The sequence below is a fragment of the Pleurodeles waltl genome, chromosome 5 (genome assembly GCF_031143425.1).
Source record: "Pleurodeles waltl isolate 20211129_DDA chromosome 5, aPleWal1.hap1.20221129, whole genome shotgun sequence".
NCBI lineage: Eukaryota > Metazoa > Chordata > Amphibia > Caudata > Salamandridae > Pleurodeles > Pleurodeles waltl.
Window position 1 is genome coordinate 88,785,007 of NC_090444.1, and position 60,948 is coordinate 88,845,954.

Consider the following 60,948-nt stretch of genomic DNA (forward strand, 5'->3'; position numbering starts at 1 on the left):
CCTGATGTGAGATCAAAAGTACTGAGGAATTTGGCAGCGCCTAGCCTGTCTACGAGCTCATCAGGACGGGGGATGGGGTGAGCATCAGTCCGTGTGACTGAATTGAGACCCTGGTAGTCCACGCAGAACCTAAGTTCTGGCTTGCCACCGGGGGAAGCAGCCTTGGGTACCAGCACCACAGGGCTGGCCCAGGGACTGCTAGGCTTCTCAATAACCCCTAGAGCCAACATCTTGGAGACTTCCTCTTTGATGCTGGCCTTCACCTTGTCTGACAACCTGTAAATTTTGTTCTTTACAGGGGGACTGTCTCCCGTGTCAATATCATGGACACACAAGTGTGTGCGTCCAGGGGTGAGAGAAAACAGGGAGGAGTACTGTTCCAATAACTGGTAGCAGCCCCCTCTCTGGTCTAGGGTCATGGAATCAGAGAGAATGACACCCTCCACTGACCCATCACCTTCCTTGGCAGCGAGGAGGTCGGAGAGAGGTTCACTCTCCTCTTCCGCCCCCTCATCTGTCACCAGAAGCATGTTGACTTCAGACCTCTCAAAGTGAGGCTTCAGTCGGTTGACATGGAGCACCCTTAGGGGGTTCCTAGGGGATTGGAGGCCCACTAGGTAAGTGGCCTCCCCTTTCCGCTCCTTCACTTCAAATGGGCCAGACCAGCGGTCCTGGAGAGCTCTAGGCTCTACTGGCTCCATTACCCACACTTTGTCTCCAGGTTGAAACTCTACCAGGGTGGCCATCTGGTCATACCAGCGTTTCATTACCTCTTGACTGGCCTCAAGGTTACTTTTGGCCTCTTTCCATAAGCGGTTCATCTGGTTGCGGAGGGCCAGCATGTAGCTGACCACATCCTGAGGGGGTGCCTTTGGAGCTTTCTCCAACCCCTCCTTGACAATGCTTAAGGGTCCCCTGACAGGGTACCCATAGAGGAGCTCAAAGGGACTGAACCATACCCCCTTCCGGGGTACCTCTCTGTAAGCAAAGAGAAGGCATGGTAAGAGGACGTCCCACTTACGCCTCAGGGCTTCAGGGAGGCCAACGATCATGCCTTTCAAGGTCTTGTTGAATCTCTCCACAAGACCATTAGATTGGGGGTGATAGTGTGAGGTGAACTTATAGGTTACACCACACGCATCCCACAAAGACTTCATGTATGCAGACATGAAGTTAGTGCCTCTGTCAGACACTATCTCCTTTGGGAATCCCACACGGGTAAATATTCCCATCAGAGTTCTGGTCACCACTGGTGCAGTTACGATCCTCAGAGGGATTTCCTCTGGGTAACGGGTGGCATGGTCCACCAAAATCAGGACGAACCTGTTGCCTAGGGCAGGTTTGGGATCCAGTGGACCAACAATGTTGATGCCCACCGTTTCAACGACAGGAAGTGGAATCAGGGGGGCCTTAACCCTTTTTCCTGTTTTACCACTGGCCTGGCAGGTAGGACAGGAGCTACAGAACGGATCTGAGTTTGTCCTCATTCTGGGCCAATAGAAGGGGGTGACAAGCCTGGCAAAGGTCTTGTCTTGCCCCAAATGTCCTGCCAGGGGAAAGTCGTGAGCCAGTGCCAGTAGGAAGGTTCGGTAACACTGGGGGACCACCAGCGCACGCGCTGCCCCAATGGCCGGAACTTTAGGCTCACTGTAGAGGAGACCATTCTCCCAATATATGTGGTGATGGCCAGAGGCTTCACCTGCTGCCTGGGCTGAGGCTTGCTGCCTCATGCCCTCTAGAGCGGGACATTCTTTCTGCGCCTTGCAGAATTCCTCCCTAGTGGGCCCACCCTCAACTTGCCAGCCAGCAAGCTCAGGTAGGTCACCTAAGGCGGCAATGTCTTTCCCAGTTGGCTCGGGGGCCTCCTCCACGGGAGCCCCGTCAACCACTGCAGGAACTTCTGGGACCGGTTTCCCGTGCCCCTTGCCCCTCCTCTTGGCAGTTGTCTGGGCCATTGTTCCAGGCTCCAGACGCCTTTGACTGTGTGGTCATGCAGACCCACTCAGGCAATCCTAACATTTCCAAGTGAGACCTTAGCTCTACCTCCTTCTAGGTAGTGTGCTCAAGGTCGTTGCCTAACAGACAATCTACAGGCATGACTCACAGCTACTTTTAGAGTACCAGAGACCCCCCCCTCAAAGGGAACCAGAGCTACCGGTAGGTGGCTCTCACGATTGTCGGCGACTATGACTTGGTGGAATGTATTTGGGATGACCTGCTCTGCTGACACCAGCTGACCCTTGACAGTAGTCATGCTGGCTCCTGTGTCACGCAAAGCCTCCACCCTTTGCCCATTGATGGTGACCCACTGTCTATACTTGGAAGTATTGGCAGGCATGTGGGTTTTTGGCACCATCTCTGCATCCCCCAGGGACACTAGGGTTACCTCTGTCTGCTCACCAAAACTGACTGGGACCATCTCCTCTCCGAGCGCTACGCTAGCCAACCCAGGTGTCTGCCCTCCTTTGGGGGGCTGTGCCCTCTTGGGACACCTGGAGTCACCCTCAGAGTGCCCATACTTATTGCACTCTGCACAGTGGTGTACAAAGCTCCCTGTCTTATGGTCAGTAAAACCTTTCTTTTGAGAATCAGTCCGGGACTGGTTACCACTACTCCATTGGGAACTATTTTGGGGGTCTTTTGAGAACTCCTTGTTTTTAAGTTTTTCTCCCCCCTCTTTCTTCTGAAGGGAACCCTGATCACCTTTGTGGGTGTCCCCCCCAGATACCTTTTTGGACACTCTGGTACTAGTCCAGAGGTCCGCCTCCTCAGCAAGCTTCCTGGGATCAGTCAGCTTACTGTCTACTAGGTGCTGGCGCAACTCTGTAAAACAAATACTGAGCATATGCTCTCTCAGAATCAAACTATACAATCCTGTGTAATAATCTACTTTGCAGCCCTGCACCCATCCATTCAGTGCCTTACTGGAAAAGCCAAAGAAATCTACCCATGTTTGTGTGGATAGTTTGGTGCTGTCCCTGAACCTCTGACGGTATTTCTCAGGAGTCAGCCCAAACTTGGCAAGTAAAATGGCTTTCTGAAGTGGGTATCTGTTTTGATCTGGTCTGTCCAATGTGAGAAGTGTGTCCCTCCCCAAAGGTGGCACATAACTCCACATAGCTGTACCCCATTGCCCTTCAGGAACCTCATGAGCCCTTAGTGCAACTTCATAAGCAGCTAACCATTTATCTATGTCATCTCCCACCACAAAACTGGGCACCCCATTTTTGGGTATACAAACCTTCTTTTCTCCAGCAGGTCCTGTCTGTATGCTGCCACCATTATTGCTGGATTCAGACTGCTTTGCCTTGAGATCCAGCTCCTTGAGACTCAGTTCTTGAGCCAATAAAAGTTTATTTTCAGCCAAGGCTCTCTCAGCCGCTTGGGCTTCTCTCTCTGCCCTTCTTTCCCCCTGTTGAGCCTCAATTTTCAGTCTTGCCATTTGCAGTTGGAACTCCCTCTCCTCTCTCCTTTCCTCTGTGGTCAGGCCTTGATCAGAGACACTGCACCCTGGTCTGGAAGGGGGCACAATTGCAGTGGTAACATTACCCACTGATGGCAAAAAATCCTCTCGGGGACCATCTTCTGGCTCCTTCTCCTCCTCAGCATCCTCTTCTAAATGGGCTTCTGCCCAGGCCCTCAGCGCCACTTGAAAGTCCTCCTTCCTGGAGGCCCCTTGAGTGGGTACACTCATCTCCCTGCAGAACCTTATTAGCTGTTTGACAGTATATGTCTCCACCAGGGCTAGGTCAAAATCTTCTGCTTGAGACCCAGCCTGAGACATGTTGAGTGAGGATTTAGGTTTAGAAAATTGTCAGGAAAAACGAATTAGCAAAAAGAGATAAAAATCAAGTTGACCTCCAACTGTGGGTAGGTAGTGAAATACTTAGCTACTGTATGTTACTGCACAAATACAAGTCCTATCCTCACCGCTGATCACCAATGTTAGAAATGGGGTCTTTGATTGGCAGTCAGGTTACCCCCTGTCCAAGCAAGGACCCTCACTCTAGTCAGGGTAAGTCACACACAATCCAAATTATCCTGTGCCCACCCTGTGGTAGCTTGGCACTGAGCAGTCAGGCTTCACTTAGAAGGCAATGTGTAAAGTATTTGTGCAATAAATTATACAATAACACAATATAGCACCACAAAAATACACCACACAGTGTTTAGAAAAATATTTAATATTTATCTGGATACTTGCAGGTCAAAACGATAAAAGATGCAATAAGAGATTGTAAAGATATCACTGGAAAGTGATATAAAGGGGGTAGCCGCCCGCCAGGCGGAAACCGTCATGCGGCCGCCAATGCGGCAGCACTCACGCGGCCCCCATTCCGACATTCCCGCTGGGCCGGCGGGAATGAGGCCGCAACATAGGAGCCGGCGGTGTTGCGGCCGTGCGACGGGTGCAGTTGCACCCGTCGCGCTTTTCACTGTCTGCTATGCAGACAGTGAAAAGCTGTCCGGGGCCCTGTTAGGGGGCCCCTGGACACCCCTTACCGCCAGGCTCTTCCTGGCGGTGAAAACCGCCAGAAACAGGCTGGCGGTAAGAGGGTCATAATCCCCAGGGCAGCGCTGCCCTGGCGGATTATCACCGCCAGGGCAGAAATGGTGGCTCTACCGCCGCGGTCGGAATAGGGAAGAAAGCACCGCCAGCCTGTTGGCGGTGCTTTCAGTCATTATAGCCCTGGCGGTCTCAGACCGCCAGGGTCAGAATGACCCCCAAAGTGTCTTAAGTCTTTAAAAAGCAAACAAAGGGGGTCATTCTAACCCTGGCGGTCGACGACCGCCAGGGCTAAAATGACGGGAGCACCGCCAACAGGCTGGCGGTGCTCCCATGGGCATTCTGACCGCGGCGGTACAGCCGCGGTCAGAAACAGGAAACCGGCGGTGTCCCGCCGGTTTCCCGCTGCCCTGGGGAATCCTCCATGGCGGCACTGCAGGCAGCGCCGCCATGGGGATTCCGACCCCCATACCGCCAGCCTGGTTCTGGCGGTTTTGACCGCCAGAACCTGGCTGGCGGTAACGGGTGTCGTGGGGCCCCTGGGGGCCCCTGCAGTGCCCATGCCAATGGCATGGGCACTGCAGGGGCCCCCTAACAGGGCCCCACTAAGATTTTCAGTGTCTGCATAGCAGACACTGAAAATCGCGACGGGTGCAACTGCACCCGTCGCACCCTTCCCACTCCGCCGGCTCCATTCGGAGCCGGAATCCTCGTGGGCAGGGGTTTCCCGCTGGGCGGGCGGCCTTCTGGCGGTCACCCGCCCGCCGAGCGGGAAACTCAGAATAACCGCGGCGGTCTTTTGACCGTGCAGCGGTATTCTGGCGGTTCCCGTTTGGCTGGCGGCGCCTGCCGCCAGCCAAACTTGGAATCACCCCCAAAGTCTCTTTCAAGCACAAAGTACCTGGTTTGGAGTAAAAAATCTCCGCAAAGGGCCGCAGAGGATGAGATGCGTGGAAAATGGTGTGTGCATCGGTTTTGCCCCTTCGCACACAAACTTGCGTCGTTATGTTTCCACGCGGGGAAGACATTGCGTCAACTTCCGGCACGCGGACAGGTCTCCTCTGTGGTTCGCAGGGTTTTCAGATGCCCTGGGGTCTATGCGTGGAATCCTGGGCTTGTTGACCGGCTGCACATCGTTCCGGTGCGCTGTGCTTGGAATCTTCTCCCTCACGGCAGGCACTGTGTTGATTTCCCCTCTGGAAGTCGGGCAGCGTTGTCCAGGCGGGCCGTGCATCGAAGTTCCGGTCGCACCACAGGCGCCGCATCGATCTTTTCCTCACAAAGTCGAGCGGCGTCTTTCCGGTTTGGCGTGCGGTGAATCTTTCACTCCAGAACAAGCTGTGCGTCAAATTTTTTGCCGCACAAGGAGTCCAGTTGAAAGAGAGAACTTCAGGGAACAGGAGGCAAGCTCTATCCAAGCCCTTGGAGAGCACCTCTGCAGCAAAGCAAGAGAGCAGCAAGACAGCAGGGCAACAGCAAGGCAGCAGTCCTTTGTAGAAAGCAGTCAGATGAGTCCTTTAGGCAGCCAGGCAGTTCTTCTTGTCAGGGTGCAGGTTCTGGTTCAGGTTTCTTCTCCAGGAAGTGTCTGAGGTGTTAGGGCAGAGGCCTGTTTTATACGTAGAGAAAAGGGAGGTTTAGGCTTGGCAAGTACTTTTAAATGCCAAGTCGAGGTGACAGTGAAACTGCACACAGGCCTTGCAATGGCAGACCCTGAGACAAGGTAAAGGGGCTACTTAGGTGGGTGGCACAACCAGTGCTGCAGGCCCACTAGTAGCATTTAATCTACAGGCCCTAGGCACATTTAGTGCACATTAATAGGGACTTATAAGTAAATTAAATAGTCCGATTGGGTTTGATCCAAGGTTACCATGTTTAAAGGGAGAGAGCATATGCACTTTAGCACTAGTTAGCAGTGGTAAAGTGCTCAGAGTCTAAAAGCCAGCAAAAACAGTGTCCAAAAAGTGGAGGGAGGCAGGCAAAAAGTTAGGGGTGACCACCCTAAGGCTGTCAGGTCTAACACATTTATTTAGATGTGTGGAGAAAGTGTGTTGACCAATGGAGAATATTTGCCACCAGACTCCTCCTGAGACTAAAAACAGCATCAGTATATATATATATATATCTACAAGTATACAAATCTCCATGGTCTGAGCTCATCTGGTGCCCCGTAAGATTAGGCTAGAAAAACAAAATGTTTTGCCACTTAACAGGTGGGCAACATAATTTAAATAAGGCTTCCTGTGGTTATAAAACTGTTCTAGCCTCTTAAAACACAATAGAAAGTAAAATGCTCAGCAATTTATCCTTGTAGAATGATATATGGTAAGCAATGTGAGGGGATAGCAAATGGCTCAAAGAAACTGCTACTTTGCATTCTTTCAGGGATGAAAAGTGACCTGCACAGATATTCTTGGTGTTGAAGAGAAGACCACTGGTCAGGAGGTCATCAGCACACACACTTGTTTTTCCTCATCATGGGCACTGCTGTGTTTTTTATTTATCTTCACCCATTTATAGACCTTGTAGCCACAAGGCAGGGTACATGATATTAACAAGCAAGGCAAGTCGAAATTTTAATTTGACATGTCCTTCTAGTGACCAGCACACAAAAGCTAGTTTCACTTGAGGGAAGCTAGCTGGCCCATAGCGAAGCACCTGGGAAGCAATATTAAAACATTATTTCTATTATCACATGGTAGGAACCAGCCAGAAATGTAATTGTGGGGCTGTTTTAATATTTACTAAAGCCCAATTCAGAAGTGAGGGCCTCCCTTTTGAATGCTTTTCCACAGCAGAAAATCGAATTCAGTGGGTCCTCGCAGATAAGGTATCCGGCCTTGTGGACGCTTCTTCATATATAGTCGCAGACTTTGCCCTCTGGAGGATTCAAGCTCTGAAAAAGAAAGAGTCTGAACATTGAAATCTTGATAAGCAAAAGCACCAAAAGTATCCGCCCAGCAAGAGGACTTCTCTGGGTGCAAAATTTAAATTTTCCCATTATTAGCTTTTCCAGCCTAAATCAATGGCTTCACCGGGACCTCATCTAATGGTTATCATATCTCATGGTGCACTTCCTGGGTACAGTCTGCTGCCTTGCCCCGCTGAAGGATTTTTGACTTCCATATTTGATACTACGGGCCTGATTTAGAGTTCAGAAGATCGGTTACTCCATCACAACCGTCATGGATATCCCGGCTCCTGTATTACAAGTGCATTATATCCAAAGGTAACTGTACGACAACGGATTGGATATCTGCCATGTTTTTGATGGAGTAACCTCTCCACCTAACTCTAAATCGGTCCGTAAGTGCGAAGGTAAAACCTCTGAGCGGGTAGAATCAGGTTGGTATATTTGGCCTGCGCTCCATTGTGGTTGGACTACAATTGTGCCTAGGTTCCCATCTACTGCAACCAGGTGACGCACATTGCAGATTAGTACTATTTGCCACTATTTTTTATTTAAAACTTTAAATATTCATATCTCTGGTTTCCCTTACTGGTTGGCTGTCATTTTGGTGTCATTTTGTTAATTAAACTATTATCTATTTTTATAAATTGGAGTGGAAAGTTTATTATGTTGCTTTTCTTTGACTTTTCAAATATTTTATTTCGTCTAATTACTTTGCCCATTTCCTTAAGTTAAGTCTGTCAGCTGTGTGCCACAGCTATCAAGGGTTGAGCTCAGGTTTAAATTACTGAAACCTTTTAACTGGACCTAAAAAGAGAGTGACATAATTACTTTTGGTTGACTATCATCCAAATTAATTAATAATTCACTATCTTACAGCTGGTATTAGATTGATATACAATTCGAATCACTGGCTGGTCTCCGTGTACTGGTGCTTATGCTGGGGAAGATTTTCCCACCAGCATTTTGCCACTAGGTAATCAAGAAACATATGATTTAACTGTTCTGTTTTGCCTTGTCAGCTTTACACTGAAACGTGGCATTTCCTCAAATGTGTGACACTGGAATTGAAAGCAAAAACTGTCTGGTGCAAATATTTTTACTAGCAATACCAGTATTTCCCCAGATGACTCTCGCAGCCAATTAAACATTTTCAACTGGAAATGGGGCTAATGCTCTTTACAATTAGTTTTCTTGTATTATATTCTGATTTCTATACCATTTTGCCTAAACACATTTCTTTCCTCTACCCATCCTCTCCAATTTCCATCTGTCCTTGGGGAGTTTACATTCACCTCTAATCTGTGGGATAATTTAATAATAATAAGACTTGTTCTCCTCCGTCCTCATAAACATTTTAAAATAAATGGTAATTAATCACTTTTTATCAAGAATATTTCCTGCTTACAATAAACTTTAATATGCTAATATGCCCATAACATAAGGCAAACTTAGAATTCTAGTCCTTACTCTATTGAATACCTGTTTGTGCCTAATTTCTCCTTATTACCCCCACATCACCACTTCACATTTTTCTTGCCCATCGGACACTGACTGGCCCTGCCCCCTTCTTTGATTCCCCCCCTAGTTCATCTAGCTTACCATCAACCCCCAATCCTCCCCTCCATGTATTCATTTACTAACCCATACATTCCTCCTTTTTTGAAACCATTGAATCATTCTTCTATTTACCCACTCACCAATCCACGCAGGCAAGCAATCACTGAAGAAGCACTTTCAGTTGTAAGCCGTAACATTACTCACACTGCTCACATTTCTTACAAACATCACACCCCTTGTGCTACTCATATCAAGCACATCATAGCATCCATGCAGCAATTAGCAAGCACTTTCACTCATAAATACCCACACTCAATGGTTTTGCCTGTGATTGATTGAAATAATATTTTCATAATATGCTTACAAGGACATGCTTTCAGACAGCCCTCTTCGTCAATTGTTTCTTTCAATTTTCATTAATTTTGATTCCACCTAGGACAGCCTCTAAGGTGGGCAAAAGGTCACCCACTTGAACAGATAGTTCCTTTCTCTGTGAAAGAAGACATTCTATCCAAGCACAATGTTGTTATCCACAGAGAAAGCAGTTCCTTTCAGTGCATCTCCATTGAAGGTTTCGGGTTGATCCGTCAAGTGGGGGCTGAGAAAAAAAGGAGGTTCCAAGACGCACAATCCCCATACATTTTCCATAAATGTTTTTAAGAAGCACTACAGTAAAAACTGCTGAACGGAATTTCACCAAATTTGTCAGGAAGCTAGATCTTAGTCATGAAAGTGTGATTATATGATTTGATGTAAATCCATTCAGTAGTTTTAGAGACATGAAGCTCCAAAAATATTTGGGTTTGAGGAATGCTTGTGCGAGTCCTTCAAACCCAGTTTTAACAAGGAGAGCCTTCTGATTGGCCCATGGGCTTTTTTCATTCTTGGACCAACTTGCTCCCTCAGGAGCAAGGCTCTGATTGGGTGACAGCAACATGAATAAAAATGTTGCTGGCAGCTGTTACAGAACTCGGGGACTTAGTCACCTGTCCTGCAATTTTTTTTAAACAAAAATACATAAGGCGGCATGGAAGGGATACCCTGCCCCACTTTGTAGGGCCCAAAAAAATGAAAACAAATGGGAGTTTTTGGGAGTCCTGTGGATTCGGAGCAAAAAAACAAAAAGGCGGCCTGGTATTTTTAAACCAATGTTTGGGGAGGGGGCCATGAGTAAGGCATCCCTCACAGAGCTAATTTTGGGGCTCATAACCAAGAGCCAACTTAAAAAAAAGACTTTGTTTGACATTAATTATATGGGTTGTAATAATTAGAGAATCACAGTTTTATAGATTGTCTCTTCTCCTTAGACACATTTTTATTATTGTCTGTTTGGCATCTCATGATAATGCAACATACTCATAAGTTCCCTATAGTTTCTTCTCTTTTTGTTTTTAGGTTCTTTCATCAGGCCTGTGTTGGCCAAGGATTTGTTTTCTTGACCAGGAAGATTAACCCACAAGAGAACACAGGTAGGTAGTAATAAGTAATTAAAAAAAGATTGGTCTCCTGTTACTTGTATATGTCTTATGATTTGTATTTGTTCATAATGTTTTGCCTCATCTTCTTTAGGTCATGTTCCTCCTCTTTTGTATTCGTTATTCAATGTCTGGGTCCAGATTTATCAGTCTTTGATGCAACGCAGCAAGAAAAAATGCTGTGCTGAGTAAGAAGGCAGGAATGCGCCATATCTACCAAAATATAGCTTCTTCCTGCTCTCTTCCTGTGCTGGTGCACAATCTGCTGCCCAGTGCCATAGCAGGCATGATTGTTTTTTGCGCAGGAAGGGACACCTTAAAGCACAAAAGGAATCCTCAGAGGTTTTTCCTCTTTCTAAGTGTACCGCAGAAGGCAGCACACTTGGAAAGAGGAAAGAACAAGGAGTAATAAAGATATTTCTTCTCGTTGGGACTTCCTTGGGAAGGCATAGCATTTTGACTCATTAACAGGTTTACCCATCTTGGTCGATCTCAGAATTTACCAAAATCCATGGGTGGATGAAAGGGAACACCCACGCTCCATCCTTGGAATGCCATCCTTGGGCAGAGTAATGCAAGGCAGCAACTTGCTCTGCCTTGCCTTAATTCAGATTTACCAAGCAACGCAGGGCCACCTTAGGTGGCCCTGCATTGCTTGGCAAATCTAACTTAAGTATTGTGTTGGACTTGTGGTACCTTGGGTGATGCAGGGGCAACACAATACTATGATAAATCTGGCCCATGGTCTTTTAAAAAGAAAATTCCTTTTTTTTGGTGGAAATGACAACTCATGTTTATGTGTTACAAAAAACAATTAGATTTCACAACCTTATTTTCAAATTTATGAAAGACAATGCCAAGCAAGTTAAACTATTCAATAAACAAAACTGCCCTTTTAATGAACAAAGTTGCCTATTCTGATTTTTATCCGCCCCTCATTCCTTCCCCTCACGTTTGCCTGCTCACGATCCATCCTCTGGTTTTGCAAGAGGTATCATGGCAGATCCTGCAGTCTCAAAGTCATCTTGGGAGTCCTTCTACAGGTCCGCCGTCTACTTATGCACTTCATCGGATTTCCTCCAATGTGGTTCTTCACTTTTTTCCATTTCATCAGGATTCCTTCTGTTTATTGTTCCTTCCTCTCAGGGTTCAGTCAGACTTAGTTGCCGGTGGGTTATTCCTCGCTGACAGTATTCAGCTGACACTGGCAGATTCTTCATTTTTCTCCACTGCCAATGACCCACAGAGAAAGGCTTTTTATCCGTGGTTGCGGCTACCAGGCAGTGCTGGCGGGGCAGTGTGTGGCACAGGGTGGAATAATAATTTTAAACAAAAGTACTTAAACCTGCTGCTCCCGCTGCCTCGCTTCTGCAGCTCCTCCGGCTCGGTGCTTCCTTTGCTCCTCTCCCCACCCAATCCAGACGCTTCTCTGATGCTGTTACACAGGATGGGAGAAGTGCCGGGATTGGCCTCTGGCAGCCAGCCATACTGACATGCACACTTAGAGTGCACCACTACCCAGCTTCCCTTCTGACACAGAGGTTGCTGGCCCCGCCCCACCCTAGACATCGGAAAAATACAATTATAATAATCTATTATCATTTTATTTTTCTGCTACCATATTAGCAGTGGGGTGACGCTCTTCCGCCATAGCAGAGGGGCCACCTCTGGCTGTCATGGTTTCCCAGTTTCCTTGTGCATCCCTTGTCTGATGTGATAAAATCATTTGATTATTGGCCAATGGCCTCTTGTTCCTTCTCACTCTCACTTCCTTTTTCCTCTGATTTTCCTGTGTTTGCTCTGCCTTTATTCTTCCTTTATTGCCCTGTAGTCTGTCCACTGTTTCTATTGTATCCCTTGTTAGTCCTTTATCTATTTATGTTTTCTGTATTCTCTTCCAGGTCTACACTGAAGGAGACCAGTGTTTCTGCAGCTTCAACCCTGCAACCACTTTATTCATATAGCAAGTATGATTGTAGCATTTTAGAGGGGTTCCTCCTGTGCTTCATGTGGGACTTGCCTTCCCTTGGTTTGCCACTTTTGTTCTGTTGGGAAGCCACCCTGTAATTACTGGTGGGCAGGCTTACCATGTGTTCGCCTTAGCTGATTTGCTCAAGTGTTCTAGCCCCCCTATGCTCAGGAAGGGGTGTTAAGACCTGTTATTCTTTAAGCCTCCATTTTATTGTCTGCGTCTAGCATTTGTGTGTCAGGCCTGGTCCTCTTCATTACACTTCAGGGGTCTGAAGGCAGCTATTTCTGATCTTGTGGGTTTGGCACTTGTATCTGTTGTGGTGCATGCTTGCACCTATTTTGCCTTGTACCATTGCTCCAAGTTGAGCTTTGGTTGGGAATCTGGTCCATTGGGCACCTTTGCTGGTTCTTGTTTCTTGTCTTTCCCATTGCCATTTACTTGTAGGTTTGGAAGTGCAGTAGCCTATTTATTTCTGGTCTTTTTATCCAGGCTTTTTATCCTGGCTCCTGCTGCCTCTTCCCCTTTCCCCTTGTGTTTGAGTTGTTTAGGTGAATGTGTATAGCTCTAGTTGTGAGTTGTCTTATGTCTGGATTGTCTGCAATGTGGGCTTGACAGTCGTCTTTTTGGATGCTGGGATTGAGGAGCTGGTGCATACTGTGAGTGTCCAACCTTCCATGATCTGCATTTCTTTCTTGGTCATTCCTGCAGGAGGTGGCTTCCTCTAGCGGTCCTCCACCTGCTGGTTGTTGGTGACTCCTTTGGGGTTCTATTGTCCTGGCTGCCTCTTAGGATTGAGACTGGAGGGAGGGGTGCCCTGTGTATGTACCTTCTTTTTGCTGCATTATTTTGTTTGGAACAGTTGACTCCCTCCCCCGTCACGATGTGTTGTTTGGAGGTAGACTCTCACTCTGCTGCTCTTTGTTTTACGATCTTTATATGCCCTGGGCGTGCTTTGCCTCCAGTTACATGCCACCCTGTTGAGGCTTTGCTCTCCTTCTCTTTCTTCCCTTCTTTGGTGTGAGCTTTAGTCATTCCCTTTTTCCTGTGCTTTTGGTTGGGGATAGGGCAACGGTAGAACATTCTCATTTCAGAAAATAATTTGATCCTTCATTAAGGTCAATAGTATTTCATGAATGTAGCACAATAATGGAACTTGTGCTGTGTTGTGTAAAAAGGAGAGAACAAAAATGCTCCCTATTTACAGAGAAATTAAGCATTTATACTCTCTCCTTGTGCTGTCTAACGCCAACACAGACACCTCTGCACCATGGTGCAAGGATGGCTGAGTAACAGGCAGCATTGTTTTTGTTCAGAAAGGGGAATCTTCCTCCACAAAAACAATCCTTAGAATCGTATTCCTCTGTATTTGTGCTGCAGAATACAGCACACATGAAAAGAGGAAGTAAAAAGAAAAATCAAGATATTTTCCCTTATTACGCCTCTGTCAAGTAGGCACACCATTCTGGTGTAAACCCAGGTTCACAAGTCTTTGTAAATCTGGATTTGTGCCAGAATACATGGGTGGATACATGGGACACCAATGCTACCTGATGCAAGTAAGGCAACACTTTGTGCTGCATTGCATGAACTAAACTGCGCAAAGTGGCTTTGCGTAGCTTACTAAATGCCAGAAATGATTTTGCGTCAGGGCTGCACCACAAAAGTGATGCAACCTGATGCTTAATAATAATAAATCTGAGCTCTGGTGTTTCTCATTAGTTTTGTATTCTGACTGTGATGCCCTTGACTGACCTCGTCTGTGGTCTGGTGTGGGTAGGCACAACTTGTTGCATGGTGCATGTGTCTATCATTCTCTATGCTTCTCTTCATTTGTGGCATTCATTCTGTGGGTTAAACACTATTCTGCAACTTTGCAGTTGAATGTCTTTGCTTTGTTATTTCCCCCTTAGGTTGCCTTTGATACCTGGTGTATTATAGTGCTTGCATAAGGCCCTCCTCCTTTGCTTCCCAAATTATATGGGGTTGAATTGGATTGAAGGCAGCCTTGATCTTGTGCAGTGTGGTTCCTCAAGGTCTTCTCATGTGGTGTCTTGTCTCTGCACCCCCATTAGGTGGTGGTCAGTGTTGTTTCTTTGGCTGGTGTTCCTGTGCTGCTGCTGTGTTCTTTCTACTCTTTTGTTCTCTTTTGGCATTCCCCTTCTCATGTTTTGTGTAGTGTTAGTTTACGTTAATTTTATTAAGAACATTTTAAGTTCAGCCAACAGTCTTGAGGCATTAGAAATGGTCAGTTGAGAGGCAGTGAGTTCCTTTAAGATAAACATGTAGTTTTTTAAGCTTCTTCTGTGGGAATTTAAAGGAAGACTGTTCCATGCAGAAGGAGCACCATCGGGGAAGGAACTACCACTCGGTCTCTTTTAATGGCATGATGTAAGTCTTGACAAATTGGAATTGGAGGAGTACCTTGTTCTAGTGAGTCCTGAATTTTGTGATGCAACCTTCTTGTTAGAAATTGGGTCTCTAGTTGAAAGAGGTATGTACCGTGTCTAAGTAGGGACCACAATTCCAGTCACGATAAGCCACAGCACAACGTAAATTATCCTGTGCTCACCCTCCGGTAGCTTGGCACCGAGCAGGTGGGCTTAACTTAGAAGGCAATGTGTAAAGTATTTGTGCAATACCTCGTACAGTACCACAGTGAAAACACCACAAAAAGTACTCCACACCAGTTTAGGAAAATAGATAATATTTATCTGAATAAAAGAACACCAAAAAAACAAAAATCCAAGATGCACAAGTCAAAATATCACTTTTTAACAGTTTAAATGAGTCTCAATCCTTAAGAATCAGTGGTTGTATCCTTTTAACACACAATGCCTGGGATGCATCAAAAATATTGACAGAGAGGGGCTGCAGAGGAGGAGATGCATTGAAAAGTAAAGTGATGCGTCGGTTTTTCCGTTGCAGCAAAGACGATGTTTTGTTTCTTCCTACGCTGCAAGGCCATGCATCGGTTTCCGGAAGCACAGCCTTGCTTCCTCACTGTGATGCAGGGATATTTTGACGCCCAAGGATGATGCATGGAAAATTCATAGCACGTTGAGAAGAGGCAACAGGTGCGGTGTCGATCCGGCAGGTGATGCAGTGATTTTTCAGCAGCGAGGCAGGCGTAGAATTTTGCAGATGTTGCGCCCATTTTCCAACGTGCTGGATTTTCTTCTCTATGGTGAAGTCTTTGATAGCCCTGAAACCCCAGAACAGGAGGCAAGCTCAATCCAAGCCCTTGGAGAAGACTTGTGGAGGAAGGCAGGGTCCTTTCAGCACAGTCAGGGGTCAGCAGGCAGCAGGGAAACCAGCATGCCAGGAGTCCCCCCAGCAAAGAAGTCCAGATAAGACCCTTGGGCAGCCAGGCAGTCCCTCTGACAAAGACCAGTTGTAGGTCCAGAAGTGTCTGACTAGTTGGGGTCACAGACCCAGTATATATATCCAAAAGTGCATTTGAAATGGAGGAAACTGCAAAGAGTGGTTTAAAGTGCTAACGTTCTCCTTTCAACCCAGCCCGGTTTCCCAGAAGCCCTGTGGGGGGGTTAGCAGTCCTTTGTGTGAGGCCACTGGCCTCTGAAGTGTGAGAGAGAGCCCCTCCACCCATCCTGCCCAGGGAAACCCATCTGTACCCTTCTGAAACTGAGGGCATTCTACCAGGAAGAAGGACTGCTGTGCTGCTGCAAAGGACCGCCACTTTGCTGAGCTGCTTTATTGTGTTGGCTTGCTGCCTGCTGCTTCTTGCCTGAGAGTGAGAAGGTCAGGACCATCATTTCTAAATTCCAGAACCTAAGTCATCTCCAAGGGCTTCTTGGCTTGTCTCCTGTTTCTGAAGTTTCAGGGATATCAGAGACTTCACTTCCCTCTTAAACACAGCACCCTGACTTTGCTTTTTGCAAATCCTGCTCTGCCAAGTGATGCCAATCCAGTTCAGAGCCCTTGGAAGTGAGTATAAAGTGTTGCATCTGGAAGAACCTGTGCATTATTGCCGTTGTGACAATCAGAGCCGACACATCTCCTGCTTGGAGATGGGGATTGACACACCACCCCTGTTGCAAGGACTGGACTGGTGAATTGCACCTGAAACCTGCATCACCTCCGGAACCACCTCCTTGGAACGAAAGCATTGTCACCACTGCGTAGAGAAAATGAACACATCGCCTCTGCGGCGTAGGCCAACCCGGTGCATTGCATTCCAAACTTCTGCGCTCGGAACCAGCATCTTTGCTCAGAGAACTGATGCATTGCTGCAGTTCAATCGAGGAATTTGGCACAACAACCCAACAGCTTGGGGCCACTGACGCATCACCTGGCTGCACCCACAACTCATGCTGCAACAAGGATTAAGGTATTTTTGCTCTGCGGGCCCTGTGTGGGTCCTGTAGCCTGCCTGCGCTCCATCGTTGGTGGCCTGAACTCTTGACTTTGTCCCGGTCCAGCGTTAACCCTTTGAGCGCTATTTGCTTCTACATTTTTACATGTAAGTTTTGAAAATTCATATCTTGACTTCTGCTTATTGGATTTTTGCCATATTGATCTTGTTTTATTTATAAAATTATCCTTTACATTTCTAAACTGGTGTGGAGTGTTGGTTGTGGTGTTTTCATTGTGTTACTGTTTGATGTGTTGCACAAATACTTTACATGTTAATTTATGGTGTGTTTGTGACTTGCCCTGACTAGGATTGTGGTTCCTGCTTGGACAGGGTGCTCCCCTCTGCCAACCAGAAACCCAGTTTCTAACAATCTTTCTCAGATAGGACTCTGATTTGGAACACATTGGCCTTTCCTGTCAGTTTCGGGTCCCTTGAAGCTGATTTCTAAGACAAGTATGTGTTGGAGTGCATGCCAGACTCTTTCACACTGTGACAATGATAGGTAGTGCTTTTAGATTTGTTTGGGAAAGATGTGGAGGCTTTAAATGAGGAAGTATCCATCACAGAGGGCTCTTATCCACTGACACACCTGCAGCCACTCTGGAAATTGTTGTTGCTGCAGATATATCACTTACTGGTGGACTCCTCAACTTCATTTCTGACTTTGTGGCAATTCATGACTTTGGCTTTATATCCAGCAATGCGTGACACTGCGGCTACACCCAAGAAGGTATCCAATTTTCGAGATTTGTGCTGCAGCTTTTGGTGAAAAGCCTCGGAACCTTCAATGATCTGAGAACAGGAAGCCTCCACAGTTATAGTTGTCGAAATCACAGTGTTGAATGTGTTCTTTTACCATTGTAACAAAACAGCCAGTGGTCTAGCCCAGTTTTTGCATTGTAGAGTTAAATATGTAACATTAGTAGACAACATTTTTCATTTGGAGAAAGTCCGCCAATTGGCTCTAATTCAGATGGCAACCGATTAAAAAAAATCTGTTTAAGTTTGGGAGCATAGCTGCCAAGTTTTCAGTTTGGTAATGTGTGACAGTTTGTTAGTGTGGGGATGTGGGACACTGCACTGCCAGGTGTGACACTTTGAGAAACACTTAATTCTGAGTAGACGAAGGAAGTAACCTGGAAAATTTCAGTTATTAGCCATTTCTGATGTAGCAGCTTGGAAAGCACCTTGAAACCGGGGCAAGGCACATGAAGGAATTGCTCATACAAATTGATTTTAATTTTCTAGCAAGGTTGTCCTGGATACACTTGTGGTGCCATAATTAATTTAATCTTAGTGCTGCAGTATTACCTTTTAACAATAGATGACTTACTATCCAGTAGACCTGCCAACTAACGGTGCATCTGGTAAATTACTATGTATTGTAAATTTGTTTATTTATAGAAGGTTGTGTCTTCCAATTCAATTGCTGCTATCACAGATATCCTGATATCAGCCGACTAGGAACATAACCCACATGGCACATCAGTATTTACCCTGCACCAGGTGGAACTGCAGCCAGCGATTTCAAATCAAGGTACTACTATATAGCAGAGCCATTCACCAGCTAAATCCTGGCTGCTGCTCTGCTAATAATCCGTGTGCAGATAGAGGACGTCGGACAATCTTTTAAGCAAACTCAACTTTTGGAAACCTTAAAAAGCACACCCACCGCGAGCTGCACACAGCTGATTTGCGTTGTGGTACTGCGGTAATGCTGCAATGCGGAGAAATCAGTAGATTGTGTTGTTATAACGCGAGATGCGTGGCACTTGGCAAGGTTGTGGGAGTTTCCTTCCACTCAATGCTGCACGAAGCTGAGAGATTGCAACAAACTAGCGACAGCACTGTGTGAAAAATGGAGACAAAGAGACCGCTCAAAGATTATTATTCAAAATTATCTGAAAAGAGCAAAAAACAATCATAGGGGCGCATTCATAGAACATAGGAATAAAAAGCAAAATTCCGACCAGACGGTGTGAGTAACAACATACAACATCATACTGAACGATGTAAAGAACCTTATTAATAAGAACTGGTGCACCTTAATCTTCGGGGGCCACTCTTTCCAGAAACCTCTGTTTGCCCACAAACATGGAAGTAATTTGAAGGACAAAGTGGTCCATACCAGGAACACCAAAAACAGAGATGTAAATGAAACTAGAGTGACATTTTGGAACATTCCACCAGTAATTGTCTATTTTCCTTGTGGTAACTGTAGCGTGTGCCACTTAAGAAAACTTAGAACGGAGCTTTGCCTAAGGTTGGAAAAACCGTGGATACAAATATTGCACACAAACTGTGACTTGAGCAATGTGATGTACCTTACTAAATGCCCATATGTTATTTGGTGTAAATCCGTTCAGTAGTTTTTGAGAAATTAAAGAAAATCCAAATTTGTATACATAGGGATGCGAAAGCTCTGCAAACTCTCACATTCTCATGCTGAGATCTGATTGACTGCCAGCACTACAACAAGGAAGTATTGGCAGCCATGTTGGGACTCTGCTTCAGCCGAGTCCCATAAAAGAAGATTAGGAAAAAGAAAAGGGGCTATGGTAGGGACACCCTGACCCTTTAACTCTGGTCCAGAGGAATACCCTCCACCCCACCCCCAGAGCAAAAAAAATACTTTTCCCTCTGTTGTCACCCAGATATCATCCTCCCTCTGGATGCATTTAAGTTTCACCCAATCCCTGCGCTCTTCTTTTGTAACATTATCTTGTAAAGCCTTCAGTCTTCATTACCCTTGAAACTTCCCCTTATACGTTCATCCATATGTTGTAGACAGCAGGCATAGTAATACAATGTAAAATTAGGGACTGACCACCCGCCTCGGTCCTTGGGAAGTGTCATTGCCCTTCTCGTTTTAGCATAGCCCCATAAAAAATTATTCCCCATCTTTTCCAGTCTTTTAAGCCATTTTTTATCAACCTCCAGGGGAATGGCCCGGAATAAATATAGGATTTTTGGCAGAACCATCATTTTCAGTACATTGCAGCGACCCTCTAGTGATAGGTGCAAATTATGCATTCGATCTAAGTCCCTCTTTATTCTATTTAATAGTGGGATAAAGTTGATTTCCACCAACCGATTAACCACTGATGTAATCTTCACCCCGAGATACACCGCTTCAGATACCAGCCGTTTATCTACTAATGAAACGTGCTCAGAACATACTATCTGTGTTTTATCTGAGTTCAACTTATATCCGGAGTATCTTCCAAACTCTCTTGCCTCTATTTCTATTGCTTTAATAGCTTCCTCCGTATTGCTTGTCACTATAGCTACATCATCAGCATATGCAAACACCTTATATGTTTCTCCATGATATGATAGAGGTTTAATATTTTTGCATTCTTCTAATCTCAGCAAGAAAGAATCAATGTATAGAGAAAAGAGCAAGGGGCAACATGGACACCCTTGTCTAGTCCCCCTAGAGATTGAGATAGTATCTGATTCCAAACCAGCAATGCATATTCTAGCTTTTGGGGCTACATATAAAGTTTTTATAGCTGTAATATATCCACTCCCTATACCTTTCCAACGCATGATTTCCCATAGAAACTTCCACGATACACGGTCAAATGCCTTCTCGGCATCCAAAAGTAATAATCCTTAATTTGTTTGATGTAGTTCTGCAAGATCAAACATGGATATTATTATTCTTATATGATCTATTGTGTCTCTGCCCGGAATAAACCCATGTTGTTGTTTTTTAACCAACCTGACTATCACATTTGCCAATCTACTGGCCAGAATCTTTGCATAAATCTTTCCATCTACATTTAACAAGGATATAGGTCTATATGAACTGGGGAGCTCTGTCGGTTTGTCCTTTTTTTTTAGCACTATAAAACTTGCACACTCCCATGATAAAGGCGCCTGACCTGTCTGTGCTATACAAAAAATACTATGCATGTCCTTTTTAATGTCTATCAAGAAAGTCTTGTAGAATTCAAGTGGTATTGCATCCGGCCCAGCAGCTTTCCCTGTTGCCAGGGAACTTACTGCCCCAATTATCTCATCGATACGAATTGGTGCGTCTAATGTAACTTGTTCCTCAGAAGAGAGCCTTGTACTTTTTAATTCCCCCCAAAATTCGCTAACCTCTTTTTGTACCTGTTCAGAGTACATTATATCTTCTCTATACAGATCCTGATAGTAACCCGTAAAAACCTCTAGAATTCCTTCTAACTCTGTATGTTTCCGCCCATTACCATCGATTATATTCAAAACATTCTGTTTAACCGCCTTTTGTCTGACCCGTCTAGCTAGGACTTTTCCTGTGGATTCACCATATTCATAACACTCAAATCGGTGACTTTGATAGGCGGCTGCCACTGTTTTATTCAAGTAAGCATTTATTTTAGCCTTAAGAATCGTCATCTGGGTCTGCGTGAGAGTAATGTCTTCTCTACTAGCAATTTTATTAGCTAATTCCCTCTCCTTTGTTATTAATCTTTCTTGAAGTTCTGCGATTTCCTTCCCCCTGATTTTCTGTATTCCCAGACTATAGCTAAGAGTTTCACCTCTCACCGCAGCTTTAAATGAGTCCCATACCATCCCCGGATCTGCCGTATTCCTATTATTATCAAAAAAGTGGTGAATCCACTCTTTCATATGGGATATATATCCTGGGTCAACCAACAATTTCCTATCAAATGTCCATATGCGACGCGGATTAGATGGTCCCTTTATTATTATAGACAATATTAGCGGATTATGATCTGATAAGAATCTGGGTTTACATTCTATTTCAGCCCCACGAATTAAACTTTGTGATATAAAAAAGTAATCCAACCTTACTAATTTAGCATGTGGGAACGAGTAATAGGTATACCCTGGATCTGAAGTTTTAATATTTTCTCAAATATCCCTCAACCCATGTTCCATCACTAACCTCCGTAGAGCTTTCCATACTTTGGGCTTTCGTCCCTGATATAAACTCTGAGTGCCCATGCTACTACTACCTACCTCTAAATGAATATTTAGATCACCACAAATAATTATTGGTAAGGGCCATCCGACTAGTTCCATGTTCAGCGTATCCAGAGGCTCAGCCTCATCAAAAACTGATCCATATATAGTGCAGAGGGTAAATTTGAATGTATTCACGAATAATTCTATGAGAGCCCATCGCCCATCATTGCTTGCTCGGGATCTGAAAACATGCACATTTTTATTTCTGGCAAGTATCGTCACCCCACGTGTCGATACCTCATGCCTGGTACAAACAAGAGGTATCAACCCAAGCTCTCGTATGAGCTCTCGCTTACTCCATGCAATGTGTGTTTCCTGCAAGCAGTATAAATCTGATTTGATTAATTTAAGGCCAGCTGCCACTCTTTTCCTTTTCTGAGGGCTATTAAGACCACAAATATTCAGTGTGCAAATCCTTAATCTATTTGCCATATCACTCAGTTTGATGTACCAGTCTCACGTCATTACTTTCTCCCTTAAATAAACCAACTTGTTGATATTGAGTCCTATACATCCTCTTCTTTTGATATGTCTTCAATAAATTATTCTGAACGTTCCTGCCTATATTAGTACCCCCCCACTCCCCACCACCCCTCTCCCATCCTCCCGCCCTTTGCACCCCAGCCCTACTACCAACCACCCCCCCCACCCACCTACGCCCCCCCTTACCCCTACCCTTACACCCAGTTTATGGAGAGTATGGGATCTCACTGTCCCTGATGATGGTAAAGCTTCCGCTCCGACCGTCCCTACCCAGTGCATGATTTTATTTATCTTTTACCTTTTACCTTTTCTCCCTTTCTTTGTCTCTATCTCTCTCTATCTGAACCCTGTTTTATCCCAAAACATTTTTTTTTAATCTAAGTTTTTCTAAAAGGGGGGATTAATCCTAAGAGGTTTCTTTCTTACCCCCAGCTCGACTTCTCATGGCTTAACTCCTAACCCTTTCCACTTTGCCCCCACCCTGTGTCTTAATCCAGGAAATCTATCTTAAGAAACCGGACCATTAAGTCCACCCAAAAAAGCCCTTGCTTTCTCCTCTGACGTAAAGTAGTGGGTCCTGTTATCCATTACTACTTTCAGTTTAGCTGGATTTAATAAAAAAAACCTGTGCCCCCTTACTTTGCAGTGGCTGAATTAACTGACGGAGCCTCCACCTTTTTTCAACAGTACTATGGCAATAGTCTGGTCTCACAAAAAACTCACATCCCTTAGCCTTACTTCTAGCATTGGGTCGAGCTCGGTCGTATATGGCCTGTCTTGCCTGATAGTTAAGCAAAGAGATTAATATTACTCTAGGTCTACCACTTCCTCCTTCTGAGTTTGGCCCTATTTTGCTAAAAGGAAATCGATGGGCTCTTTGAACCTCTCTATCCCAATCCCACTGTTGTAAGTCCGGAAAAGCTTCCTTAAAAAGTGCGACCATAAAGCTATGTGTGTCTGACCCTTCAAGTCCTTCTGGTACACCCAGGACGCGCAGATTATTCCTCCTCATTCTGTCCTCTAAATCTGTCAATTTCCACTGAGTGTCCTCAAGTTATTTTTCCATCGCTTCTCGAGACGACTGGTGAGATCCAGCCTCATCCTCCAGACGCGAGATCCGGGTCTCTGCTTCTTCCATCCGTGTAGTAAACTCCGAACATGTCTTGGCTACTCGACGAATTTGGATTTGCATCTTACGGCAAGCCATTTGAGTCCTACTGCTCTCTAATTTGGATTCCTCTTGGTGTTCCATAATGCTTTGATATATGGTTTCCAGTGACACAGGATTGGGCTGTTTTTCACCATTGTCGTATAGAGTTAAATCATCCTTGGAATACTCCCACTGAAGCCCCTGAAGACCCTTAGTGTCCAATGGGTTAATGGAGTGCTTATTAGGTCCTGCTTGCTCACTTCTCTTCCTCCGTTTTTTCCTAACGCTAGCATTCCTGCTACTCTCATGTAATTCCTTTCCCAGTGCCAAGGAGGACACCTCAGATTCAAATTCAGAAGAAGTTTTATCCGCCTCCAAGTCCAGCTGCTCCTTACTTGACCAACTTGAATGATCTGATAATGAAAAAAACTTGTCTCCTTGTATTGTCTCATTATCACGTAATATCACCGGCCTCTGCTTTAACACTCTTATACCGCCGGGGAGTGGCGAATCTCCACTACCACTAAGAGGTTCTTGTTGCAATTGTTGGTGATCTCCCATATCCACCTGTGGTAATATCGTAACGTTTTGCACGCTCTTCCTCTGCTCCATCTGACTCTCAGTACCTTGTTTTTTTAAAGTCGCCACATCTACAACATCACTCTGCCTCTCCCCACCTTCATGCGGGGGGGCCCATCTGTAGCCGCCATCTACTCGGTTACTAGGGGATCGACCTCCTCCACGGCGGTGGGAGGGGTATCTACACCCCCCACCAGTATGTCCTTCCCTTTCTCAAAAAACCTGTCCAATGAGGCATTCTTATTTTTGGAGACAACCTTCTCGCCTAAGCCTTGTTTTATATCCATAGTCCCCCCCAGCCGAGCTGACAAACTGACTCTTACCGGCTTGCCTCGTCCAGACAGAGTCACATTTTTCGCTCCCTTAGGTGGCATTTTTACTTTTTTTTTTTGCTTTCTGATGCAAAATCCGTTATTATAATATATGCCCAATGTCAAACACTTATAATAGAGTAAAGAAACTCTGACCGTTTTTTGAGTCCACGTCGAAAATTGCCCCCAATTGGCATCCGGGAGCACAGACTTGTAGTTGTCTTCAGGTAGAAGCAGGAGCAGACCAGACCACATCCCGGGGAGGCACTATGCAATCCTTTTAGCCTCCGTCAGCAAATCCACATAGTTTTGCTTCCCCTAGAAAAAAAAAAAAAACACGGGAGCCAAGTAACCTAGAGCACTCCTCACTTGAATAGCTTGCAGTCCTTCAACAATGACACCATTATCTTCAATATTTTCGTAGTGCCGCCTTTCCTGCTGGCTATGAGATATTCAATCCCATTCCAGGTTCTCCATACGTTTGAATTGAAGGCAAGATTACAATTATTTCTGTCTATAAAGCCAAGAGATATTCAGTGCAACAAAAAAAGGAGCAGGCGCAGTGAAATGAATAGGAACAATGCCGCTACATTGTATCCTGTGAGCGCCGCTGCCGAAGGAGCCTCCTACCCGCGGGAGAGCTGCCGCAGCACTGGGAGGTTTCCCGATCGAAACAGACGCTTCGCGGCTGCGTTACGCGGCCGCCATCTTGCTCTCCCTCGATAGTCAAGGTGAGATAAATGAGGGAGAATGTAGTAGGGTTGTTTGGGATATCATAGTAGTAAACTGAGGTTGGCGGTCAGATAGATGCGATAGAGGGGGGAAGAATTTAGGCAGGATTATTTTAGAGATTAAAGTAGTAGAATGGGTTTAGTATGAGTCAGAGTGGGGATGGAGGTTAGATTGATAGAGATATGAGATGATGGGGAGTCAAAGCTCACGAGAGAGTACAATTTATAATAATTTGTATTAATTTATTGAGAATTGTTTTATTACTATTAATTTATTTATTCAGATTTTGAATTCTATTTATATATTTATTTTTATTAGTTTTTATTTATTTTTCTCCAGTACAATAGGACTAGAGTAATAAATAAATAGATATTCAAATACATAGTAAGGGAATCTATGTGCAAGGAATATAATAAGGGTATAATACTATGAGAAGTAAAGTAGTTTTGTGTAAACACAGACTTTCACAATTTGTAATATTTTATGTTAATTAATTAAGTGTACTTTTCTAACATACATTTATGTTTCCTCAATTTTTGAATAGTGAAATGCTTGCTGTTTAATAGTTAAGATAACATTTGCTCATTGTGATATAAAAAAGAAAGCAGGGGTTAATAAGTATCTAATATAACAAGTTATCCAGGAGCCATGCAATGACCTATGAAGATGTATATATATGTATGTATACACACATACATATATATTTAACCAGTGACTAAATATACATTTGTTCACCAGGCTTAAAGAGTATAATTTATTATTATGAAATAGTAACTATACATATTTCTTAAAGAACTGTACATACTTAGACTACATACACAATCAGATTATAAATATTTATCAATACAGGCATATGCAGTCCATTGCTGTTTGAATATGATGGTCACGAAGGAAAGAGCCAACTCTTGAATAGTCTTCTGAAGACAAGATAGTTATCTGTGGATGTTATATTTGGAGGTAATGAATTCCATAATTTGACTGCATGAACAGAGAAGGATGTACCCCTATTGTCTTTTTCTTGTATGGTGGTGTTTTAATGCGGGGTGCCAATCTTGAGCGGAGGTTTCTTTGTTGAATGTATTTGGTTATTCTGTTTCTGATAAAAGGTGGTCCTGTGAATTGTATAGCTTTGTGGGTGATACAAAGCAGTTTGAAGGTGGGTCTCCTGGCAACGGGTAACCTGTGTAGTGCTCTCAAGGCAGGGGAGATGTGGGATTTTGGCTTTACATGTAATAATAGCCTGGCAGCTGAGTTCTGAATACATTATAGTTTTTTCATAATAGATTGATATGATCCATGGTAGAGTCCACTGGCATAATCCAGTTTGGATAGTACAAGAAAGATAGTAGCCTGCACCTTGTGTGGAAATCTGAGGTGGGGGAAGATGCATTGCAGAGTCTTCAAGGTGATGAAGCATGATTGTGCTAATTTGTCCACTAGGTTATTAATTGTTAAGTTGGAGTCCATAGTAATTCCAAGGTTTTTAACTTTCTTGGATACTTGAGGAGGGGGCCCGAGATTGTGAGGCCAAGAGCACAGTGGGTCATAATTTTTCTAGTCGCCACATGTGAGTATTCCTGTTTTGGAAGCATTCACTTTGAGATGGCTCCAAGTCATCCACTGATCAATGGCTGTGAGGCAAGTGAATATTGGTGAGTTTTAAATGTCTTTGGGGCATTCCAAATTAAGTAGCATTTGTGTGTCATCTACATAGTTGTAGCATGGGAGTTGAAAACCATTGATCAATTCTTGTAATGCCATCATGTAGATGTTGAAAAGCATAGGTAAGATAATTGATCCTTGGGGGACCCCTGCTTTTGTGAGGTAGGATTTCGACGAGAAGGGAAGAATAGATAATATTAGTTCTGTTTTGAAGGTAGGATGTAATCCAGTCGAGAGCAGTCCCTTCTATGCCGGCTTTGTGGAGTCTTTGAATTAGGGTGTCATGGTCAACAGTATCAGAGGCAGCTGAGAGGTCCAAGAGAAGTAGTGCAGCAACTCCATTGTGGTCGACTGTGTTTTTAAGATACTCCCAGATTGCTATGAGTGCCGATTCAGTGCTTCTTCCTGGGTGGAATCCAGTTTAGTAGTCTGAAAGTATGGAGTTCCCTTCAATGAACTGTGACATGTGGGCGAATGCTGCTCTTTCTATCAGTTTGCCCAGGAGAGGTCCATTTGTAACTGGCCTGTAGTTGTTGGGGTCCTGCGGTTCTAGGTTTGTTTTCTTTAATAAAGGACATATGTATGCCTTTTTCAGGTCTTCAGGAAAAGTTCCTGTAGTTAACATGTTATTGATGATTCTTCCTACAGGTGTGGCAGCAGAAGTAGATAAAATAATGTTTTTGATGATATGTGGTGGGCAAGGATCAGAAAGGCAGCCGGAAGGCCTGCTTGTTTTGACCAAAGCTATAAATTCACTTTGTGATATTTGTTTGAAGGAGTGCAGAGGCTGGTTGATTTACTCTTGGAGGGGATTTTGGGAACGGGGTTGGTGCTGATGGTTTTCTTCTGTTTTAAATAGGAGCCCAGTGTGTTTTCCTTGGTGTGTAATGAGTTGCAAGTTTGTGAAAACTTGAGTAGTGGGATGACTTCCTTCCATGCATTTTCATTTTTGAAATTCATTGAGAATTCTATAAAATTCTTTAGTTGCAGATTTGGCTTTTAGAATTCTGTCTGAGTAGTACCTTTTTTATCTGTTTTGATTGATGATTTGTATATTCTTTTAAGTTTGTGTAGCTGACGCTTGTCTTGAATGTTGTTTGTTTTGTGCCAGGTCTGTTGCAACCTACTGATTTTTTGCTTTATCTTTTTAAGTTCTGTGTTTCTCCAAGGTTTGGTTGTCTTTGGTCTTGTTTAGTTTTTCTGAGTGGTATTAGAATATAAAAAGCCTCATATAGCCACTCATAAAGTTTTGGAACTGTATTTATATTGTCTAGATCTGTGTTGGCTGTTAGTTGTGTTTCTACGTCTTTTAAATTTAGTTTGCTTCATGGTCGATAGATGCATGTATGTAAAGTGCTATGGGGTTTGTTGATTTGTGGTGTTTTATATTGGAAAGATACCAAATGGTGGTCTGACCATGCTTTGAATGGTAGCTGCTTCAGGCTTTGCAAAAATGACATCTGGGATGTGTTCAGCAATGTGTGTGGGATTGTGTACAATCTGATGTAGGTTCAATGTGACTAGGCAAGTGGTGACAGCTTTTGGATGGGGCATATTGGGTTTGTCAAACTAAATGTTTAGGTCCCCAAGAATGCATAGGTTTGGGTATAATTTGATAAGGTTTGATACTGTATCTAGAAAAGTGTCTGGGAATGTTGAATTGTTAGGTGGAGGTTTGTAAAAGAGGAGAAAGTTACAGGAGGAAGTTGGTGTAAGGTTGCGTCTGGTGAGGAGGGCCTCACAACCTTGTATGGAAATGTTGTCTGTTTTACAGAGATTTATTGCTTGTTTGAATATAATAGCTAGTCCACCTGCTCTCTTGCCTATACAGGTTTGTGGTATTGTTTGATAGCCTGGAGGAATGGCTTCATGCAATACTGGTTCCATGTCATCTCCCAACATTGATTCTGTTATGAATAGTAAGCCAGGTTGCGTGTCCGTGAGCAGGTCGTAGATGTGGTGCTTGTTTTTTGAGAGTGATCAACCATTTATGAGCAGGCAGTTCATAAAATGTGTGTTTGTGGCGGTGTTGTTTTGTTTTGGAGAAGGGTGAGCAGTATATTTTTAGCTTGAACCAGGTGTGTTGTTAGTTGTCATAAATGAATGAGGGTCACAATAGTCCTGTTTTTCAATATATTTTTCCTCTTCCAGCAGACTTAGGAGACATTTTGTTGGTTCTGTGTGTGTTGGTGTTGGACTTGGTGGCTAAGAGTGACATGATGAGTGTAGTTTTTTTTGTAGAGTAGCCTTATTGTGTAATAGACAAGGGGAAGTGAAGTTGTTAAGAGTGGCATGTTCTTTATTTTGTTTGCATCTGTTTAGTGTGGAAGGAGTGTGGGTTTGTGGTGGTGGTAAAGCATGTGGATCATAATGTAAGGCTCTAAATTGTGCAATGAATGAGAGGTGGGTGAATGAATGTTGCTCTGTTGGGGTGCTTATGGTAGATGTTTGTGAAGAGTGAGAATTTAGGAGCAAAGATTTGGCAGTATTTGAATTATTTGTGTAGTCATGAGGGTGGGTGTGATGGAAAGTATGAAAGTTTGTGTTATTTTGATGTGTTGATGTGTGTGTTTTTTTTTTTTTGTGGAATAGTGAGAGGAGATATTGATGTGGTTTTCTGTGGAGGATTTGTATGTGAGTTAGTGCTGGTGAGTGGTATTAGAATATTATGGAGGTGTTGATATGTTTTTTGGAGAAGGGTGTATGAGGTGTGTAAGAGGGGATGGATGAGAATTAGTGGTTTTTGTGTAGTTTTGTTCACTGGAAGAGGGAATATGTGTGGTGGAGTGGAGTTTATGGATTGTATGGTTGTGTGTAACTGGTGAAGAGAGCTGGAGGGTGTTTGTGGATGGTGTGTTGGAAGGTTGGATTTAGGTATTAATTACAAGAGAGGGACCGGGAGATTACTGGTCCAGTGTACGGTCTCCCAAATAACCTGTTATATAGAAAAGTACACTGCTCCAAAAGACGACAAACCTATTTACTGTATAGGAAAGCAAAGGCGTAGGGAGTCAGAGATATAACTGATATCAGGAGAGCCCTCAAGCACCCACTAAGGTGACAGGTTTCATCATTGGGCTATCTCCTCATCAGACCGGTGCTGCAATGTCTGGCGGACCACCCACAAATTGGGATGGTACTAAACCGGAGGCAATTTCCCAGGTGAAGGTCTGGAATGAAAACTGACTAAAGAGATAGAGAAGGATATGTGGTGAAGGAGAGTGAGAATAAGATAAAATTGGCTCTGAGCCTAAAACATCACTTTAATGAATCAGAGGAAAGGTTCAGGCCAAGATTAAAATATTTCAGAGTCTTAGCAGGAATAATGTCCCGCTGTACTCTATAAAGAAGGAAGGGTAGTATGCCTAATCCTGTATATTTGTGGTCAACATGTTTCGCGTCTTTTTTGGTCAATAAATGATCCTGTGACACTTCGTCAGGACCCAGAAAACGACTTCTCCTATTCAAAAGATAATCATGAAGTGCTGGAGTGTCACTTACAAACTGAAGACAAGTTGTCAAAGTCAGTTGGTCAATCAGTCGCCTATCCCATATTCGAGATAGAGCTCCCTAGGACCGCGCTAGCCTCAACCAAGGAGGTATTATTCAGCCATTCCCATGGTCCAGCAGATCACCTGCCCCGTGCTGCGTGCCTGTAGACATTTAGGTATTGTCATGATAAAAGGTGGTCTGGCAGGAGCAAATAGAGGATAGTGCTGTTGGTTTGTGTGATCAGGGAGTGTGTATCTGAATGACACATTTTCAGGGTTGAGCCTCTCGCTTGCGAGACACTGTTGTGTTCAGTAAACGGCTTGCATCCCACCCATTGATTAGCGTTCATTGGCCCCATTGTCACTCTTCTTTACAGTCTCCTACTTGGCCAGTATGTGCCTTTGCGTCACTTTCTGTTTCGTTTGGGTGCATGGCCCAACTACAGATTTATCTGTATTAATCAGTGTCCCTTGGCTAATTCCATTCTGATTCGGGTACTATTTGTTTGTCTTTCTTTATCCCCCTCCTCACACGCTAGTTATTAGTGTTTCTTTATGTTTGTGCTTCTTTATCTTTGTTTATATAGAGAGTTACGGTCTTGTCCCTGATGCGGTCTCGTTGGTAGTATAGAATGATGGTGACACATTGCATGGCTAATTACAGATAACAAAATAATCTATGAAAACAATTGAGGCATAATAAATTAATGCATTTTATTGCAATTTATATATATATTTTTTTTATATAAATCATCATCGTATTCAAACTGGCTTCAGCACAATATTTGGCAATTATCTAGCGGCTCCAGAGCGATAAGGAAATACAGGTTGAGAAATTGACTAACCATACACAGTGTGTCCACTAGGTGGCAGCAGCGTTCCAGACATAGCATTGGAGCGTCACAAGCTGAGAGTTTCACATGTATATGCAGGACTTAAGTGGAAAATCTAATGGGTATTTCTGTAGAAGCAAGCTCTTCAAAAGAGTAAACCTTAATGTAAGGAAAATGTATACACTCCATCCTTCTATATATGTTGTTAGTCACACTTCATACAATGCTTGTATGGTCCTGTAATGTCTTCCTCTAAACTGGGGTACTCCTCTTGTGTTAGGGCCAGGAGTAAAGCTAGAATTGGGGGGTTGTTGCATATTTTCGCCAGTCAAGGAATTCCAAATCTCAGTGCTCCTGTTTCTTAAATATAGCGCATTAGAATGATTTTCTATTTTAGGTGGGCAGAAAACAACCAGAATAAATACATAATTGTTAGCAGTTCAGGAAGGATCTCAAGACCTGGCTCTTCGCCTGAGCAGCATGCCCACAAACAGCGCCTTGAGACCCTAAGGGTGATTAGCCACGCTGTAGGAAAGTACCATCTTGCCTGGCATGTTACCCCCATTTTTACTTGTGTATCAGTTTGTTTTTGCCTGTGTCACTGGGATCCTGCTAGGCAGGACCCCAGTGCTCATAGTTTGTGGCCTATATGTGTTCCCTGTGTGGTGCCTAACTGTATCACTGAGGCTCTGCTAACCAGAACCTTAGTGTTTATGCTATCTCTGCTTTTAAAATTGTCACTGCAGGCTAGTGACCATTTTCACCAATTCTGATTGGCACACTGGAACCCCCTTATAATTCTCTAGTATATGGTACCTAGGTACCCAGGGTATTGGGGTTCCAGGAGATCCCTAAGGGCTGAAGTATTTATTTTGCCACCCATAGGGAGCTCAGACCAATATTACACAGGACTGACTCTGCAGCCTGAGTGAAATAACATCCCTGTTATTTCACAGCCATTTTACACTGCACTTAAGTAACTTACAAGTCACCTATATGTCTAACCCTCACTTAGTGAAGGTTAGGTGCAAAGTTACTAAGTGTGAGGGCACCTTGGCACTAGCCAAGGTGCCCCCACATTGTTCAGGGCAATTTCCCCGGACTTTGTGAGTGCGATGACACCATTACACGCGTGCACTACATATAGGTCGATACCTATATGTAGCTTCACAATGGTAACCCCGAATATGGCCATTTAACATGTCTAAGATCATGGAGTTGTCCCCCCATGCCAAATCTGGTATTGAGGGGCCAATCCCATGCATGCCCGGGGCTCCAGCATGGACCCCGGGTACTGCCAAACTAGCTCTCTGGGGTTTTCACTGCAGCTACCGCTGCTGCCAACCCTCAGACAGGTTTCTGCCCTCCTGGGGTCTGGGCATCCCAGTCCCAGGAAGGCAGAACAAAGGATTTCCTCTGAGAGAGGGTGTTACACCCTCTCCCTTTGGAAATAGGTGTGAAGGGCCTGAGAGGAGTGTGGGAATGCTTTGAAGGGCACAGTTGGTGCCCTCCTTGCATAAACCAGTCTACACCAGCTCGGGGATCCCCCAGCCCCTGCTCTGGAGCGAAACTGGACAAAGGAAATGGGAGTGACCACTTCCCTGTCCATAACCACCCCAGGGGTGGTGCCCAGAGCTCCTCCAGTGTGTCCCAGACCTCTGCCATCTTGAATGCAGAGGTGTGAGGGCACAATAGAGGCCTCTGAGTGGCCAGTGCCAGCAGGTGATGTCAGAGACCTTTCCTGATAGGTGCTAACCTGGTTAGGTGACCAATCATCCTCTGAGGGCTATTTAGGGTCTCTCCTGTGGGTTTCTCATTAGATAACGAATGCAAGAGCTCACCAGAGTTCCTCTGCATCTCTCTCTTCAACTTCTGCCAAGGATCGACCGCTGACTGCTCCAGGATGCCTGCAAAACCGCAACAAAGTAGCAAGAAGACTACTAGCAACATGACTGGCATGCATGTATTTATGCAGTGGGAAACATTGATGACTGGCACACATGTATTAATGCAGCTGGATTCATTGATGACTGGCATGCATGTATTAATGCAGCTGGATTCATTGATGTCTGGCGCCCATGTATTAATGCAGCTGGAATCATTGATGACCGGCATGCATGTATGTATGCAGTGGGAAACATTGACGACTGGCATGCATGTATTAATGCAGCTGGAATCATTGATGACTGGCACGCATGTATTAGTGCAGTGGGAAACATTGATGACTGTCATGCATGTATTTATGCAGTGGGAAACATTGATTACTGGCATGCATGCATTAATGCAGCTGGATTTATTGATGACTGGAACACATGTATTTATGCAGCTTGAATCATTGATAACTGGCACGCATGTATTAATGTAGCTGGATTCATTGATGACTGGAATGCATGTATTAATGCAGCTGGATTCATTGATGACTGGCACCCATTTATTAATGCAGCTGGAAACATTGATGACCGGCATGCATGTATTTGTGCAGTTGGAATCATTGATGACTGGCATGCATGTATTAAGGCAGCTGGATTTATTGATGACTGGCACGCATGTATTTATGCAGCTGGAATCATTGATGACTGGCACTCATGTATTTATGCAGTGGGAAACATTGATGACTGGCATGCATGTATTTGTGCAGTTGGAATCATTGATGATTGGCATGCATGTATTAATGCAGCTGGATTTATTGATGACTGGCACGCATGTATTAATGCAGTGGGAAACACTGATGACTGGCATGCATGTATTTATGCAGTGGGAAACATTGATGACTGTCACACATGTATTAATGCAGCTGGAAACATTAAGAACTGACATACATGACAAAGGGGCAGACATGGGTTCCCTAATCTCTGTGGCGTCATGCAGGCTCTGTCTAGGAATAGCCATGAATTTACCTATCGGGCCAGGTCTTTCACAGTCACAGTTGAGTAAATGTGTGTCATGGACACATTACATCTTTCATGCCTTTCTAAAGTAAAATGGGCCTAAGAAAAATCCATCTCTGATCGAGCAGTGCAGGACAACAACATATAAAGAGCAGTTTCTGGAAAGACTGCACATAGACAATCCTAGCTGGTAGCTTTGGCAATGTTCTCCCAATGTGCCCTTTAATCATTTATGAAAATAGTTAATAGCCTATTCTTTAATATGTTCCTTAACGCTTGTCTCCCTACGGCAGCTTTCAGATATTGTGTTATAAGTGGGCAGCCTCATATGATTGGACTAGACCCGCTACTCCACAGATGCCTTTGATTTTGCTAATGTCCTCTTTCCTTGATAATTGTTTGCTTTGTGTTTTTAACATCCTCTTAACAGCTTCCATTGTCAAAAAGGTGTTGCTTATTGTGGGAAAGTTCACAAAATAAAATGTAGAACGGAGTGTTGAAACTTTTCAAACACTCACCCCCAGTCACAGGGTTTAGTCCATCGTTGTTTTGCTTGCCACGTCAACCCAGTTCAGACTCAGCCATATGCAAATCAGTCTAGATGCTGCTCCCAATGGGAGCAGTCCAGTCCGAACAGCCAAGCCAGAGCCTCCCTGGGCAGGATTCAAGCATCCTGGGACCGGTTTCAGGGTATCACCATTCATCGTCAATACTAGCTTGAATCGAGTGGTGCAGCAAGCAAGGAACCCATGTTTTGGCATACTCTAGCCACTTAGGGCACACATGGCAATATCACAAAATAAAATGATGTCTAGAGTGCTGAAATGTTTCAAACACTCACCCCTAGTCAGGCTAGATTGAATCCAGTGGTGCAGCAAGCAAGGGACCCACATCTCGGTCCACCCTAGCCACTTAAGGCACACAAAGCAATATCGCAAAATAAAATGATGGCCAGAGTGTTGAAATGTTTCAAACACTCACCCCCAGTCACAGATCTGGATTTAATCCATCGTTATTTTGCTTGCCACATCACCCCAGTTCGGACCCAGCTAAATGCAAATCAGTCTTGACCCTGCTCCCAATGGGAGCAGTCCAGCCTGAATTGCCAAGTCAGGTCCTATCTTGGCAGGATTCAAGCATCCTGGGACCAGTTTCAGGGTATCACCCTTCCTTAGCTAGGCTAGCTTCAATCCAATGGTGCAGCAAGCAAGGGACTTACGTGCGGGCATACTCTAGCCACTTAGGGCGCACAAGGCAATATCACAAAATGAAATGATGGACAGAATGTTGAAACTTTGTAAACACTCACCCCCAGTCACAGATCTGGGTTTAATCCATCGTTATTTTGCTTGCCACGTCACTCCAGTTCGGACCCAGCTATATGCAAATCAGTTTTGATCCTGCTCCCAATTGGAGCAGTCCAGCCAGAACTGCAAAGCCAGGTCCTCCCTGACCAGGAGGGTGGGCCCAAAGACACCTCACAAAACAAAGGTGGGTACCAGGGTAAAAACTGGGATGCCACTAAGGCATGGTGCCATAACTATCAAAAAGGCAGGTCACCACACCAAGGATATTTCTTGTCCCAAAAACAAACCCACTGGTAAACCCCCAGGGCTAAGCAAAGTGGCCATTGGGGATGACTCCTCATAGCTTTTAACTGAAAAGTGGAGATACCAGAGGGGAGAAGACACTTCCACCACCTACTGGTGAATGGAATCCCAACCACTGTCCTGAGAGACACCTATGTCGTTCACACGATTGTGCATGACAGATTGGTGGTCTCAAACCAGTATATCCCAGAAGAGACAGCCAGGGTAAGGGTGACCCCAGGGAAAGTCGCTGATAGGTCAGCAGCTGTAGTGCCTATAGAGACGGATGGGTCCCTTAGCTGGAGAAGGATGGCAGTCATTACAGACCTCCCCCTTGACTGTCTCCTTGGAAATGACCCCCCAGAGGTTGATCAGAGCTCAAAAGAGAAACTGGTCCATTGCCAGCCCTACTCCATTAGAGAAGACCTCCACTGTTGGAACTGGAGAAGCCCAGCTTGACGCCCAAGAAAGCCTGACTAATCAGGCACCTGCTCAGCCTGAGCTAGTAACTGTAGGAGGCTTGAGTTGTGTGTGGTGGGTACCTATGGGACTTACACCTTATACCAGGTCCAGTTATCCCTTGTTAGTGTACTGAAGGCAGTGTCTAGAAGCCAGGCTCTCTAGAGGTAGCTGTGGATGAGCAGCCAAGGCTTATCTAGGAGACATGCAAAGCTCATGCAATACCACTGTAGTCACACAGTACTCACACACATTAAAGCAAATACTCAGTGTTACAAAAATAAAGGTACTTTATTTTGGTGACACAAATGGCAAACATACCATAGAGACTATACTCCCTTAGTAGGTAAGTAATAAAAACAGTTAGAAACAGTGCAATTAGTAAAAATCACAATAGTTAAAAATGGGCCTATAGGGAGCACAAACCGTATACTATGAAAGTGGAACATGAAAGTCGGTCCCCCACCTAGGCAAGTGTAGTGTGTAGGGGGGAGCTGGGAGTACTAGAAAAACCCAAAGGTAAGTCCCACAACCCATCCCAGTGACCAGGAAAGCAGGAGTAAATCATAGTAACATTTCCAGAACACACACAGAAACGAGAAGAAGAATTATGAAAAACCCAAAAGAGACTGCAAGACACCAACAGTGGATTCCTGGACAAGAAGACCTGTGGAAGAAGGGGACTAAGACCAAGAAGCACAGGAGAGTCCAGGAAGAACAGGAGCCCCTGCTAGCCCAATTGAAGGTGCCAAAGGAGAACCATTGGTGGAGAAGAAAAGTCAGTACTGCACCCCAGAAGATGAAGTTGAGCTCCTCGAAGGTGCAAGTGATGTCACACGCCGGATGGAGGGTTGCAGTCGGGTTTGCGTCAGCAGAGTCCTCCAACAAGCCTTGGCACACGCAGAGCTTGCGGTTAGCAGAAAATGGCGCTGCTCAGGACCAGGAAGAACCAGATGGACACTACCCAGGAGGGGGAGGCAGAGGGGGCCCTAAGCAGCTCAGAGAGCCCACAGAAGACCAGGCAGTGCACATAGGAGTCCCACAGCACAGGGACAAGGAAGTTGCAGAAGAGGCCAAGCAGCACTACGGGCAAGGCTCCCACACTGCTGGAGAACCACTCAGGCAGCTGTGTGTAACAGGATAGAGTGCTGGGGGCCGGAGCTTCAAGATGCATGAAGGACTTGGAGGAAGGATGCCAACAAGCCTTTTCAGCTGAAAAAACGCAGTGCATGGGGGTACTGTCTTGCGTGAAGAGGCAAGGTCCTACCTCCACCAAAGTGGGACATCTGTAAGAGAGGTCCGTCAGGACCACTTCAGTCCACCACCTGTGATTCAGGATCACCGCAGCTCAGCAGGAGAGGGGATCGACGTAGCTGGTCGCCGTTGCAGTTGGTGCCTGCAGAAGCAGGTGAGTGACTCCTTCACCCCAAGGGAGATTCCTTCGCTCTTCTGATGCGGGCTGAAGACTGGCTGTTCTCAGAGGATGTACGACTGACAAACTGTTGCAGTTGCTGGCAGGAGCCGGAGATACAATGTTGCAGAAGACGTTTTGCTTCTTTGATGCAGCTTATACAGTTCCTGGAGGGTCTAGATGCAGTTTCTTCAGTGAGAAGTTGAAGTGGAGGTTTGCGAGGATTCCTGCTGGAGTCTTGCAATCCAAATCTGAAGAACCACCCAAAGGAGAGACCCTAAATAGCCCTGAAAGGGGGATTGGTCACTTAACCAGGTAAGCACCAATCAGGGGAGGGCTCTGACGTCACCTGCTGGCACTGGCCACTCAGATACTCGCAGAGTTCTCTGCCAACCTTGAATCCACGATGGCAAACCCAGGGACCCTCTGGAGGAACTCTGAGCACCACCCCCGGGGTGATGATGGATGGGGGAGTGGTCATTCCCCTTTCCTTTGTCCAGTTTTGTGGCAGAGCAGGGACTGTGGGCCCCTGAACTGGTGTAGACTGGGTTATGCAAGAAGGGCACCAAATGTGCCCTTCAAAGCATTTCCAGTGGCTTGGGGAGGCTACCCCTCCACAGCCTGTAACACCTATTTCCAAAGGGAGAGGGTGTAACACCCCTCTCCCAAAGGAAATCCTTTGTTCTGCCTTCCTGGACTTGAGCTTCTCCAGCAACAGGAGGACAGAAACTTGTTTCTGCGGTGGCAGCAGATGGGGCTGCCTGGAAAACCTCAGAAAGCTGAAATGGCACTATTGGGGATCCTCTAAGGAGCCCCCAGAGTGCATGGAATCATACAACCAATGCTTGCAAAAGCCTTGGGGTATGATTCCAACATGTTTGATACCAAACATACTTATGTTCAGAGTTACCATTATGTAGCTAGACATAGGCAGTGACCTATGCCCAGTACATGCGTAAAATGGCATCCCCGCACTCACAAAGTCCGGGAAAATGGGCCTGGAGTTCTTGGGGCACCTCTGCTAGTGCAGGGGTGCCCTCACACACAGGTACTTTGCACCCTGCCCTCAGGATTGGAGGGCCTGCTATAGGGGTGATAATTGTCCTGGCACCTTTTCACGCAAGCTGCTATGGCAGTCCTGGAGAAGCCTTTGCATGGGCTCCCTATGGGTAGCAAAATATATGCTGCAGCCAATAGGGATCCCCTGGAGCCCAATGCCCTGGGTACCTAGGTACCATATACTAGAGACTCATAAGGGGGCAGCAGTATGCCAATTGTGAGTGAAATACAGACTTTTGGAAGAGAGAGCATAATCACTGGGGTGCTGACATCATGCAGAAAATGGGGGTAACCATACCAGGAAAGAGGGTCCTTTCCTACAGTAACTCCTCAGGTGGCAGAAAATATAGTGGAAGGAGGGTGTTCTATGCAGGATGTAGAGACCCCCCACCCTTATAAAAGACGGATGCCCTGAACCCAAAGAAGCCTGTAAATTAGCCCTGTCCCCAGTGGGTATAGAGCTAAAGGTGTGGTTCTGGGCACTGACAACTGTCAGTGGCCTCTGCTGAGTGTTAGTGTTAGAAAATTGGGTTTCTGGTTGGCTAGGGTATGCACCCCAGCCAGGCAGAACTTACCCACTCTAGTCAGGGCAAGGGAGCTACACATCCAAGATAACCCCTGCTCACCCCCTTGGTAGCTTGGCACGAGCAGTCCGGCTTATCCCAGAGGCAATGTGTAAAGCGTTTGCACAACACACACAACACATGTGACGCAACATCCCCACAACAAACGAAACACAGCCACAGGTTATATGAAAATATACTGTATTGTACACAGCGTAATTATCAGACCAAACATCACATATCAGTACTATCCTGCTACCTTAGCAGTTGTCAGAATGTTACACATTAGTTACTCTGCAAATTAGCAGTAGTCACACATAACACACAGGTTACTCAGTATTCTGCAACATAAGCAGTAGTCAGGAAACACGTTATTAGACCAAAGCACTTGTCATAAGAATATATGAAAATGCCCATAGTAGGAACATTAGAAAACACATGGCAAGTTAGAAAAACATATTAGCAAGCATGTCCATAAAAGGAACATTTGCGTATGCACACAAAAGCATCATAAAACAGGTAGGCAATATATCAATCAGCCAAAGTCTGTAGGAAGAACTTTAGATTATATATATGGACCCCTTTTAGGGAATACCTGTTTTGATGGTAAAGGCACCTCCAGTGCCTGAGGAACGAAAAATGTGAACAATGGGGCCCCCAGCACTCCTATGCGCAAAACGGGGGCCTCCTGTGAGCACCTGGGACGAGAGGGGCTGCACGTACCCTCTCAGTATTCCTGACGGGCGCCTCCTGGGACCTGTGATCACTGGGGGCCCCCCGGGCCTCCACCGGCCCTCATGTGGGGGCCAAGGTCACCCAATACTTTAGGGAAAAGAGGGGGGCGGCACGCCCCCCCTCCAATTTGTAACCGGCCCTTCCTGGGGCCCGTGATCTCTAGGGGTTCCCCCCCCCCGGGCCTGGACTGGCCCTCCAAGGAGTAGGGGAAACCACAGCTCTTTCACCGGGTCATAAGGGGCCAACAAGGGACCTGTGGCGCGGGCAAGCCTCCGACGAGGCTGCCGCCCGGCCTGCAATCCCACAAAGAGCCCTTCTGGGCTCAGCAGGTTTAAGGAGAGGCGTCCTCCTCTCCTTCCTGACTCCGGCGTGGTGAGTTGACAATCCCGGGCTGCGGCAGTGAGGTCCTGGATCCTTTTGGTGCCCCGGGGGCACCACCAACAAGCTCTCTTTAGCCCCGGGGGCACCAATCCCAGTGTACTCGAAACGCGGTGCTCTCCTGAGCCCCGGGGGCACGCTGGCCGGCGCGTTTCGGTGCGCTCGTTGTCCTCATTGTATTCGGGTCTCAGGGGTGATGAAAAAAATGGCGTAGTGCTCACCGGGCGAGAAATCAGATTCTTCAACAGCAATCTCCAGGCGCTGGACTCTACCTCACCAGAGCGCTCCCCGGGCATCTACACAGGGCAAATAACAAGCACTCTCCCAGCGCTTGAGGGCCGCAGGCAGGACACCAGTAGCCTTCCTAGCGCTAACAATGGATGCAGGGGTCACGGGCCACAGCACTCTGCCACTGGGGGACAATATCCTAGAAAAAGGCCCACAGGTGGAGGGGCCCAGCAACAGGTCAGCACAAAGAAGATGCAGCAAGTTACAAGTCCTTCATAGTAACCCAGCCGGTCACAGTTCAGCACAGCAGCAGCAGTCCATGGAGGTCCCTGGTGAGTCCTTCCAGCCTTTCCGTGTCCTGTTCCAAGATGTTTCAAAGAGTCTCCAAATTGTGGGGGAAATTCCCCTATACTTATACTCAGTCCTTACAATGTTTTGCAATGGTAGGGAGAGGAGGTTCCAGCCAGTTACAGCTGGTTCTGGGAGTGCCACCTCTCTCCTTTCAGCACAGGCTCCAAACATCAGTGGGGGGTTAACGACTCTATTGTGTGAGGCTACGGCACAGCCTTTACAAATGTAGGTGTGCCCCGCCTCTCTCTCTTCTCTCAGCCCAGGAAGACTATTCAGTATGCAGATGCACCTCTGTGACACCTCCACCCTCCCTGTGTTCAGGCTGTCTGAAAAGTATGCACAAAGCCCCAACTGTCACTCTGCCCAGATGTGGATTGGAGTCAAGCTGCAAAACATCAGAGTCATAAGCCCAGATAAATGCACATTTTTTAGAAGTGGCATTTCTGTGATAGAAATAAAAAATACACCCACACCAGTAAGCAGTATTTATTATCACCATCACAACCCCTTACACATAAGGCAGGGCATTTCTAATGCAATCCTATGAGAAGGCAGCACTCACAGCAGTGAGACACCAAGTTAGGCTGTTTGTCACTACCAGGACAGGCCACCCAACCTGGCACATGTCCTACCTTTCTACATACATGGCACCCTGCCCATAGGGCTAGCTTGGGCGTACCTTAGGGGTGACTTACATGTAGTAAAAGGGGAGTTCTGGGCCTGGTAAGTAAATTTAAATGCCAGGTCCCTGTGGCAGAAAACTGCGCACACAGGCCCTTCGCTAGCAGGCCTGAGACAGGTTTGAAAGTCTACTTCAGTGGGAGGCGCAAGCAGCGCTGCAGGCCCACCAGTAGTAATTAATTTACAGGCCCTGGGTATAGAGATACCACTGTACAAGGGACTTATAGGTAAATTAAATATACCAATTAGGTATAAGCCAATCATACCAACTTTAGATGGGAGAGCACCTGCACTTTAGCACTGGTCAGAAGTGCTCAGAGTCCTAGAGCCAACAGCGAGAGGTCAGAAAAACCAGGAGGAAGGAGGCAAAAAGACTGGGGATGGGAAAAATGTCCAACACAACCCCCTACCAGCCTAAAGCCAGGGGAGAGCAATCAATACCTTCATGTACTTCCCTGATTGGGGCGATAGAACAAGGACCCAGGCCAACAGCAGCAGCGGCATGTTCCAGTTCTACGCCTTCCTGACTCCACTTGGATCTCTCTGTCAATGCTTCCCAGGCAGCCTAGCCCAACCCACAGAGGTTCTCTAGCTGGCAATGGCCAGAACCAGGCCCCAGGCCATCTAGGAGCCTCTGGTCTCTGAAACCATAACAAGTGGGGGGCAGTATCCCCAGGTGCACAGCAACCTGTCTTCACTCCACTTCCAATCAGTTCAGGAGCTCTACCCTGCCAGTGATCCACCAACCTAGGGTCCGCACCCATAGGTTCTACAGGGGCTAGAGGCGAGGCTCTCCTCCCTCTATCCCTCCTTCTAGGATCCCGCCCTCCTCTCCTAGGAGGGGTATCACCAGAATCCACACTTGTCAGGGTGCTGGGTACAGCAGCCCTGCACAACTCTCTCACCAGCCCAGGATCACTACCTGGCGACTCACCACCCAACCTAGGGACGACACTCTTGGGTTGCACCGGGGTCCGGGGTGGGCTTCCCCCTCCCTGAACCCCACTTCCAGAGTCCTGCGTCTCCCCACCTCGGGAGAAGCCACCAGAAGTTTCACACGGGGTGAGCACACTAACCGCCCCCCCAACCATGTCAGAGTTTACACCCTGAACCTGTCTATCTAGTCCAGGGATGACGCCCTTAGACTGGACCATTGCCCAGCGAACCAGGACTTCCTTGGGAGCACACCTACCCCCTAACAGATCAGAGCTTACCCCCTGAATCTGGCAATCCAACCCAGAGTCACTACCCTGCAGTTGAACCACTGCCTGGCGCACCAGGACTTCTTTGGGAGCACACCTACTCTCCATCAGGTCAGAGTTTACCCCCTGAACCTCATCATCCAACCCAGAGTCACCACCCTGCGGTTGAACCATTGCCTGGCGCACCAGGACTTCCTGGGGGGCACACCTACCCCCCACCAGGGAAACACCTTCCCCAAGGGCCACACAAGAGTCTGGCTGGCGCAGGTCTCCTGACCTCTGCCCATCTGACAGTCTGGATTCCCCCCAGCCCAGAAATGGTCTCACCAAGGTCATTCTTGGGGGGCTCTGCTCTCAGAGCTGACCCTCCAGGTTCTCCACTGGGGCTCGCAGCTCCCTCTCAACCCTACTCCTGGATTTCTGCCTCCTCCACTCTGGAGTGAGACTACCAGACAACAGAACCGGCGGAACGCTATCACCAGCCACCCGCCAAAGTTTTACTGGCAAAGTGGGATCCCTCTGAGCAGCTGGCCCTACGGTGCAGGCTAGGCTCCCATCCTGGCGTCCACTCATGGAACCAACCAAGCTATGAGACCGGGTCTTGGACATCCTGGGACACAGCCCACCCCCACTCCCTCTCCTCTTAGACAAGACATGGGATCCCGAACCCATCTCATTACACTGGGACCTACCTGGGACACAAGCCTTTCCCACCACACCTGGTTGGGAAACACCTAGACCACTCTCATTAGGAACACCCCCTAATGCCACACCAGACCCTCTGGTACGCAACCAGAAGCCTGCCTCCTTTGCAAGCTCTCTGGGGTCAGAGAGCTCACACACTGACAAGTGTTGGCGTAACTCTGAAAAACAACAACGAAGCAGGTGCTCTCTGACAATCAGATTAAACAGTTTTTGCAAAATTGTTTACTGTGCTACCCTTCACCCATCCATCTAGTGCAATGCAGCAATCCTCCACAAACTCCTCCCAAGACTGGTGGGACAGTTTCTTACCGCCCCTGAACCTTTTATGTATTCCTCAAGGGAAAAACCATACTTCACAATCAGTGCGTTCTTCACAGTGGAGTACCCCTCCCTGTCACTCTCTTCTTTAGTCAGTAGGGCATCCCTCCCCTCCTCAGGAATAAAGCTCCCTAGGCCAGTTCCCCACTCCTTCTCATGGATCCTGCGCTCTACCAGAGCCCTCTCTTATTCCTTTAACCACTGACGTATGTCACCCCCCCTCTTGGAATAAGGTACCGGATCTATGGGTATGTGAGGAACATCTTTGCTACAGCACTCTACATTGCTGCCACCACTGGACTCCACCTGTAGCGCTGGTGAGTCCAGAACCTTCAGACTGGGCTCTAGAGCGAGTTTTTCTCTGGCAAAGGCCCTCTCTGCCTCTGTCATCCTCTCCTGTACTAAGGCCTTCTCTACCTCAGCCCTTCTCTCCTCAACAGCTAGGCGGGCTAACTGCAACTTCAGGTTCCTCTTTTCCCGCCCATCTCTTAGCTCTTCAGGCTACAAGGAATGAGAGGTAGCCCTGCTTCTTACACTGGACCCAGCAAGGGATTCCCTATCACTGGGGCCTTCCCTGTCAACTGGCGTCCCCACCCGGTCATTCTCACCCTCCTGATCAGTCTCTTTACCACTCTCTAGGGATGAGGTCTGGGAGCCCTCCCATTGGGAACCCTCGCTACACTCAGGATCCTCTGGGTACCCCCTAAGCACACTCCATCCCTGGGTAGATGTCACAAACCTTTCAGAGAAATTCAGAGATCTCCTGAGGTCCCCTTTCTACAGGAAGCCCTCTCTCTTTACAGAACCCCTCTAATTCCTCCTGCATGTAGAACAGCAGGTCCTCAAAATCAAAGGTAAGCCCCATCTTGAAAAGGTACAAATAACTCAAACGTGACAACCACAATACACAAGCGTGAGAACTGAAAGCAGGAAAAATGACCAAAGAGAGAAAGTTAAGAGAAGCCAAACATGTGATGGTCTAAACGCAATCCTTGTAGTGAAATAATGAGTCACAATGGTATTGTGCAAGCGCATGTCCTATCCTCACCGCTGACGACCAATGTTAGAAATGGGGTTTCTGGTTAGCTAGGATATGCACCTCAGCCAGGCAGAACTTACCCACTCTAGTCAGGGCAAGGGAGTTACACGTCCAAGATAACCCCTGCTCACCCCCTTGGTAGCTTGGTACAAGCAGTCAGGCTTATCCCAGAGGCAATGTGTAAAGCATTTGCACAACACACACAACACATGTGACGCAACATCCCCACCACAAAGGAAACACAACACCAGATTATATGAAAATATACTGTATTGTACACAGCGTAATTATCAGACCAAATATCACATATCAGTACTATCCTGCTACCTTAGCAGTTGTCAGAATGTTACACATTAGTTACTCTGCAAATTAGCAGTAGTCACACATAACACACAGGTTACTCAGTATTCTGCAACATAAGCAGTAGTCAGGAAACACGTTATTACACCAAAGCACTTGTCATAAGAATATATTAAAATGCCCATAGTAGGAACATTAGAAAACACATGGCAAGTTAGAAAAACATATTAGCAAGCATGGCCATAAAAGGAACATTTGCATACGCACACAAAAGCATCATAAACAGGTAGGCAATATATCAATCAGCCAAAGTCTGTAGGAAGAACTTTAGATTATATATATGGACCCCTTTTAGGGAATACCTGTTTTGATGGTAAAGGCACCTCCAGTGCCTGAGTAACGAAAAATGTGAATAATGGGGCCCCCGGCGCTCCTATGCGCAAAACGGGGGCCTCCTCGGAGCACCTGGGACAGAGAGGGGCAGCACAAACCCTCTCAGTATTCCTGACGGGCCCCTCCTGGGACCCGTGATCACTGGGGGCCCCCCCGGGCCTCCACCGGCCCTCACATGGGGGGCCAAGGTCACCCAATACTTTAGGGAAAAGAGGGGGGCGGCACACACCCCCTCCAATTTGCAACAGGCCCCTCCTTGGGCCCGTGATCTCTAGGGGTTCCCCCCACCCCGGGCCTGCACTGGCGCGCCAAGGAGCAGGGGAAACCACAGCTCTTTCACCGGCTTATCAGGGGCCAACAAGGGACCTGTGGCGCGGGCAAGCCTCCGACGAGGCTGCCGCCCCACCTGCGATCCCACAAGGAGCCCTTCTGGGCTCAGCAGGTTTAAGGAGAGGTGTCCTCCTCTCCTTCCTGCCTCCGGTGTGGTGAGTTGACAATCCCGGGCTGCAGGGGTGAGGTCCTGGATCCTTTTGGTGCCCCGGGGGCACCACCAACAAGCTCTCTTGAGCCCCGGGGGCACCAATCCCAGTGTACTGTGATCGCAGCGCTCTCCTGAGCCTCGGGGGCACGCTGGGTGGCACGTTTCGGCACGTTTCGGCGCGTTTCGGCGCGCTCGTTGTCCTCGGGTCTCAGGGGTGACGAGAAAAATGGCAGAAGCACTCACCGGGCGCTAAATCTGATTTTTCAACAGCGCTCTCCAGGCGCTGGACTCTGCCTCACCAGAGCGCTCCCCAGGCATCTACACATGGCAAATAACGAGCACTCTCCCGGCGCTTGAGGGCTGCAGGCAGGACACCAGTCGCCTTCCTAGCGCTAACAATGGATGCAGGGGTCAGGGGCCACAGTACCCTGCCCCCGGGGGACAATGTCCTAGAAAAAGGCCCACAGGTGGAGGGGCCCATCAACAGGCCAGCACAAAGAAGATGCAGCAAGTGACAAGTCCTTCATAGTGACCCAGCTGGTCACAGTTCAGCACAGCAGCAGCAGTCCATGGCGGTCCCTGGTGAATCCTTCCAGCCTTTCCGTGTCCAGTTCCCAGATGTTTCAAAGAGTCTCCAAATTGTGTGGAAAATTCCCCTATACTTATACTCAGTCCTTACAATGTTTTGCAATGGTAGGGAGAGGAGGTTCCAGCCAGTTACAACTGGTTCTGGGAGTGCCCCCTCTCTCCTTTCAGCACAGGCTCCGAACATCAGTGGGGGGTTAACGACCCTATTGTGTGAGGCCAGGGCACAGCCTTTACAAATGTAGGTGTACCCCGCCTCTCCCTTCTCTCAGCCCAGGAAGACTATTCAGTATGCAGATCCACCTCTGTGACACCTCCACCCTCCCTGTGTTCTGGCTATCTGAAAAGTATTCACAAAGCCCCAACTGTCACTCTGCCCAGACGTGGATTGGAGTCAAGCTGCAAAACACCAGAGTCATAAGCACAGATAAATGCGCACTTTCTAGAAGTGGCATTTCTGTGATAGAAATAAAAAATAAACCCACACCAGTAAGGAGTATTTATTATCACCATCACAACCATACCAAACATGCCTACGTTACCCCTCATAAATCAGACAATACCTCTTACACAAAAGGCAGGGCATTTCTAATGCAATCCTATGAGAAGGCAGCACTCACAGCAGTGAGACACCAAATTAGGCTGTTTGTCACTACCAGGACAGACCACTCAACCTGGCACATGTCCTGCCTTTCTATATACATGGCACCCTGCCCATAGGGCTAGCGTGGGTGTACCTTAGGGCTGACTTACATGTAGTAAAAGGGGAGTTCTGGGCCTGGTAAGTAAATTTAGATGCCAGGTCCCTGTGGCAGAAAAGTGCGCACACAGGCCCTGCGCTAGCAGGCCTGAGACAGGTTTGAAAGTCTACTTCAGTGGGTGGCATATTTAATTTACAGGCCCTAGGTATAGAGATTCCACTGTACAAGAGACTTATGGGTAAATTAAATATGCCAATTAGGTATAAGCCAATCATACCAACTTTAGATGGGAGAGCGCCTGCACTTTAGCACTGGTCAGCAGTGATAAAGTGCTCAGAGTCCTAGAGCCAACAGTGAGAGGTCATTAAAACCAGGAGGAAGGAGGCAAAAAGACTGGGGATGACCCTGCGTAAGGGAAAAAAGTCCAACAGTTAGCCTTTATGGCTGCACTGTCCTTGGCATGGTGGTCTGACTCCATGCCAAATAACAAGTTAGGCTCCCTGACTCTGTTGGTCATGGTGGGGTTACCCCAATTCTGGGTAGCCTCTTTGGGTACGCTAGGGGTTGCCCTAGCTAAGATAGGGATAGCAGAGGTGGACACCTCTGACCCCGAGACAGGTATAAAGCATTTCAGATTGGGTTGAAGTGGGTCAGTTTCCCAGAGGGAATGACCTGAACAGTAGGATGCAAGGCAGAGTAGGCCCTGGTCATGGGTACTAAGTGTAGGCCCCTGAGGCCAGCAGCACTGATTGTGCCACCCTCTAGGGCCATGCATCCAGATGCACCCAGCACTGCCATAGCAGGCTGGGTGTTCTGGGGAAAACCTAAAAAGACAAATCCGACATGGCACACACCCTGTGTGCCCTGTCCACCCTACACTCCACATTGTTATGGGCAAGTCACTCCTCTGGCAGGCCTTTCAGCCGTAAGGCAGGGTGTACCATAGTATATGTGAGGGCATAAATGCATGAGCAATATGCCCCCACTGTGTCTTTGCCAAACCTGGAACATAGTGAGTGAACAGAGCAGCCATTTTAAATATATGTACTGGCCACTGCTCAAACACAAGCTCTCAAGTTACATGATGGCCACTTTGCACCCTGGGTTGTTTGATATCAAACAACTCAGAATGATAAATCCAAACTGGTACCAGTATTGGATTTATCCCTAAATGTACCCAGGGATCACATTAGAGGTGCCCCATGCAAAAGCTAACCTAACTGGCACGGTTGCTGACTGGTTCCATCCAGCCTGCCATCTCCAGACAGCCAATACACAAACTTTGGGGAAGAGCCTTGGCTCTCTGACTTGTGAGACAATGCCCTTCCTGAGTGGAGGACCTAACAACCCCTCCCTCAGGAATGTGCAACACCCTGGTGGTGAGGTTCAAAGGGCTACTGCCCCTGAAATTCGAGTCCCCAGGCCTGCTGCTAGCAGCAGATGGCTTCCCCTTTGCAAGCCCCCACTTTTGTCGGGAGCAAAGGTGGGAAACCAGAAAAAGGGTAGGAGGAGTAGCCACACTGAACCTGTACCACCCCTAGGGGCTTGCAAGTGAAGTGGACCCTCCATTTCATTTTCCTCCATGTTGGATGACAGGAAAATAGCCAATAAGATTTAGGGAAGTGACCCTTCCCACAGGAAGTGGTCACTGTAGTGGGTGTAGCCACCCAAGGGTAAGTGTCCCACTGGACACTACCAGGTTCCCCCTAAAGTGCCCACTAAATTTAGTATTTAGTGTGCTCCACTAGACCAAGAAACCAGATTCATCAGGAAGAAAAGAAGACAGCACCAAAGAACACCACAGCACGAGAACAGAGGACCTGCTGCACCAGAAGAGGCTCCAAGACCCCTGCTTGTTGCACCAGAGTCCCAATAATCACAGCTGTGGAGGAGCTGACCACTGGACCGACCTCAAAAGACCCTGAGGACCTCCAGGCTTCACAAATAGCCCAGATCTCACTCCTGAGTGGAGGCACCACTCAAGAAACCAAAGAAACCAGCAAAGAACCAGCAAACTGGTGAGGGTCACTTCACTGACCGGCCAATATATCCAGAAGTCGCAGCCAGACCCAACACCACATCAACGGCAGCCCAGACAAGACCAGCAACTGTGCCAACTTTGGTGGCACTGCAACCTTCTGTGGCCGAGTTGTGCTAATACCCCAGGTACAGGTCAGTGCACGTCAGACAACCTCAAAAACAGCTCTCCCTGAGCTTCAACTGGACCAGGAGGAAGCCCTAGTCGAGGGACTTCAGGAACACCCCGGACCTCCCGCCAGAATGCTCTCATCACCCTGCAAGACACCCTGGAAGAAGACTTACCTCCAGCTCCAAAGGCCTCCAGGGCGCAAGGCTTCCAAGACCTCCAATTCGAACCCTGCACTGCGGAACCAGCTGTGTGCCACAGGTCTGCAACCCCTTGTAACTTCAACAGTTCAAGGGGACCCAAAGGAACCACTTTTAAATCTGCTATCCAGCTCCTTTTCCAGGTGGCTCTCCAAGTGGCCCTGTGCCTGTGCCAAGAGACTTTCCAGCTCTTCTCCTGCTGGAACTAGGAGGTGCCCGAGGCTCTCCAGCTAGCACAGCATGCCCACCATCCTCATTGACCATCCTGCAAAAGAAGAGACTGCTACCGCAAACGTACAATTTTATATGCATTTTGATTTATTAGCATTTGCCTTAAAGGTATTCTTGACGTTATACACATGAAGTATACCCAGAACTCTTGTTGAGCCAATTCGAGTATAATCCAGCAATAGCATATCGCCAGTATATTGCATTATAGGGACGTTACAATGCCCTAGTTTAGGTGGAAATATATGGTCCTTCAACAGCTGCACTCCTGGATTGGCTGTGTATAGGTTGAAAATTGTTGGGGCGTTAACACAGCGCTTCTTAAGGCCCTTGTTGGCATGTATTTTTCCGGTGGCATAGCTATGGGAGATCCTGATTTGCACCCATATGTCCATGTTGGAGAACTTCAGTGCCACGTACCTAGGTGACATTGCTGTCTTCAGCTCCAGCTGGAAGGACCACCTCCAGGAATTGTTGAAGGCCCTGCAGAGTGCAGGGCTAACTATTAAGGTCAGAAAGTGCCAAACAGGGCAAGGGTCTGTGGTGTACTTGGGACATCAGGTAGGGAGCGGCCAGGTGGCACCCCTTTGACACCATTCTGGCTTGGGCCCTCCTCTAGACCCAGACTGAAGTAAGGGCCTCTCTGGATATTACTGGAGATTTCTCAAGGGGTATGGCACCATTGTTGCTCCCTTGACAGAGCTGACTTCCAAGAAGCAGCCACGTCAGGTGATCTGGACAGAGGTGTGCCAGACTGCTTTTAATACCCTGAAGGAGACCATGTGCACAGCACCCGTGCTCAAGGCACCCAACCTCTCCAAGAATTTATTGTGTATACTGACGCTTCAGAGAATGGCGTGGGGGGAGGTCTAGCACAGCTAAACAATGAGGGCGTAGACCAGCATGTAGCCTTGCTTAATAGGAGGTTACTCCCCATGGAATAGAGGAGGAGCGCATTGAGAGAGAAGCTTTTGCTGTGTTCCTGGTGCTGAAGAAGCTTAGACCCTACTTGTTTGGGACTCACGTATGGGTTCAGACAGACCACCGGCCCCACCACGCACTCCCTTTGATGCCCCCTAAATACAGTATTTAGACGGCATCCCTAGACCAAGATCTCAGATTCACCAGACACAAGAAGACCAGGACAAAGAATACACTAGGCACAGGAATGGAAGGCCTACTGCAGAGAATAAAAAGGTGCCAAACGCTGCCTGCTGCCCCCAGGACTCGACAATCATCACTGAGGTGCCACCTGGAACCCTGAAGAGCTCTTAAGAAATCCCAGAGCACCTCCATCCTTCTGCAAATCACCAAGAACCTCCCTCAGAGTGAAGGCATCACTCTCCTGCACCAGTGAGATCAAGTTCACTGACTCAACCAAAATCCACACCACAGACTCAAAGGACAAAACCCACTAGTGTGCCAAGTTTGGTGGTAATAGAATTTTCAGGGCCTCAGATGAAACGTTGCTTGGGGTACTGGACCCCTGACATAAGACACCCAGAAGCAAAGTCCTCTTCGGACTGCCAGAAGCCCAGAAGCAAGCACCAGTCGAGGGACTTCAGGACACCCAAGAATTACCCACCAGAATCGCCCTGCTGACTTGTAATCCGTCCTCCAAGTGACCTGCTCCTGGCTCCAAGGACATCAAGCAGCATGACATGTGCACTGTACCCAGCCTCCCTGGCCTCTGCACTGACGAACCAGCTTTCCTCTAGGGGTCCCTAACCCCTTGCGACCTCGACCTCTACCCTCCATGGGGACCCACCAGGCTTACCTGTAAGTCTACCTGTGTGTTGCCAAGCGGCTCCCTCTCTGTAGTGCAGCACACCAAGACTTTCAGCTGCTGCTCCTGCTTGGACCGGGAACCGCTTGAACTTCTGCGGTTGTCCCACAGGACATCTTGATGACCTCGACCGAAAATTAGAAGGTGATACTTGTGAAAGCATTGCCTGATTTTAAAGCAGTTTTTAGAGATTTCTCCCATTCATTCCTATGGAATGCAATTATGCACAAAAAGAGAACATTTGCTATACTTTGAAAAATCATAGCTAAAACAGCACTTACCGTATTTTGATGGTCTTGGTCTTAAACATTTTATAAGAATCTGAAGTGTTTTTGTAAATTGGTCTTGAGTTATTCTTCTGAATGTGTAACCACATTTATTGATACTGTGAGTACAACAAATGCTTAGCACATCTCCAATATTAGCTTAACCGCTCGTCCATACTACCACAAAAACAGAGCATTAAGTAGTCTGCTTTTTACCTCTGGAAACCAAGGTGGGGTTGCTTGGACTCTCTACACAGTGCATCGTCATTTTCATACACTATATAGAGAGCCAGCCTCCTACAGTACCTACGACTATCTTTTTTTTTTTGCCCATATTAATTGTGGTGTTCATCCAATACAGGACGTGATGAATCTTATAAAGGATCCAGTGTTATAGTACACCCAGCTCTAGAATTTTTCCTAGTATCACATTAAGATCATGACCTTCTGGTGCTAAGAAATTGCATATGAAATATTCTTAATACTCAGCATCTTATCTATTATTGAACGCTCTCCAGTGGATGTTGTCATTCATTTGCAGAAAATGAGTACAGAGACGATAAATCCAACATTGTTCCTTTTCATACTGGGTTATTTCTTATATAGTCATCCAGTTGTTCTATTATAACCCACTTTAGGCCTGCTGGGGCATGGCCTTTGATGATATAATGGTTGGACATTTTGGTTGTGTTTTTTTTTTACATCTAATATTACTCCTGTGTTCTCCAACCCAGATCTTAATCTTCCTACATGTCATCCCTATGTAGCGAAGACCACAAGGACACGTGATCATATGAACCATGTTAAATGAATTATAATTCATATGTTTTTGTATTATCCAAAGATTTGTGACCCAGATCCAAGGATTTCACCTGTTTGGTAAGTCCAGTACACTGCAGTGCCTACTTGGATAGTGACTGGTTCCATTCAAGAGGTTCCAAAGAGATGATGTTGAGTCTGGTTTTGCTGACTGTTGTCTGTCTCTTGTATGGACTAAGGCATCCCTTAAGCTCACAGCTTGTTTAAATGAGAATACTGCTTTTTTAAATTTAAATCACCTGTATTCAAGAGGTGTCAATTTTTCTGAACAATTCACTTGACTTGAGTAGAAGTCATGTTATGTGTGATGTAACAAATTAAGGTGTCCTCTTTTTTTCTCTCTCCTGACATTTTCAAGGAGCCCATCCCTTAGTTTTTTCAGAAGGCCCTCAGCCTGTTTCTTACAATCCAGTTGTCTACTGCAATTCCTGCATATTACCTTTATTTTTGGTCTTGAAGAAAGCCTCTGACCTAATGGTACCATTAAGGATCAAATATGTAGACCAAACTTGAGAAGTAGGAGTACATAGAGAACTCTACAGACATCACTGATGGTTTTTAAACTTCCCAGGGTACAGCTATCATAATCTCCAATAAAGCTAAAATTGGTTCTGCTCTGAGTATCCCTAGACAGTTCTAACATACAGATCCCAAAAAGGTTACCATCAAAGAGCTCCCTCAAATTTCTTGCGGTGGCACCCACCCAGATACGTATTTGTATCTGGGTGATTACTCGATGACAAAGCAAGCACTAATAAAACCAACAGAGGGTGAGAGTCCTATAAAAATAAACATTAATCTGTTCTGGACGGACATAATTGTAGAGGTACTGCGCGGTTTGCTCGTGTGGTCAATATTACACCACTAATGTTAGTAGCTGAGGATGATTTTAATTGAACAAAAAGCAGCTCTTACAACACAAAACATTGGAGCCAATTTATTAATCCAATAATCCAGGACTATGTTTAAGTAATTGTATAGTCTCCCTAATACATGAGTTACTTAACTAGTTATTGTTTCTACCCCTTTTGTCTACAAAGTGGCTTAACCTTCCCTATCCTATTAACTTAGAGCGAGTAGGTAAATCTAATATTATTAATAGCAAATCCTCCAAAAATCAAGGGTCTTCCATAACCCAGCCATATTGGCGTATACAGATATTTGTTCTGATTCAACAATAACTATTAAAATATAAAATATTAAAACTTTTTAATCACTTTAATTTCTGTATTCTCTCTGATTGATATAACACTCTTTAGTGTTGTGTAGTCTGTTTACTGTCTATGCTCTTGTGCCTAGTAATATTTGTTTAGCAATTTACATTTGTATCTTGTAGCATGAGTATTGAGTAATAAAATTACATCAGCTATGACTTGGTCTAAAAATCTTTTTGTAGTGTTTCATTTCTCATGTTCTAGTAGTCCATTCACAATACTCTTCTCAAACATATAATTAATGTTTATTTCCTTTTCTTTCCACTATCGTTTGTGTACTAGACTCCCTCATATTTTTCCTGCACTGCTTATGATTGCCCCCTCCCCCTTGCCATCTCCCTCTCCTCCATCCCTACTTCAAACTGGTGGTTGATGCCAGGCACCTCTCCTGGGGGAGAGGAAGGTGTGCCTCTACTAGTGAAAATGAGAGGGCAAAGGAATAAAACACTCTATAGTTCAGCTTACATTATTTTCATGTGTCTTTCTTTCCATCTTTGTTATCTATTAATTAAATATCTTACCCTGCTTTGCAAACTTGTGAGTTATTGACAAATTCAGTTCACCCTGAAGCCATCCTTAAACTTTACTGTAAAAATCACCTACACAATTAATCATTTGCCATTCACTTGAAGTTTGCTCATGAACATCTCCGCTGCAGTTGCTACCTTTACAACTATACTTTCCTTACTCAGAGTATCATAACGCGCATTGCTACAGAATTTAAGCCTGAATACCAGCCTGCTGAATGCATGTATCAAACCTCTCATTTTCTTATTATAGTGGACTGATTGCAAAGACAAGTTCACAAATCTTTGGAAGTATACCTATTCTTTGCCTTCATCATCTTAGTCTCATTTGTTGTTCTATCATTTTTTTCTTTTATTCTGAAATCTTGAAAGTATACCACAATGCTTCTAGGCAGTCGATTCTCGTGTTGTTTTCCTGGGAGGGCACTTTATATGCTCATGCAATTGTAAAATCATCTTAAGCAGTTTTAGGATCTACCAGCAATGATCCCATAATTCGTTTTGTTAAGACATCTTCCACAACAGTGTTATATTCTGTCTCTTCTGGGATACTTCAGAAATATAGATTTGACCTCCGGAATCTGTTTCCTAGGCCCTCTGCATTGAGACACGGTTTTCTCAAGGCAAAGTCTATGTTTCTATGTATTTATATTTTTTTCAGCATTCTCCAGCATCTCTTCCACAGACTCCACTTTATGGAAAATTGATTGTAGCTTTTGATTGAAATCCCCTAAGTTCATTTAAATACAGCAGAGCTCCTTCTTAAAGTATTTTTATGTTCTATGTGTTTTTTAACTTTAATGTATGGTTAATTTGAATAGACCGGGATAACGTTTCGTGGTCTTCATATTTATCTCCAGCGTTGTCAGAGGCTCTAGATTTTCCTCTGATATATCTGTTTCCTATTATAAAATTCAGTAAGCTCTTCAAGTTCAACTTTATTTCCTTCAAATTTCAGGATTAGGTTTGATGAGTGTAGTAAATTAATTGGTTAACGGGAAAGTTGTCTTTTATTGTTGCCCTATTGTTTGCATCTGCTATGAACTAAGGCCATCTTATTTATCTAGATAGGTGCCTCCATCCATGTTGCAGAGAGGATCATGACCTCAATCCCACTTCAATTCTGAAGTCTGCAGGTTTCTAGTCAGCCCGGTTGCCCAGTCCCCCCCTCTCCAGGCCCAACATGAGTATAAGTGCACACAGGGCATCATACTTTCTTAGTTAATAAAAGAAAATATGGCGGTCTCAAGGGGAACAGGATTGTACGAAGCCTTTGAACACCATGGAGAAGTCTCATTGGCGTGTAGCCTCAGCTGAAAAAAGTAAAAGTACACAAAATAATCTTAATTGAATGGGACATTAATTAATGATGTGTTAAATTAACTTTGTAAATGCTTGTTTTGACTATCTCTCTTGATAACAGTGATTGTAAATGAATTATGTGACAGTTCTCAACAAAAAGGCAAAAAACTTAATTTGAGTTTCTTTTCTTGTAGAAATGTCTAAAGAGAATCCGCTACCTCAGGGGTTAACTCCAGAAGACCATGGAAAGAAGGAACTTGAAATGGCACTTGCGGAAGTGGGGCTAAATCCAGGATACTGGTTACCTACATTAGAATCCAAGCTTGGCATAACTAATGTGAAGGCTTTGCAACATGCTGAACAAAACGATTACAAAAAGCTAGAAGGTAATGTGCAGTATGATTGGGAAAAACAGGCACTTCAAAGGCTAATTGATCTACCAGGAGGCCTCTTAAAAAGGCAAAAGTGGCAAAATGAACATTTTGCATTGCTGCAACAACAAAAAAACTATACAAAATCAGTGTTGGAAGAGATAAAAAAGAAGCAGTCTGATAGTAAAGTGCATCAGGACGCTGTTGTTATGGAAAAGAAAGAAGAGCTAAGAAAAGCTATGGACATACCCAGAGACTATTGGGTGAAATCTGGGATGTCTTTAAAGGACATAATAGAAAACCTACACAATACACTAACCATTATGGATGGGGAATTTGAAAAAAAAGACATATGTCTGTCTGATAAAGAGGTTCTCAGAAATGCATCAGGAGGCCTTGCTCTTGAGGGTGTTTACAAGACCACAATACCTGAGGATGCTCTTGAGAATCGAGAACGCCTTATTACTATTCCAGAAGAATTCAGGCTTGATGGTCCAGTACAAAGTCCTGTATTGCAGCAGAAAGAATTTTCCTCTTCTTCAGCAGAGTCAATGTTCACACGCAGAGTGGAAAAATGTGGATTTAGCCTGAGTTGTTCAGCAGAAGCCGGCTTTTGGGGTTTTCAGATGGAAAACAGTAACAATTACAATAAATCTTCAGAATCTGAAACAAACCATAAATCCCATTCAGACCATAGTTACGTTTGTACAATAAAGTACAACTACATCCCCCTAGCTTCAGGCTACTTTGAAATGAATCATCTTCGACTTTCTGATGCTGCCCTAAAACAGTTAAAACAAACTGAAGAACTTCTGAGTCTTACCAAAGATGGTGATAAGAAGATAGTGGACAGTCAATTTGCTAATTTCTTTCATCAATTTGGCTCCCATGCAAACAAGGGCCCTCTTCATTTTGGTGGGATCTACTGGTGGAAAGCCTCGTCAGAAGGCTTCAGAGCAGAAGATCTTGATGAAGTGAGAAAAATGTCAAATGAAGCACTGAACATACATGTTGGTGCCAGTTATGGCCTAAATGTGCGGGTGGCTGTCAGTGAAGAAAATCAAACTGCAGAAGCATGTTTCACTGGAGCACAGAAGGAAACATTTCAGAAACAGATTCATCTGTCGGTTTCCAAAACAGGTGGCCCAGAAGAAGTAGATTCACTTCAAACGTGGAAAATTGGTCTTGTCTGCAACAACAAAACCTGGCATGTTATTGACAGAGGATCTCAGTTTATACCAGTGTGGGACATTATACTTCACAACCACAAAACTGATTTTAAGGACATACACCACTTGTCGACTTGTCTTCTGGATTCCTACAACCGCCTTACAAACCAAAAAGCTGTTTTATCATCTGGAGAAAGAGAACTTTGTGCCTTGGATGAAGCTAAACGATTTTTGCTCAATATCAAATCCTGGCCAGTGTCCCGTGCTGAGGAGAAGTTAAAGAAATTAGATGACTTCAAACAAAAATTGAATGAAAAAGTTAAAAACTACAGTATTTGGGTTGATATCTGTCTCTCAAATCCGATGCTTCAGGATATCTTGATTAATATTGTCAAGGAGCACAAAGGTTCATCTGGGAAAGAAACAGCAAATATTAAAACACTGATGCGCTGCCTTGTTGAACCTCATATTTCTTCAGCTGAAAACTTTCCTGGATCTTCCATCATTAGGGAGTGGATAGATGAGCCTGAAAGACAGCAACATCGAAATATTCATGTCACTGGTTTTAATCAGTTTGTGGAAGTTCTACAGGAATCCAAGAATGACATAATGGAATTCATAAATGACTCTAAAGAAGGGAGTCAATCGAGAAGGGATGATTGCAAACTAAATGCTACTCAGAAGGTGAGGTCATCACTGTCCTCCTTGATTAAAGCTCTTAGAAATACCAAACAAGTAGAGAGGGCATTTCTCTTTCAGTCAGTTGTTAATTGCATAGGATACTGTGCTCAAAGTAGTACTTTTCAGTATCCTCTTGGCAAACTAGAAATTGATTTCATGATTGAAGAAATGACGGCCGCAAACACAAAGTATCTGGCCCTAAGAGAGAAAAATCGTTTACAGGCACAAGCCTTTTTACTTTTAAAAGCCTTGACAGTAACAGTGGAAAACAAGGTAGTGTCACCAGAACAGATGCAAGACCGACTGGTCTTCTTTAAAGAACAAATGACAGGATCTCTTTTGAACAAAGTTGTTCAAGTCCTCAACAAACATGAAACGCTGGGTGACTTCAACACTCTACAAAAAGATCTGAATGCACTAATAAGCAGTGATAATGATGAAACTCAGGATGATTTAAATGCTGAACAAGTGATACAAGATATGGAATCAGTATGTCAGGAAGGTATTTCAGAATCCGGAAACATGTCTCAAAGTAATCCTCAAAATGATGAAAGAATCACAAACCAAAGATTTTCTGATCTGATTAAGCGGCTTAACCTTGAAAATTATTATCCTCGACAAATGAAAAAATCAGACATCCTTATTATTTGTCAGTCATATCTCTCTGAAAGTCTGCCTCCAACAGAGAGAGAACTTCCTTCATATTTTTTGCAAAAGTTGATGATGTTGGACTATCGGGCGAGGTCTTTGGTAGGTGAAGGTAAAGAAGGCATGGACAGTAAGGGTTCTCTCAGTGGTATTAATAAAACAGATGAAACTCACAATACAATAGATGATTTCTTCAGTTTTTGTACCAATGACATTTCTGATACAGCTCCACAGGAGAAGTCTCTGGTGCACCCGATGGACGTACAGATGGCAATTTTTCATTGTGCTGATGATTTTATGCGTCAGTATATTTCAACAAAACTGGCCTTTTGCCAGTTCGCTCTGCCGTTTCTAGTACCAAATCCCTGCAAATCACAGATTGAATTCCCATTGTGGTCCTTACGTCAGGTGAATAAGAAATGGGTGAGCGAATCAAAGAATACAACAGACACAGAAACAAATGCATGTAAAGAAAAGCCCATCACAGAAGCCAGGTTGCCACTGGTGTCGTTCATGAGGTTTGGTCCTTCACATTCTTCTAAATCTCAAATCTTGTCAAAGCTGTTGAGCAAACAGCAGCATAGCATATTTTTCCACCGACATTGCAAAGGTAGCAGCACAGACTGCCTTCTGATGGATGGTGTGGTGGACATAGCCTGGTATTGTCCCAGCGGAAAAGATGACGACATCTTTAATGACTGCATCGCTTTCACAAATCTTCATGGAGATGCGAGGGGCCATGAGAAGCAATTTGAATATTTGAATGAAATAGCAGCTGTCAATGTAATTTTATTATCAGAAAATGACCGTAATGAAAAAAGCATATCTATCCTGAATAAATGTCTTAAGTCGCCAACTCCTTTCATCTGTCTCTTTGCTGATAAAGATAATATTCAACTTGATCACTCTACAAATAAAGTAAAAATAGCAGCAAAGAACAGAAACGAAGCAGCATTTATCAGTGAACTGACGGCTACAATACAACACCTACTGAAGAATTCAACTAAAACTTGCAGTCTTGAGGAGTGCGAAACCATAGCCCAAAAGCATGGGATTGTTGTAGATGAAAGTGTGGGAGAATGCAGAGATGGCAAGCAGAGGGCACAAAAAGTACTCAGCATATTAAAAGAAAAAAATATGTTAGACATGAAAAAGACATTTTTTCCCCTCCAGGGAGACCTTTGGCACAACTGGTGTAAGAATGATAAGGGAATGAGGCGCCTCCAGAGCAAAATAGAAAAGAGCCTTGAACAGCAGAAATGTGACATTGAGACAGCAAAGCTTGCCATCAGAAAGATCCAAAGAAACAAGGCATTCCCTCTAAATGAGTTCATGAAGAACTTTCTTTGTTATTTACATTCAGGTTCACATTCAAAAAAGATGTACTTCCTGCAGTGGTTTAGCATCCTCCTTGACAGAGAGATATCTCCTGTTGTTGAGAGTTTGCAACAAGAATATCACAGCTTATGGTTGAAGAAGAGAGATAGTGATAAACCAGAAAACAATCAATTTCAAGGATGCTTGGATAATCTCACCATTGAAATTGACAATTCCACGATTGGCCTTGAACATGTTCTGAGGGAAGTAGGGCAGGTTTACGAAGCTTTGGATGCAATGCCTGTAAAGGACGAGCATTTTTATGTCTTGCCACAAACTGCAGCAGATGTGATGTTGTCAGGCTACCCCATTGAGCTGATGGATGGTGATGCTGCACATGTACCATTAAAATGGATAGATGCCATCCTTGATAAATTAATTGAGAGGCTTGGAGATCTTAAAGTGTTTGTTCTCTCAATACTTGGCATTCAGAGCAGTGGAAAGTCCACATTACTGAACGCCATGTTTGGCCTTCAGTTTGCCGTTAGTGCTGGCAGATGCACTCGAGGAGCATTTATGCAACTCCTCAAGTTGGACGACAAGCTCAGGTATGACCTGCAGTTTGACTATATGCTTGTTGTTGACACAGAGGGGTTGAAGGGTTCTGGGAAGGCAAACACTCATTTAGCTATGACAATGAGCTGGCCACCTTTGTCATTGGACTTGGAAACATGACTCTCATCAACATCTACGGAGAGAATCCTCATGAAATGGAACATTTTCTTCAAATTGCAGTCCATGCCTTTCTGCGAATGAAGCAGGTAAACATTTCTCCAAGCTGTCTATTTGTGCACCAAAATGTTGGAGATATTACAGCAAAAGCAAAAAACATGGAAGGCCGAAGACAACTTCAGGAAAAATTGGATGAAATGACACTGATTGCCGCACAAGAAGAGTGCTGTTACCTAACGTGCTTTAATGACATCATCAGATTTGATGTAAAATCTCATATTCATTACTTTGCCCATCTTTGGGAAGGAGATGGACCAATGGCCCCTCCTAATCCCAGCTACAGTCAAAATGTGCAGGAGTTGAAAAGCCTTATTCTTGCGACTGCAAAAAGAGATGCTCAGTGCACCATGTTAAAGTTGTCAGATCTAAAATTGCGTATAAAAGATCTATGGGAC

At 45.5% G+C, this 60,948-nt stretch overlaps 1 protein-coding gene across 1 annotated transcript; it reads left to right on the forward strand.

Annotated features, from left to right (window-relative positions):
* Positions 1–55,771: 55,771 nt before the first annotated feature.
* On the forward strand, positions 55,772–60,496 carry LOC138296997 (interferon-induced very large GTPase 1-like). The gene has a single exon (XM_069236512.1). The coding sequence runs from the start codon at positions 55,772–55,774 to the stop codon at positions 60,494–60,496; it is 4,725 nt and encodes a 1,574-aa protein (XP_069092613.1).
* The last annotated feature ends 452 nt before the right edge of the window (positions 60,497–60,948 follow it).

Excerpts from the sequence above, each read along its gene's own strand:
- LOC138296997 (XM_069236512.1), top strand. The coding sequence starts at position 55,772 with ATGTCTAAAGAGAATCCGCTACCTCAGGGGTTAACTCCAGAAGACCAT.